Source organism: Benincasa hispida, chromosome 9, assembly GCF_027475165.1.
Source record: "Benincasa hispida cultivar pf3 chromosome 9, pf3_genome.v1.1, whole genome shotgun sequence".
Taxonomy (NCBI): domain Eukaryota; kingdom Viridiplantae; phylum Streptophyta; class Magnoliopsida; order Cucurbitales; family Cucurbitaceae; genus Benincasa; species Benincasa hispida.
Window position 1 is genome coordinate 56,723,096 of NC_143486.1, and position 72,089 is coordinate 56,795,184.

The 72,089-nt window shown below is 31.4% G+C and overlaps 3 protein-coding genes and 2 non-coding genes across 5 annotated transcripts; 3 read left to right on the forward strand and 2 right to left on the reverse strand.

Annotated features, from left to right (window-relative positions):
* The first annotated feature begins 16,343 nt into the window (after positions 1-16,343).
* LOC120086939 (taxadiene 5-alpha-hydroxylase-like) lies at positions 16,344-21,252 on the forward strand. The gene is made up of 4 exons (XM_039043748.2): positions 16,344-16,923; positions 18,699-19,149; positions 19,537-19,724; positions 20,843-21,252. Exons 1-4 carry the CDS (start codon positions 16,423-16,425, stop codon positions 21,140-21,142), a joined length of 1,440 nt encoding a protein of 479 aa, XP_038899676.1. The 5' UTR covers positions 16,344-16,422; the 3' UTR covers positions 21,143-21,252.
* Positions 21,253-21,790: 538 nt separating this feature from the next.
* LOC120084633 (uncharacterized) lies at positions 21,791-31,346 on the reverse strand. The gene is made up of 7 exons (XM_039040442.2): positions 30,950-31,346; positions 29,284-29,424; positions 27,816-28,184; positions 26,342-26,587; positions 25,432-25,524; positions 22,969-23,169; positions 21,791-22,248 (listed from the first exon to the last, which is right to left on the reverse strand). The coding sequence occupies exons 1-7, from the start codon at positions 31,319-31,321 to the stop codon at positions 22,033-22,035; spliced, it is 1,638 nt and encodes a 545-aa protein (XP_038896370.2). The 5' UTR covers positions 31,322-31,346; the 3' UTR covers positions 21,791-22,032.
* A 7,986-nt stretch (positions 31,347-39,332) lies between these two features.
* Positions 39,333-45,056, reverse strand: LOC120086795 (uncharacterized). Its single transcript, XM_039043590.2, has 7 exons — positions 44,568-45,056; positions 43,616-43,756; positions 43,156-43,521; positions 42,811-43,056; positions 41,943-42,035; positions 40,890-41,090; positions 39,333-39,779 (listed from the first exon to the last, which is right to left on the reverse strand). Exons 1-7 carry the CDS (start codon positions 44,910-44,912, stop codon positions 39,564-39,566), a joined length of 1,608 nt encoding a protein of 535 aa, XP_038899518.2. The 5' UTR covers positions 44,913-45,056; the 3' UTR covers positions 39,333-39,563.
* Positions 45,057-47,063: 2,007 nt separating this feature from the next.
* TRNAM-CAU (transfer RNA methionine (anticodon CAU)) lies at positions 47,064-47,135 on the forward strand. The gene has a single exon. It is a non-coding gene; the product is annotated as a tRNA-Met (tRNA).
* Positions 47,136-51,367: 4,232 nt separating this feature from the next.
* Positions 51,368-51,439, forward strand: TRNAM-CAU (transfer RNA methionine (anticodon CAU)). The gene has a single exon. It is a non-coding gene; the product is annotated as a tRNA-Met (tRNA).
* Positions 51,440-72,089: the final 20,650 nt, after the last annotated feature.

A 72,089-nucleotide genomic window follows, 5' to 3' on the forward strand; every position in this document is an offset into this window, starting at 1 on the left:
CAAAACGGTCTATAGTATATGATTAAGGTTGGGTACTTTATTCTGGTAACATCATTGGATGTGGCCTATTTTATAGCTGTTACAAGTTGTTGTAAAGATACTATAAACGAAGTGATTCAGATTTGTTCATGAATTGACATGAGGAGTAAGGGCGTCCTATGCAATGAGTTTGTATAAGATCGGACCAAGAAATAAGTCACTCTTACTTTATAACGTTGTTTACTATTTAAGACTATCTATTTCACTTAGATGACCTAGGTAACTCGATCTTAATCCTGAGCTAATTGTGAACTCATGTTTATTCGGGATTATCCTTAGATTTGCATGGGTGAGGGTTGGCTCAACAGCGCTGGCTCAATAAGCCTCCCATTTCAGGGGTAAGACCGGGTAAACAGTTGGGGGTATAGGGTACAAGACGGAATTCACGCCTACCGATTTAGGGATAGGAGAAATATTGTTCTCTTAAGTATTGAATCCAAGTCTTGAACAAGGGACCCCACCCTCTCATTGGCCCGAGAGGGATCCGGTTTAGTGATTGGATCATAAACCAATTGTTCATTAGAAGATCAGTAGAAACTTAAGATACAAGAAATAATATCAAGGATAAAACAACATATTGACCCAGCCGTTGTTACAAACAGCCTCTGAAAGGTCGACTTACTGGTTATAGCTAAATCATGTGGATACAAATATATCTACAGTAAGGAGAGTGCAACTATCGAGTGATAGTGGTGTGACCTGATAGTTAACGAATACTGATTAATTCGATCTAAAGAGTTTTAGCCAATTAATCTTATATCGTTGGAGGTCATGATCTGTAGGTCCATAAGGTACCTTTACTAGCTCGTAAAACATGAACACCTTGAATTAATAAATTGAGTGAATTTGGAATGATATCAATTTGAATTATTCAAATTGAAACTAGGGTTTGAATTTGAATAGGTTCAAATCCGAATTAGAGTTTGTATAATTATATATGATATAATTAACGTTTAGTTTATTAAAATTAAATGAAATTGAAGAGTTTATAATATTTAAATATTGATTTAAATATTAATTACATAAATAAGATTCATGTTTAACGTGAGGTGTGTGATTAATTTAATATTTGATATTAAATTAATTAATTAATTAAATATGTTTAATTAATTATAAATTCAAATTAATTCCAATTTTAATTCAATTTAAGAAATTGGATTTTGAATGGATGTCAAGAATGTCAAAAATGTTTTTTTAAATGGATAATTAAATGAAGAAGTCTATGTTGAACAACTAAAAGGTTTTGTCGATCCAGTCTGTCCTCATCATGTATACAAGCTTTAGAAGGCACTATATGGGCTAAAGCAAGCACCCCGTGCTTGGTATGACATATTGACTGAGTTTTTCCTTGCAAATGGCTATGTAAGAGGAGTAGTTGATAAGACATTGTTCGTGAAAATAAACAAAGGGAATCCTTTTATTGCTTTAGTATATGTTGATGACATAGTGTTTGGAGAGATGTCTCAGAAGTTGGTGGATCATCTAGTAAAACAAATGCAAACAGAATTTAAACTGAGCATGGTCGGTGAGTTTACTTCTAAAATGAGCATGGTCGGTGAGTTGACTTACTTGTTGGAATTTCAAATTAAGCAATTGGAAGATGGCATATCCATTTCCCAAAGTAAGTGTTGCTTTTTTGCGCATGCGGGCCTATCTTCCGCCAAAAACCTTGAAGCACCATGACACTTTAAGGCAGCGCTGCATAAAATGTGCGCATTCTATCTTGAAGTGTCGTTTCGTAGCGCCTAATAAGCGTCGCAGTGCTTCTTTGAGGAGTAGAATGGTAATTCCACGCTCCTTTCTTATGTTTGATCCGCTTTCTTCATTATGGCTCCAATTTTGTCCATTTTAGTTCCATTAGCTTCCTAACACTCAATTCTACTTCTTGGGTGCTTAATATCTATACAATGGCATATTTAATACATTAAATAACAAAACAACCCCAAAGTAAGATAAGAAGAATAATACTTTTTGAGTGCCTATCAATACATATGATGGGTGGTATATTTTGCTATTATTAATGTAGAATTTTACCAAAACTCATCTCATGATAGAAAAGTCTAAGTATGCATGTCGTAGCGGTCGGACCTTATTATGTAAGGGTCGGGTCATTACATTTTTATTTTAGTCCTTCATCTTTTATTTAAATTTATTTTGCCCATCTAAATTATTTTCTTACAAATGATGAAATTCATCAATAATATTGGTATATTTTGCTATTATTAATGTAGAATTTTGCACACATTTGTAAAAAGATTTAGTTTTATAGTGTGTGTATATTTAGTTTTATAGTGTGTGTATTTTGCTATTATTATTATTATTATTATTATTATTATAACGTTCTTAGTTATTTTATCTATTTATTTTGTTCTTAAACTTACTAGATTTTTCTAAAAAAAAAAATCTTCCCATATCATCATTATTTTATTTTTAGAAATTTTATTACTTTGTTATGGTTTAATTACCAAAGTAATGTTTTGTGTGTTTTACTTATTATTTATATACCACTTTTAATCTTAACGTATGAAATTTAAAATGGCTCTTCTCCAACTAGTCTTAGAATTAATTTAAAAGTTAAAAATTCAACTTATAATTTCTATAATATTTATGTACATACTTGGGTTGTTTTATTCCCTTGAGAACTTTCGCCCTTGAAAGTTTCTTGGTTCTTAAATACATAAGGGTATTTGACCCAATCCCTTCTTCTCGTTCCCATGTAGCTTCTTCTACTTGCTGATTTCTCCAGAGGACCTTCACTAAACTTATTTCCCGATTACGAAATGACTTCTTCTCTTTTGCTAGGATGCAAACTGGAGTCTCTTCATATTCCATGTTTTCACTTATTTCTAGAGGTTCATAGTTTACTACATGTGATGGGTCAGGCATGTATTTTCGAAGCATCGATATATGAAAGACATTATGTATTGTAGAAAGGGTTGGTGGTAACGCCAATCGATAAGTTACTTGGCCAATACACTCCAATATTTCAAAAGGTCCAATAAAGCAGGGGCAAAGTTTGCCTCTCCATCCGAAACGCATAATGTCTTTCATTGGTGCTACTTTTAGAAATACGTGATCTCCTACTTTGAATTTCAGCTTTTTTTTACGATTATCAGCATAACTCTTTTGTCTGCTTTGAGTTGTTCACATTCTTTCTCGAATTAGCTTAATTGCCTCCGATGTTTGCTGCACCAATTCAGGCCCTTCATCCCAGTGTACAGAGGATCTGCACTTCTTTCCATATAAGGCTTCGAAGGGAGCCATACCAATTGTCGCCTGATAACTATTATTATAAGCAAATTCTATAAGGTGTATTTGCAAATCCCACGCTCCAGTAAAATCCAAAGCACATGCCCTCAACATGTCTTCTAGGATCTAATTAACTCATTCTGTTTGGCCATCAGTTTGTGGATGGAAGGTTGTGTTGAAATTTAGTTATGTGCCCATTGCTTTTTGCAAACTTTTCCAGAACTTGGAGACAAAATGAGGGTCTCAATCTGAAACAATTGATACTAGGACTCCATGTAACCAGATTATCTCTTTTAAGTACATTTGAGCTAGTGCTTCCGTAGTTTAAGTAGTCCTGCAGGGTAGAAAATGGACCGACTTGGTGAGTCAATCCACAATCACCCAAATCATGTTGTGGCCTTTAACAGTTCTCGGGAGTCTTTAGATGAAGTCCATGGAAATATGCTCCCATTTCCATTCTGGAACATTTAGAGGCTAGAGAAGTCCTTGTGGTTGTTTCCGTAGAGCTTTCACCTATTGACAAACCAAACATTTACTTACATAGTCGGCTATATCCTTTTTCATGTTACACCACCAGTAATGTGCTTTCAAGTCTCGGTACATCTTGGTACTCCCAGGATGTATTGAAAAGCATGATTCTTGAGTTTCCTTCAGTAGCTCTTTCTTGATTTCTTCATCATCTGGTACACATAGACGTCCACGGTAGAGGAATGCAGAGTTTGGGGTTATAGAGAATTCACCGGTTTCTCCATTCTCCGACTACAGTTGTTTGTTTAGGTATTTATCTGCTTGTTGTGCATCAATTATCCTTTGCCTTAAAGGACTTGAAATTAGTTGTGCTATTCGAGTTGTGATGGTTTCTAGTATTAGTGAGATCTCAGCTCTTTCAAGGTCATCCATTACATGTTTGAAGATGGTACTTAGAGCTGCTGTGTGAGCTGGCTTTCGACTAAGAGCATCAGCCACAATGTTAGCTTTTCCTGGATGATAGAAGATCTCACAACTGTAGTCTTTGACCAATTCTAGCCATCTTCGCTGTCTCATATTTAACTCTTTCTGGGTAAAGAAGTACTTAAGGTTTTTATGATCTGTATAGATTTGGATCTTTTCCCCATATAAGTAATGCCTTCATATCTTTAAAGCAAAGACTACGACGGCTAACTCCAAGTCATGAACAGGATAGTTTTGTTCATAAGGTTTTAGTTGTCTTGAAGCATACGCTAACCTTTCTATGTTGCATCAAGACACAACCAAGCCCCTTCTTCGATGCATTACTATACATAGTTAAACCCCCTGATCCGTCAAGTATAGTGAGAATAGGGGTTATGGTCAATTTTTCTTTTGGTTCCTGAAAGCTTTGTTCACATACTTGGTTCCAGACAAAAGGATTATTCTTCTTGGTGAGGTTAGTTAAGGGTAATGCTATACTTGAGAAATTCTTCACAAATCGTCTATAATATCCTGCTAATCCAAGAAAGCTTCACACCTCGTGGACTGTTGTTGGGCAAGGTCACTTGCTAACTATCTCGATCTTAGCAGGGTCCACTGATTCCTTCTTGTTTTACAATATGCCCTAGGTAGGCAACTTGTTGCGCCCAAAACTCACACTTGGAGAATTTGGCATACAAATTTTTATTTCTTAATATGGAAAGGATGTCCCTAAGATGTTTTTCATGTTCTGCTTCAGACTTGGAATAGACCAGAATATCATCTATGAATACGATCACAAAGTTATCAAGATACTCCTTAAAAATTCTATTCATCAAGTCCATGAAGGATGCTAGGGCATTAGTTAATCCAAAGGGCATCACAACGAATTCATAATACTCATATCTTGTTCGGAAAGTAGTCTTGGGTATATCAGACTCCTTGATTCGTAGTTGATGATATCCAGATTGTAAGTCTATTTTGGAGAATACTGAGGCTCCTTGTAATTGGTCAAATAGATCATCAATGCATGGGAGTGGGTACTTATTCTTTATTGTCAACTTATTCAACTCCCGATAATCTATACATAAATGCATTGATCCATCCTTTTTCTTAACAAATAAGATAGGTGCTCCCCATGGAGACACGCTAGGGCGTATGAATTCCCTGTCTAACAATTCTTATAATTGTATTTTGAGTTCTTTTAACTCTACAGGTGTCATTCTATATGGTGCTTTAAATATTGATTCAGCTCCGGGAATTAGGTCTATACATAATTCTATTTCTCGACTAGGTGGTAAATCTGGAAGCTCTTCTGGGAATACATCTTCAAACTCTCTTATTGCAGAAATGGCCTTAATTTCATCCTTTTGGTTTCGTAAATCCACCACGCTTGCAAGATATGCCCAAGCCCCATGGTTGAGCAAATGTTTAGTTTTTAAGGTTGAAATTATTCTTGGGGCTGATTGTATATTAGAACTCTTAAATTTAAACTTGGTTCCTGTTGGAAAGGTGAATATGACCTCTTTATTATGGCAATCTATGCTTGCATAGTTTATTGCTAACCAGTCCATACATAATATTATGTCAAAATCACTTATGTTTAGGATGATAAGAGTCACCCCTAGTTTATGTCCTAGTACTGATAACTCGCAATTTTCCATTACTGAGCTGGTCAATATAGATACTTCGGCAGAAGTAGCTACGGATAGCCTAAGGGCTTTGTGTTAGAAATTAATAATCTAGATACATTATGGATAACACATTCCTAGATACATTTCTAATTTCAAGATATATGCATTTCTAGATACATGTAATTGTTCAAGTACATGAATGGTATGTATACATGTACTTCATTTATTTTGTGTCTTTTAGGAAGTGTCTCTTGAGTACTACATAAAGAGTTCATTTCCCTCATTTGTATGCAAGAGAAAAGAATCAAAATCAATATAAGCATATTGAAGTTTAAAAAGAAACTGAGTTTCAAGAGAACAATATTCTTCTCTTGTGCATTCTTGAGTTTTGTAAGAGAACAAGTTTCTTCTGTTAAAAGTTGTGAGATTTAGAGTGAATATAGAGTGGGCTCGTCAACATTTTCAACAAAGAGGTATCAGAACAAAAGGATTGAAAGATGTCATCTAACATGTTGCAGCCTCAACTTCCTCGCTTTGAGGGAAAAAACTATAGACGGTGAAACCAACAAATGAAGGTTCTTTATGGATCTCAAGATCTTTGGGATATTGTTGACAGAGGATATTCGAAGCCAGAAAGTGAGGATGGTTTTTCACCATAACAACTCAATGAGTTGAGAAGTACTAGAAAAAAAGATAAGGCATTATTTTTCATCTACCAAGCTATGGATGAAAATATTTTTGAAAGAATATCAGGAGTCTCTACTGCTAAAGCAGCATGGCATTGCAGAATTTGTACGAAGGAGAAGAAAAGGTAAAATTGGTCCGATTGCAAACAATTCAAGCTAAATTTGATACCATTCAAATGAAAGATGCTGAAACTATTGAAGATTTTTTTCAACTGTGTTCTCTTAATTGTTAATCAATTGAGATCAAATGGAGAAGCAATCGAAGATCAAAGGGTGGTTGAAAAGATCGTTAGAATCATGACTAGAAGATATGAGCATATTGTTGTAGCAATTGAAGAATCCAAAGATTTGTCAACTTTCTCCATCAATAGCTTAATGGGATCTCTTCAATCTCATGAGCTCAGATTGAAGTTGTTTGATTCTACTTCTTCAGAAGAAGCTTTTCATATGCAATCCCCCTCTGAAGGGCGATCTAGTGGAAGAAGAGGTGGACGTGGCGGTAGAGGCAATGGACGATCCAACGTCGTAACAAATTATGAGTCAGAGAGCAGAGACAATCAATCTTCTTCAAATAGAGGAATAGAAAGAAGTTCAAATAGAGGAAAAGGCAGAAGTGCTGGTCGTGGAGATTTTTCTCACATACAATGTTTTAATTTTAGACGTTATGGACATTTTCAAGCAGACTGTTGGTCTAAGAAGGCTAATTCTAATCAAGCAGAAACCACTCTAATGCATGAGCAACAGGATAATGATCAAGGTCTTCTCTTCCTCGCATTCAACGTCCAAGAAACAGGCACTGAGGAAATATGGTATCTTGATAGTGGTTGCAGTAACCACATGACAGGTAGAAAGGATATTTTTATACCTTTAGATGAATCTCATCAAAATGTAGTGAAGACTGGTGACAACAAGAAGCTTGAGGTCAAAGGAAAAGAAGATATTCTTGTCAAGACAAAAAAGGGAGCAAAAAGAATTACTGATGTGTATGATGTTTCAGGTCTCAAACACAATCTTTTAAGTGTTGGACAACTTCTCCTAAAAAGACATGATGTTATCTTTAAAGATAACATATGTGAGATTAGAACCAAGAATGAAGGTCTCATAACGAAGGTACGCATGACTCACAACAAAATGTTTCCAACTAAAATATGCTATGAGAAGCTTGTTTGTTTTGAGACTTTAGTAAATGACTCTTCATGGTTGTGACATTGTTGATTCGGGCACCTGAGTTTTGACACTTTGTCTCACATGTGCCAATAACATATGGTGAGAGGAATGCCAAATATTAAAAAGGAAGATCAACTTTTTGAAGCATGTGTTTTCGGAAAGTATCATCAAAATTCATTTCCGACTAGACGTTCTTAGAGAGTATCAAAACCTCTCGAGCTTGTCCATACAGGCTTATGTGGACCCATGAGAACCACTACACATGGAGGTAACCGTTATTTTCTCACATTTATTGATGACTACAGTCGAAAAACTTAGATTTATCTGCTAAAAGAAAAGAGCTCTACTTTCGAATGTTTCAAGACATTCCTAGCAATGGTGGAAAATGAAAGTAACTTGAAATTGAAAGCATTGCCTTCAGATCGTGGAGGAGAATATATAGTCTTTGCAGATTTCTTGAAGGAAAATGAAATCAAGTATCAGAAGACTGTTCGAAGAACTCCTCAACAAAACAGAGTTGCAGAGAGAAAAAACAGAATAATAATGGAACTTGCAAGAAGTATGTTGAAGGCCAAGAAGCTTCCAGATCACTTTTGGGGAGATGTAGTAACTTGTGTTGTTTATCTCCTAAATCGAGTTTCAACTAAAAGTGTGCAAGGTATTACTCCTCAAGAAACATGGAGCGGATTGAAACCAACTGTTAGTCACCTAAGAGTGTTTGAGTGTATTGCTTACTCTCATATTTCAGATGAGAAAAGAGGTAAACTAGATGATAAATCAGAAAAATGCATTTTTGTTGGGCACAGTGAGAACTCCAAGACTTATAGATTATACAACCCTATAAGTAAGAAGGTTATTATTAGTCGAGATGTCAAGTTCGATGAAGTAAAATTCTGGAAATGGGATGCACCAAATAAAGACCAAATTCCATTACTTATTGACATGAATGGCAAAGAAGATGCTCGAGACTTGGAGCTTGAAGAGACACAACCACTAACTTCACCTTCTTCATCACACTCCACAAGTGATGAAGAAACTACTCCAAGGAAGACAAGAAATATTCAAGAGATCTATAATACTTCAAGAAGAATACAAGATGATGAACATGTTAATTTTGCTTTATTTGCAGATGTTGATCCTATATACTTTGAAGAAGAAATTCAAGATGAGAAATGGAAAGATGCAATGAATCAAGAGATTGATGCAATCAGAAGAAACGTGACATAGGAGTTAGTCAAATTACTAGAGAATAGAAAAGCTCTTGGAGTCAAATGGATCTATAGAACAAAACTGAAGCAAAATGGAGAAGTGCAGAAATACAAGGCCAGACTCGTAGTAAAATGTTACAAACAAAAGTTTGGTGTGGATTATGAAGAAGTTTTTGTACCAGTAACTCGCTTGGAGACTGTTAGTTTGATGTTAGCCCTTGCAGCACAAGATAACTGGAAAGTTCATCAAATGGATGTCAAGTTAGCATTTCTAAATGGGTATTTAGAGGATGAAATTTATGTTGAGCAGCCTCTTGGTTATGCCAAAATTGGAGAAGAAAATAAGGTGTGTCGAAGCAAGAAAGTATTGTATGGGCTAAAGCAAGCACCAAGAGCTCGGTACAAACGTATCGATGATTCTTTTCTTGAAGGATGGTTTCAGAAGATGTCCATATGAACATACTCTCTACACCAAAGAAGACAAAAATGGTAATTTCTTGATGATTTGTCTATACGTTGATGATTTAATCTTTATGGAAAATTCAAACATGATGATTGATGAGTTAAAAGAGAGCATGAAAAAAAATTTTGAGATGACTGATATGGGTTTACTTCATTACTTTCTTGGTATTGAAGTTAAACAAGGTGATAATGAGATTGCAATTTCCCAAAAGAAGTATGCAAAAGATTTGTTGATAAAGTTCAAAATGGAGAATGCTTATCCTGCTAGTACTCCTATGGAACTGGGTTTGAAGTTAACCAAGCATGATGATAGTGAAGCTTTTGATGCCACCATCTATAGAAGTCTTATTGGAAGTTTAATGTATTTAACTACAACTAGATCTGATCTTATGTTCTCAATAAGTTTATTGAGTAGATTTATGGCATCACCAAAGAGAAGTCATTGGGAAGCTGGAAAGAGAGTTCTTATATTCTTGGAACTGTTGATCATGGAATCCACTATAAAAGGAATGTGGATAATGTTCTTATTGGCTACAATGATAGTGATTGGGGAGGAAATATTGATGATTTCAAAAGTACTTCTGGGTATGTATTTAATATTGGTTCTGGAGCAGTTTCATGAGCATCAAAGAAGCAGGATGTTGTAGCATTGTCAACAACGGAAGCTGAATACATTTCTTTGTCTGCGGCTAGTTGTCAAGCACTTTGGCTTAGAAAGGTATTCCATGAATTGAAGTGTCCTCAAGAGAAAGGGACCGTCATGTTCTGTGACAATAAGTCATCTATTTCACTTTCGAAGAATCCAGATTTTCATGGAAGAAGAAAACACATACAGATCAAGTATCATTTCATCAGAGAATTGATCAAAGATGGAGAAGTATATATCAAGTATTGCAAGACACAAGATCAAATTGCAGACATATTCACAAAATCATTAAAGACAGACTTATTCTTGAAAATGAAAGAGAAGCTCGGAGTCAGGGAAGTCTAGCTTAAGGGGGCATGTTAGAAATTAATAAGCTAGATAAATTATGGATAACACATTCCTAGATACATTTCTAATTTCAAGATACATGCATTTCTAGATACATATAATTGTTCAAGTACATGAAGTATGTATACATGTACTTCATTTATTTTGTGTCTTTTAGGAAGTGTCTTCTAAGTACTATATAAAGAGTTCATTTCCCTCATTTGTATGCAAGAGAAAAGAATCAAAATCAATAAAAGAAGATTGAAGTTTAAAAAGAAACTGAGTTTCAAGATAACAATATTCTTCTCTTGTGCGTTCTTGAGTCTTGTAAGAGAACAAGTTTCTTCTCTTAAAATTTGTGAGATTTAGAGTGAATATAGAGTGGGCTCGTCAATGCTTTCAATACTTTGATGTTAGTTGAGCATATTGTGCAAATGTTGTAGAGATGAAGGAATGACTAGAGCCCGAATCAAATAAAGTGAAGGCATAATACCCGAGGATGGGTAATGTACCTATAACAACTGCATCTTGATCCTCTGCCTCTTGACGTGTAACAGTAAACACCCGTCCTTTCTATTGTTGGGTAACCTTGTTACTGGTAGGCTGGGTGGTTTGAGCGGTTGATACTTGGTTGACGAGCTTTAAGCAAGCCTTTACATAGTGACCCGTCTGGCCACAGTTGAAACACACTCCTAAGTTCCAAAGACATTGCCCTTGATGGTGTTTTCCACTATTTCTACACTTAGGATATGTGAATGTTTGACTCTTCTGTTGTGATTGTACGCTCTTAAGTATTTTGGAAAATTTTTGCTTGCCGTTGTGAACGTTGGAAGCCTTGTTGGGTGAATTTCCTCTTTTGATTTGGTGAATCCTCGTTCAGAAATTGAGGTTTTGGCAACAAGATCTACTTCCATGAGTAAGGTCGTCATGAGGGCAACTCTTTGTATCGGAAAGCAGTAACCATGCCCCGAATGCCTTCTCTTAATCCCTAAATAAACCTTTCCACCTTCCTCTCTTCTATATCCACTAGCCGAGGAATAAAGTGAGACAAGCAATCAAATTTTCGTTCATACTCTGCCACCGACATGTTCTCTTAACAAAGATTAAGAAATTCCACTTCCTTTTGATATCTCACTATCAAAGGGAAATACTTCTTGTAAAAAGCCTGATTGAATTGCTACCATGAGATTAAACCTTTGGTTGTTCTTTGTGTGGATTCCCACCAGAATTTTGCATTGCCTCTTAACATGAAGGTGGCACAATTTACTTTCTGTTCTTCTGGGATGTTCATGTGGCGGAAAATGGTTTCTATTTCTGTTATCGAATTCTCTGCTATAGTTGGATCCGTAGATGATCCATCAAATGTTGAAGAATTGAACTTCCTGAATTCTCGAATGATCTTCAAGTCATTTGTATCGTTGGTTATTGGTGTGATGGATGAGGTTATGTTTCCATTACTCATATTTTGTATTAATATTTGTAGTGCATCTGGTGTAAGTAACACACAAGACATTTGTCCATTTCCTTGATTTTGAACCCTTGTGGATTCACTTCGAGGTCTGCCTCGTCGTGTTGGAGCTCGTTGTGGTGGTAGCTGGTACACACATTCTTTCATAGTAAGGAAGCAAATTAATTCCCCCCCCCCCCTCCTTTTTACTCATACCTATGTTTACTAAATTACTTGTTTGAAAATTCCACTTACCAGCGTATTTGGCATAACTATGGGCATCACTTAACAGGCCGAACCATCAAACACCATGACTCTTCTAATGTAGTAGAGCCTACTTGGCTCAAATACTCTGATACCAAACTGTAACGACCCGACCCTTACATAATAAGGTCCGACCGCTACGACATGCATACTTAGACTTTTCTATCATGAGATGAGTTTTGGAAAAATTTCAAAAGAACATATCTAAAATTTTATTAATTAGGTAGAAAATTGTATAAAAAGTTTATTTTACAAAATACCAGGATCCATAAAACATTAACATAGTGATACAAAATGCATATATGGCCATAATAGTGAGTTTGATGGTTGGCCCTTTGAGCGACGTCCAGTCCTGCCACTACACTGTGTCCTTACCTACAAAGTCTGTAAAATAGGATGAGTATATAATATACCCAGTAAGTAGTTCTCACTTAAAGTAGTGACAAAATGCACAATCACATACAACATGTCTTGAAAACATATGATTGGACCGAAAACATATAATAACATGAGGTGGTCGATTCCAACATAAATTCCTTCGTCCTGGTAGGAAGATGAGAACTTAAGCGGAAACTAACTCATCTGATGATTAGCGGGTCATGCAGTCAGTAGGGTCAGAGTCGCATCCAACATCCACCATTAGCATAAATGTAAGATTGGACTAGAATGGTGCAACCATACATACCCTGCTAGTCCCTAGCATAAACTTAACATAGAATTGGGTCTAGAGGGGTGCAATCATACATGCCCTGCTAGCCCTAGAAGCATAACCTTTATCTAATTAAAATTTAATCTTATTTCATCATCGTGAACAAACATAATGCATGGGGTCCCTTGTCGAGAAACGTATTTTAAACATGTAATGCAACATAACAATAACATAATTATGCAACATAATAAAGGTACACTATCATAAAACACTTAAAGAGAGGGTGAGATAAACTACTTACCTTAGCTATGATCCTAATTCCTTATGGTTTGGTTCTCTAGATTTCATAAAGAACACTTATCATTAAAACTAGTTTTAAGACTTTTGGATTAAGGAATTTGATGAACATATTTTGCTTAGTTATTTATAAAATCACAAAACATTAGTTTGGTAATAATTATGATTTTGCTTAGTTATTTATAAAATCATAATTATTACCAAACTAATGTTTTGTGTGTTTTACTTATTACTTATGTACCACTTTTAATTTTAACGTATGAAATTTAAAATTGTTCTTCTCCAACTAGTCTTAGAATTAATTTAAAAGTTAAAAGTTCAACTTATAATTTTCTATAATATTAATATACATACTTGGGTTGTTACAAAAAAATTTAATTTCTAAAGTTGAATGGCACTCGGATATTGTCTGCATTTGTTATCTTTGCGAGCTCCTTGTAGGATTGACCTTTGGATTGTTTCTCCTAGTATGGTCTCGCTTTCTGAGTTGACCTGTGTAAGAGATTCTTGAAATGATGTAGTTCCAAGTCTACTATACTCTAATGCCTAAGTTAGTACAAAAGAGTATAATTCAATTAAGCACACAAGAAGTAAGTCTATCGGAAAATTTTCAGAAATAGCACGTGTAAAGTTTTTATCCTAAAAAACTAACAACCTTTTTTAAAATTCATTCAAATAGTTTTTCTCAGTACATCTCGGGCGAGATCGACCACGAGATTTAAATAAACTTTTTCTAACTTATGGATTGTTTTGGGTCTTCTCGATACAGCTGGGACAGATTACACCGAGACTCTACTAATTTTTCAAATATTATATAACCTTCCCAAATCTTAAACCAAATCTTAGTATTTTCAAATTTTCTCCAAATTTGGTTATCTTTACCAAATATTATGTCAAAATTTTAAGTTATTTTTCAAATTTTTAACCCAATTTCTAATTTTCAGATAAATTTACCAATTATCTAAATGAATGTTTTAGATGGATCTCAACTAATTGCATTTTGATTATTAAATTTTGGGAAAGATTAAATTTTTTTCAAAAAAAAGTTAGTAAGATATGAAAAATATATAAAATATTTGTATCAATCTCGGACATATTAACATCGAGATCAGTGAATACTTGGACAAATTAATACGAAGATTTTATATATTTTCCATATGAAGCCCAACATTTTTGAAAAAAATTAATCTTTCCCAAAATTTAAAAGTCAAAATGTATTCATCCATCTGAGAAAATATAATTGGTACATTCATTTGGAAATTTAGAAACTCATATAATTTTGGAAACAGAAATTGGCCTTAAGTTTTGAAAAATTACATAACAATTTGATATAATATTTGGTAAAGATGACATAATTTAGAAAAAATATTGAAAATATATAAGATTTAGTATAATTTGAGTACATTACATAATATTTGGAAAAATAGTAGAATCTTGGTGTGTTAGTCTACTCGAGATGTACCGAGAAGGCCAAAAACAATTGATAAGTTAGAAAAAGTTAATTTTTTAACTAAATCTCGGTGGTCGATCTCGCTCGAGATGTACCAAGAAAAATATTTGAACAAATTTTCAAAAAAGATGCTTGTTTTGTAAGATGAAAACTTCGACGTGTTATTTTTGACAATTTTCCAAGTCCATGACTCTCCTTTAGAGATTCACTTACTCTTCCCTTTAGGGTCAATGAATGAGGCTATTTATAGGTCATTTTTCTAACACATGCCTTTGGTTACATGTAACACCGACAATGTCAGAATTTTTTCCGATTGGTATATATTTAACTAGCTCAGTTGGTCAGCCTAAATTTTGAGATACTGACTTTTCCCTTTTGAGATGTACGTTCTCCAATGCCTCCTCTCAATTATCTTAGGAGTTTGGGTTCGTCCATAGACTTTGAACCTTGCCCTGAAACCTCGATAAAGTAAAGGATTAAAATCTATCATATTTAAATAAATAAATGGTCATTCTCTAGTTCTTTTTGTAACCTTCCCCATACATATATTTTCAATTCTTATTCAATCTCCTAGCTTCCACATGTCTGCCTAATAGAACCCAAATTCTTCAACCTCATTATTTTCTAGAAGCCCATCATTAAATTAATTCACTAAAATCCAACCAAGTTAGAACAAATTTATATATGTAGTGGACAAATTATGCTGACTTTTGCACTTACATAATCAATAAAAAAAAAATCTTCATATGATATAAATATATAGATATGACAAACACATAGAGAGGGATGGAATAATTATTGAATTAATGTCAACATCCCAACAACAAATAAACTTAGTATTTGCCGGCAACAAGGAAAATGACACTATTTTCTTAAATTATTCATTTGATTCCATGTTTATTCTCCATTTTGATCAATTGGGTATTTTAAAAGTTTTGATTTGATCTCCTAATTTTGTGTTTAGTTTCATTGGAGTAATAATTTGGCTAAAACTCACCTTTTTTTCTCTATACCCCTTTATAAAGTTTGCAACATAATCAATCATATAAAAACACCAACTCATATTATTTGTCATAATGTAGATTACATCCAACCAAACTAAAACTAAAACGAAGTGCCACACCGATGAAAGTTAAGCACATGAAAGCACTTTTCGTGGTGTAAGCACTTAAAAACTTGATGACATTTCACTCATTAGATATAAAGTCATAAATTTTCAAATATCCTATTAAAACCGTTTTAGAAGTTCAAAAAATATTGAAAACTTTTCGAATACAAAAATATACTAGATTTTGTTGATGGTTGCCTAAGCCCAAAAGGGCTCAAAAGGAAAATGATCAAGCCGAATTCGTCACTAGCATACTGCACTTTCAAGGCCTATACATATTTTGACACTGTTGAAATTGTACATACTCCAAACGAGAGTCAAAGAATGGACCTTATAAATAGTCCTACACCAACCTCAAGGAGTAAACAATTCTCTTTATTTTTGTCGAGCTAAAAACTTCGTGCCTAACTTAGACATTGAAATGTACTCGGTTTTGGCACCTCATTGATACAAGTACTTTTGCAAAGGAAAGTGCTGGAAGAGCACCCAAAAGCCTGTGCAAGTTTCTCGTGCCAATAGATACTATGCAATCTGAAATTCAACAACCAAATTAATCATATTTAAAATATGAACAAAAAAAGTCTTAAAATATAATGGCATATAGGCGTAAATTTAATTAATTTTAGAAATCTTAAGTCACAACGTCATCGTTTAAACATAATGTAACGATAATTGACATATATTATTTCTTTGGAAGTCTCCAAATTCAAATCTTCATATCCACTCGTTTAAAAAAAACAACTCACCACACCAATAAATAGTGATGAGATGACAGAGAAAAACAAAGTGCACTCCCTCTGAAAAAAAACATCAAAACCCATCTTTTTTTTTTCTTTTCCTCTCAAAGATTCCAACCACCAAAATGATCACCATCTTCCTCCTCCTCATCACCATCTTCCTCTTCCTCAGATTTAGAACAACATCCTCCTCGGCCGCCACCGCGAAAAACCTTCCTCCGGGGCCACTTGGGGTCCCATTTATAGGGCAAAGCCTGAGCCTTCTTCGAGCCATGAGAACAAACTCAGCAGAGCAATGGCTGCAGAAGAGAGTGGCTAAGTACGGTCCAGTTTCGAAGATGACCCTTTTCGGGAAGCCGACGGTGTTTGTACATGGGGCGGCGGCGAACAAGGCGGTGGTGTTTTTGGGGGAGGAGGGAACGGTGTCGAACCGGCAGATCGAGTCGTTGAAGTGGATTTTGGGAGAGAGGAATTTGACAGAGCTGAGTGGTGAGGATCACAAGAGAGTTAGAGGGGCGCTGGTTTGGTTCTTGAGGCCTCAGACCTTGAAAAGCTATGTGGGGAAAATGGATGGGGAAGTTAGGAAGCATCTCAACATGTATTGGCATGGCAAAAAGGAAGTCACTGTGAGTTCCCTGTTAAATTATTACTCTCTAAACTTTTGTGTTTATGTTTAACCTCTTTAATAAGTGTTTCAACTTTCAATTTTACATCTAGTAGATGATCAAACTTTTAAAATGTCAAATATGTCAAAATTCGTCTTTGTTTTTATCAAGATACTAAGTAGTTGTTTAAGATGTTAAGTCAGTTATTATAGTTAGTGGTTATTATAATCTATCGATTATAATAATTCGTGATCATATAACGATCTCTATTTTTATTTTAGGTGCAGACTATTTTAGTCTAGATTACAAATGATGAGAGAGGATAGATTCAAACTAGTAAATATAGTAGACAATGGGGATTTTCAAATATGGTTTTTAAATAGTTTTACGGTAATTAAATGTGTGTAATGATTAACATTATAAATTTCAATCATTATAATGGGAAGCTCAAACATTGAGTGGATTATAATAACCTATTACATTCAAGGTAAGTTGGGGGCCAAACGCCTCCTAAAATTAAAATTTGAGAGTCTATTAAACTTTAAACCAAAATTTACTTATTTAAATACTTTTTAAAGTTCAAATACATATGGGATAAAAAATGAAAAGTTTGAAATTTGTTCATTCAGGGATATATTCGACACCATTTTAAAAATTCGAGGGCTGAATAAATAATATACTTACATACACATGGAACTAAAAGAATGGTGTATAGATGGAAAGAATGGATGAGTAAGGAAATAGTAAATACTATAGCAAAAATTAATTTAAAATAGTAATAACGTAGATAATTGTAGATTATGACAATTGAAACACCAACTATTATTAATGAAGTCCCTAACATGAAATGGACTATAACAGTCCACCCCACCCTTGAAGTTTGAGACTCAAATACTCCGTAAATTTTAAGGGTGGTAACAAAAACTTCTTCATATTTAATTGTCATGAAATTAAAAGAATTGTCGACTCAAACATAACTTAATAAATATAATTATTTCTCAAGAATCAAGATTTTGATACTCATAATGTCCTTATATTTGTTGACCTAAAGGACCAACAAGTACTCTTAATATAACATGAGTAGACATAATAATTTTGAAAGTTATTGTTTTAAATTTTAAGGATAATTGTAAATATAGCAATCAAGCCCAAAGTACTAATAAATATAGCTCAATGTAAAAGAATTTACAAATATAGTAAAATTTAGATTCAATTTTCAGAGTCCATCAGTGACATATCATATCGCTAATATAGTCTATCACTAATGTCTATCAACAATGAAATCTATCATTGATAAACTTTTGCTATATTTGTAATTCTTTAAAAATATTACTTTATACTTTCTTATTAATTCTACGTACTACCCATTGTAATTACCTTAATTTTATTCTCCAAATTACTCTTTAAATTGCTTCCAGAAAAGACTCTTTAATCATGGTTTAAATTTTTTGAAAACATTTTGTAGGGAGGCTTATAAATTTTATATGCTTGACTTTGTTTCCTTGCCATATTTTTTACGAAAGTTTTCATCTTTCTTAACAAACATTTGAATTTTAGTCAATTTCAAAAAATATATATATATTTCTAAAAATTACTTTTTCTTCAATTTCAAATAAATTGTTTGAATTTTGAAAACACTCCTAAAAAGTAGACAACATATATAAGAAAGAAATTTATAGTTAAAAATTAGTATTTATATAAGCTTAATTATAAAAAATAAGAAATAAAAATTAAATAATTGTCAAACATCGTGTTTAACTTTTTCTTTTTTTATTTTTTTTTTCGAGAAAACACAGGTGGCACCATTGATGAAAACTCTGACCTTTGACATCATATGCTCTCTTCTCTTTGGCATTGAAGAAGGACCAACAAGAAAGAGCATAATACAATGCTTCAAAACAATGGTTGATGGCATTTGGTCAGTTCCAATCAACCTCCCATTCACAAGGTATAACCACAGCCTTAAAGCAAGTGCTAAAGCTCAACAGATATTGAAGCAACTTTTGAAAGACAAAGCACAAAAAATGGAAGAAGAAGAAGAAGAAGAAAAAGAAGATGATAAAGACCTAATTACTTATTTGCTTAGCATCAAGAACAAAGACAAAGAACAAGCTTTGAGTGAGGAGGAAATTGTGCACAATACCATCCTTCTAATGATTGCTGGACATGACACCACATCAATTTTGCTTACTCTTATGCTTAGGGTTTTGGCTACTAACCCAACTGTTTATGCAGCTGTTCTTCAAGGTATGTATATGTATAAATTTCTATTTCCTATCTTAACCGGGTGTAGGCCGATCGATTGAGATACTCGATGATTTCGACAAAAACGAGATTATATTTTATTAGAATTGGGGTTGAGTTACTAGGGTTTAAAGTGAGTTACTGTGAATGTCTTGACATGTTAATTAAAAAAAAAACAGATATCACTGAGTTAAGTTGAGTTTGATTCATTATTAGAAAGTTTAAAGTTATTTTTTTCTTGAATCAAAGTGAGCTTAACTTAGTTCGTACCCTCTCCTTTGAGGTCGGTGATTCGATTTCTCATCCAACAAATATTGTACTAAAATTAAACTCATCGTATCAAAATGGAATGATAAGTATATATATGAACTATTTTATATGGTTGATTAGAGCATGAAGAAATAGCTAGAAGCAAAGAAAGTGGGGAGGCACTCACTTGGGAAGATGTCTCCAAGATGAAGTACACATGGAGAGTAGCAATGGAAACCTTGAGAATTTACCCACCTGTTTTTGGAGGCTTTAGAGTGGCCCTTAAAGACATTCAATTAGGTGGATACACAATTCCAAAAGGATGGCAAGTAAGTAAAGTTAACCCTATTTTTCTTTTTACTATATTAACTATCATATGCATTTTATTTTGAGTCATTTTTCCCTTTCTAAAAAGGGTATATTTAGTCCTTAAACATCTTTGCAATACAAAACTTCATTACACAACCATTATAGTTATTAATTAGTATGTATTTGGTGTATGATATTTAAACGTAACTAATATACTTCTGATCCTTTCGTTTTCTATTCAACAAGGTCTTTAAATGGAAGAAAGTATTAACTAGTAAGTCCTTAAATTTTTAAATTTATATCCAATAAGTCTTTAATTTTTAATAATTTTATGTTTAATAGATCCTTGACGGCCTATTCGATATTTTCTATTGAGTCATAGACACAAAATTCAATTTTCTTTAACAAGATGCAAAATTCAAAACTTAAGATCCTAATTAGACACAAAATTATTGAAGTTAATTAAGTTTTCTTTTAATATATCAAAATCTAATTAAACACATGATAGAAATGGAAAGCAAACTCATATTAATAATTTACCCCTTTTTTCTTACTTTGCACAAATATTTAAAAAAAAAATCCGACCTAACACATTCATGCATATGTATGTGGTTATTATCTTAACTATTATAAAGTCATGAACATGTAGTAGTAAATTAAGTGTATGTTTTGAGAATAATTTTGAAATTATTAAAATCACTTTTGTCAGGTCTAAAATCATTTCGAACATGCTTTTAATTAAATAAAATCAAATTCAAAATTTAATTCTATACTTTTAAATGCAATTTTATATCATTAAATTTTATTTCAAATAATTAAAAACATATTTTGAAGTGATTTCAACCATTTCAGAATTACTTCCAAACATGTGTTAAGTTTCAAATTCAAATCAGATCTACATTATTTCCTATTAAACGAAGAACAAAAAAAAAAAAGGAAAAAAAATCGTTTGACCATAACTAAAATAGTTTTTACACAAACAATTAAGAAGGATTTTATAAATCCAAACTCCTATTAATAAAATAGAATTATATGAAAATAGGTGCAGCTTAGATTAGCGTTAATGGTTGTTCTATTGTAAATTAGTAATCGAACTATAGCATATTTGTAGCTAATGTGTTATGAATGCTTAATGCAGATATTTTGGGCAGCACCAATGACCCATTTGGATGAGACAATATTTGGAGAGCCACAAAAGTTTGAACCAAGTAGATTTGATCAAAACCAAACACCAATTCCACCATTTTGTTTCATTGCTTTTGGTGGAGGACCCAGAATTTGCCCTGGCTCTGAATTTGCAAAGCTTGAAACTCTTGTCACCATTCATTACCTAATCACTCAATTCACTTGGAAGCTCTCTTGTTCACAAGATTTCTTGACTAGAGATCCAACTTTGATGCCCAACAAAGGCCTCCCCATCCAAATTTCTCCCAAATAATTATAAAACTTCATACTAATGATCATATATATATATATATATGTGGTAACAACTTTCATTGTAAATGGACATTTCTTATACATTCTCTCATGCTATAAACTTGAGCACAAATCCAATACTTATGTGGGTGACCTATATTTTATGTCCATATTTTGACGTTTATTCAATTTTAATGTCTGTACTTTCACTTTCTAATTTTAAGGGTTGTTATCAAATAAAGAAAAATTAGTCAATTTATTTACAAGTATAGCAAAATGTCATTGTCTATCAACTATAGATCGCGATAGACAGTGATATCTTACTAAATTTAAGAATATTTTCAACAGTTTTACCATTTAAAATAATAACTCTAATTTTATTCTCTGTACTTTTAATTAATATTAAATTTAGTCATTTATTGTTGATTTAAAAGAATAGTAATAATTGTTGAAAATATTTTTTTTTAGCATCTTAATATTTCACAATAGTTGCTCAATAAATAATAATAATTGGCTCCACTCTAGTTCACCAAACATCATCTACAACTTTACAGGCATGCTTGATTTTCCATAATTTAATTTAATTTTTCATTATTTATTTGAATTTAACTTTGATGAGTTATAATTAGTCCATATCTATAATTAAATTTATTTCAAAAAGTTCTAAAAATAATCACACAAAATAAACATACTTGATATTATTTATTTCCATGGAGATGCTATCACATCTTCTACATAACCGAACACGTAATAGTCTCTTATTTATAACACACATCGTGTTATTTATGAGTATCCAGCCAAATCTTAAACCAGACGATCCGACCACGATGGACTACTTATTATTATCGTCAAATATATACACACACACAACCCTACCCATACGTAGGAAAGAAAGTTTGAAGAGGGTTTATTCTAGCAATCCTTTGGATGGGAGTAATTTGGAAGAGAAGGGCATTTTTCATTCATATGTTGATAGGGACTAATGGTATTATAATCAGGTAATTCCATTCTATACTTTCCAAGAATTTGACAATATGGAAGCTTATTCTCATTGTCCCCAGCATTACACCACTTGGGAAGGCGACTTAAATTGCTTTCATAAAACTTTAGTGTGTATGCATCTTTTACCTGCATTTTAATTTGATGATTGATCCATCAATAAAACACACATCAACAAAGATATGCCAAAAACGTCATTCACTCGACGAAAAATTATTCTTGTAATATCGGATAGTTTTAGTCAAGAAAGTTTTAATTTCTTACGTGAAGATAAAAATTCATTCTATAATTTCTTGTAATAACAAACAATTGGTTCCTCTTAAATCTATTATAATTTGAAATTTGTATGAATTGGAAGAAATTAGTAAGTTCATTCGAATGGAAAGAAGCCTTTATTGTTAGTATCATACAATATCTAAAATAAAAGGACAAAGACGTTTATAAATAGTAATAAGGGTTATTTTTAAAATAGAAAATTGAACCAAAATATTTATAAAATTTAGCAAAATTTTAGAACTATCAATGATAGATGTTGACTATCAGTGTCTATCAACGTCTATCATTGACAATTCTAAAATTTTTCTATATCTTATAAATATTTTCAAGAGTTTTACTATTTGAAATAATTTCCCTATTAATAATAAGTAATAGATAAATAATAGTATATGGATTAAAATTGATTAAGTTTTAAAGAACAAAAATCAAAATAGTATTTTAATTTAGAAATAGTTGCAAATATAGCAATCAGATCCAAGTATTTACAGATATAGAATAATGTAAAATAATTTATAGATACAGCAAAATTCAAAATTTAGATATATATGATAACGTAATCTAGAGAAAACTTACAGTGAACTCTGTGGCTTGAATTGAGGAAGTAAGTGGACCAAAAAGGCCAGCAGCCTTGTAGATTTGAACCACAAAAGCAACACATGTTGCTGATTTCCCATCACTATAAGTCCACTCATCCTCTTCAGGAATGGCCAGTAATTCCCCAAAAGATGATCCTCTTTTTTCAACTTCCACTAGAATCTCAGCTAGCCCAAGCCCCTGCCAACAAAAACAAACAATCCAAACATTCTAAAGAAAAAATAGGTAAAATATTATGACTCTCGAGAATAAAGGCGGATCTATGAAGGAATCAACAGGGTACGTGTTCCCGTCACATCGTGTTGTATTACATATATATATATATATATATATATATATATTGTTTTTATTAAATATAAAAAATACTTCTTTATATATTGAACATATATCAACGTGTGCCCTTTTAGGATATGAAATTGTGCTTTACCTCAACGGTGGTGGAGGGACTCAATAAGCTAACAACTACGAGTTCAATACTATTGTAAAATAGTTTTATTTTATTTTTATAGCCAATTTTTATTGCTTAAAGTTTCATATATATATATATATATATTCCATGTATATATTTATGTTTATACACAAATATTTTTTTAATTTTAGACTTATTTGGTAAATTATTTGTTTTTAATTTTTGAAAGTTAAAAGACATAAATTTTAGTTTCATAAATAATTTTTCTTTTGTTATTTACTTTATCATTATTTTAAAATCACATTAAAGTCAGTCCAACTTTAATTTTTAGTGCTTAAAATTATGACTAATAATTTATATACTAATAAGTTTAATCCTAAGTGCTTTGTTTTCTTTCGTCCTAAGTTTTAGGTCTAATTTTCATTTAATCTCTCTAGCTAGATTCCAAATTTGAGTTTTGAGTTTTGTTTCCTCCAAGTCTAGATTTAGGCTCCGTTTGGGATTGTTGTAGATTTTAAAATAATTGCTGACGACCGTGGTTTGAGAAAAAACATCTGTGAAATGAAGTATATAGTGTTTGGCAAATTTTAGTTTTAAATAAAAAAAAAAAATAGTTGTGGTATTTGGTAAATTAATACTAAATTGGTGTAATTTAGTTATATGAACCATCACTAGGTCTATTGTTTCAATTATTTTCACATGAGTAATTAATTTATAATTTATTTGAAATTGTATGTGCTTTAAATTTTAACTAATTTTATTTAATATAAATTATTTTATAATTTTTTTAAAAAATAATTGTTATTAAAAATGAATAAATTAGAATTTGAAAATTGACCTAACAAATTATATTAATTTGAAGTAATATTATATATTTATTTAAAAAGTAAATAAGTTAGCAAATTTCTAGAAAAGCCAAATCTAAAAGCTAGTATCTATTAACTTTTACACATTAGTTAAAATTAAGAAGTGATGGTAAATTATTAGATAATTCATTTTAGTTAAGAATTTCTCATAATAGTTTTTTATGATTTCAACAATTCTAAACGAGCCTTACACTTTTAACTTTGATTTTTACTGGATAATACTCCCTTTTGATTTTTAGTATATTAGTGTCTATGGTTATCAATGTCAATCACAGATAGACGTTGATAAAAGTTTATCATTATCTATCAATGATAGAAATTGATACAAGTCTATTATTAATAAACTCTGATAGAAAGCTATCAGTGTCTACCAGTGATAGAAATTGATAGAAGTCTATCACTAATAGAGGTTGATAGAAGTCTATCAATGTCTGTCAAACTGATAAAAGTCTATCATTGTTACTATCAGTGATAGAAACTGATACAAGTCTATCATTTAAAGAGGTTGATAGAAGTCTAACAACGTCCATCAATTTTTTTTTACTTTTTTTTTTTTTTACTATTTTTGTAAATAGTTTGACAATTTTCGAAAATTTCTCTAAATTAAAACTAATTATATTAGTTTTCAACAATTTTCCATCATAATTAAATTAATTTTTTAAAAAGATCACACCATAATTATTTAAAATTGAAACTTAACACCAAAAACCAAATTGAACATTATTTAAAATTTGAGGATAAAAGTGGTAAAATATTAAAACCTATGGACCAAATGAAAACTAAACGATAAAATGAATGATAAAAAAAGAAATATTTTAAAACTTAGAGACCAAATGGAGATTAAACTCAAAATAGTAAGGTTGCTATCGATATTGAGATTTTAATTTTACGAATATATTGATTGATCTATCTATCAAATATCATTTTCGATTGATTTTTTTAATATAAAAAATAATCATAAAATTATTTAAGTTAATTTTAACTAAATTTTATAGATTTTATTATTAATATTTATATTCATATATTAGGATTAATCAATGAAACTTTTTAAGATTGTTGGTGTATTTATAAAAGATATTGAAAATGTTGATTAATTTTTAATATTGATGTGGAACCCTCTGATTTATTAATATATCCGCAAATATTTCAATCCTCCATTAAAACCACCTTTGTTCCAAGTCGTTTGTTAAGAGCTTCATTCCACAACTTTCCCGCAAAGCTTGGCTGCATTTGATTCCATATTGTCATAGCTGAACCAACCTGTGCTTCAATAATAATCCCAAAAATCAAACTCAACAAAATAAAATTAATTAATTCTTAAAGTAATAATTAATCTAGTCCTCGAACTTCTTAATTTACCTTTAAATTTGTAACAATATAGTTTTTAAACTTTAATAAATAACAAGATAATTTCCGTACTTCACAATCTGTAATAATTACGTAAAGAGAATTGACATTTGATAATTTTGATGAGATTTTTCAACGGTAGACTATGGCCCATTTTGATTGATTAAATAAAAAAATATTTTTCAAAAAAATCATTTTATTTCAGTTCTTTTGATAAAAAAAAATGTTTAAAAAAAAATTAAAAAACGTTTCAAAAATTACTTTGCATGGTTGACAAACATTTCAATATTTTTTCGAAATGACTTATTTTTAAAACTAAACCGTTTAAAAGTTAAACCAAACACACCCTATATGGATTGTTTGGCTCACCGACTTTCATAAGTCAATGTTAAATAACTAAACTCCATTAACTTCAATAGTATTTTTATTATTGAAGTTTACACATGTTTCTCTCTTTTACACATTTATCGAAGAACTCCATTCTCACAACTTTGCATCCCAAACACAAACTTTATAATTCCAACATATATAATAACACCAGATTTCATAGCTCAACTCTTAATGTCTCAAACATCCCCAAAGTATTTCTTAACGTTAATTAGTTAGGAGATGTGATGCGAAAGCTAGAAATAGACGGATTAATTACCACATGTATATTCCAAAGTTTGAGATGGGGGAAAACAGTAAAATGTAATAAGTAAATTTTAGTTTTGTGTTCTTTTTTTTTTACCATATGGGCATCCAAAGGAGATGGAAAGTTTCCTTGAGTGGTGTCAATCCAGCTAAAAATCAAGTTATGATAGCCATATGGTTTGCCAACCATGGATTTTACATACTCCCAAGCAGCAGTTTCATTAAACGTTGCCCTTAAATCAGGATGCAATGGAAGCAATGCAATGTGAGGACTTGATTCATCTTTATTCAGTTCATAGTCCCACCACTTGTCCCATGGTAAAAGAGCAATATTTTCACCCCCCTGCAATAACAATAATTTAATTAACCATGCATTCACTTTTAAACTTACCAACATTATTATAAATTATAAGAAAAGAGGTAAAACTATCATCATGAATTTAAAAAGTTTTTTTTTTTTAATGCAACCACGACAGGGATTCAACCTCCGACTTCTAGAGACGGAGCACATTCCAATACCACTAAGTTAGACTCACTTTAACTAGAAAAAAATAAAACTTAGTTGTTAGTTAGCTGATTATAATCATTTTCTGTAATCTAACAAGTCTTGTATCGTGTGACACTTTTTTATTATATACTATTGTGGTTGCAAACCAGTTAGTAACCAAATATTACTTCTAATTAAGATCAAGTACGATAAACCTATTTTATAAGCAAAAAAAGGTGGGGAGGATGGGGAATATACCTTTTCGAACCCTACGCGTTTTTTTTTTCTACTTACCAATTGGTTTCATTTCTAGGGTTCCAAAATGTTATACTTTTAGGGGGTTTGGTTTAATTTTTTAAGTGTTCAATTTTGAAAATAAATCATTTTGAAAAAAATTGAAGTATTTAGCAACCTTTCAAAAAATAGCTTTTGAGACAATAATTTTTATCAAAAGAGTTTAAATAAAAATAAATTTCTTTTATAAAAAAATATTTTTTCTCTACTAGTCAATCCAAAAGGGCTCTAACTCATGAGTTTTGTGTTTTAATTTTCATTTGGTCCTTAACTAGCTTTCAAAAAGTTATATTTTACTTCTCTCGAGCTCAGAGTTTTATTTTCATTTAATCCTTAAATTTCAAGATTTACGCTCTCGTATGTACCCTTAAGCTTTTCATTAAAATGGTACTCTTTTTCATCCTTCAGTGACAATTTCTATTAACTAATTTAAAATAATTAAATTAATTTTTACTAATTTTCCACCATCACTTTTTATATTTAACTAGTTTTTTTAGAAAAACACACACATGATAACTATAGTTTTAAATTAATTAAACAAAATTCAACAAACATCAAAGACGGTCAAAAAACAAACTTCATTCAAACGAAAACTCGAGAGTACTGAAAATGAAAAGACCGTATATAAACGAAAATTAAACACAAAACTTAACCGTACGGTAAAAGTATAACATTTTGAAACCTAGAATAAAAACGAGACACAAAACGGTCTAGAGACGATGCAAGATTAGTGATTAGGGATTATATATATGTATTAAAAAAAAAGGAAAAAGGGGATATAAAGATATACCATTCCACCATTTGAACGGCCAGATTCAGCAACCCACAAAACTCCTTTAGAATCTCTCAAGCAAAGAGCAGAATGACCAGCGTAAGAACCAGTAACCCATTTTTCTAAAGTCTCAAAGGCACCTGAAAGGCCACGGATTTTAGAGAGTGCTAAGAAATCTCCAGAGTGGATATCGTCAGGATTGAGATTAGTAGCCCATGGATGAGGCCTTTCTTTGAAGGTAGTACCCATTTCATTCTCTAGAAATTTTATGTTCGATTCCTCTCCCCACTCTGAGTTTATAAATAATGGCACCATTTTGTATAATGCTTCTATGCTTCTCCATACTCCTGCTTGCATTAAGAAAACTGATACCCCTGCCTTTTTAACCTGATTTTATGACACACATATTATGTCACACATAACCATTTGCTTCTCTTTTTTTCTTTTTTCTTTTTTTTTCTTAACCATTTGCTTCTGTTTTTTTCTTTTTTTTAAAAAAAAATAATTGAAAACACTGTTGAAATTAGATCATAAAACAAGGAAAACGATAAGGTGGTGTTAGAATTTTAAGCTTAGTTTTCATGGAAGCGATGCTTAATTATAAATTGATTTTTTTTTTAAAAAAAAAAAGGCCAAATATGGTTACAAAATAAGACACCTAAAGTCTTATTTGATAACACTTTTGGTTTTATTTTTATTTAAATCGTGCTTGTCTTTTACCATTTCTTCCTCAATAATAATGGAAAGGTTTGAATTCTTAACTAGCTAAATAATTATTCTAAAAGTTATAACGAAGTGTGTGTTAAAAACTATTTTTTAAAAAAAAAAAATAATTTAGTTTTGATTTTTGAAGAAAATACCATCAAAAGTAGAGATAATAAAACAAAGAAACTACTGGCTGTAAGTAGAGTTCTTAATTTAATTTTTAAGTCGTCAAAACCCCAAAACTACGCCTATAGTTCAATAACGGGCATTTTGTTTTTTATTTTCCTTGTTTTTCAAAATTATACATGTTTAATTTTTCTTATCATTTTAAATTTGGCAAATTTGAATTTTAAAAAATAATTAAAAATAATTAGTTTTTAATTAGTTTTCAAAATGTGGGTTTGATTTTTTTGAAAATGTTTTTAAAAAGTAGATAAATAAACAAGAAAATTATCAACAAAAAACAATGATTCATTCATAACCATTTGATTTTTGTTTTCCATTTTGAAAAATTAAATTTATAAACTCTACATTCACTCATAAGTCTCTTATGTTTTGTCATTCACTTTCTGCTCAAATTTTCATTGAAATCTAAAAGAAAAACATAGTTTTTAAAAACACATTTTTATTTTTAGATTCTAACTAATGATTCGAGCAGTTTTTTTTTTAGGTAAAAGAAAACATACATTCAAACTAGAAAAACAAAAGAAAACAGATAACCTAAACAAGACCCTTATAATTATCAAACAAGACGTAAACGATTTCTCGAACGAGGCCTTACATACTCATATTCTTCCTTTCCTTGCCATTGTGGAAAGTCGAGAGTATGTTCTTTAGAGAGGAAATAGTAATCCCACGTCCAACGGTATGGAGTTGCAAAGATATAAACATCCATGCACGTTGGACTATGAGCATTGCTAGCCTGCATATATAACACATACATCTATTAATTATTGTTAAAACATGCTAAGAAAAATATTTGACTCCCGATTTATTAAGTTTGTATCAATTTTAACTCCGGACTTTTCATTTTGCACATTTCAAGCTTAATTATTAGATTGATGGCACAACTTAAATTGTTACAATTTTAACGCTCTAAATTAAATTCTCATTGCTATGTTGCTCAATTCATAATAAGCTTTAGTTTGGGATTATTCTAGTTTTTAAAATAATCGTGTTTAGAAAAAAAAAAAATTTCTTTTTTTTGGTTTAATTTCTCCTATTAAAATAGGTAAATGATATTTAAAATATATATATATTAAATGGGTAGTTTTATATAGATATGTATTTTCTTAGAACTGATTACAAGTATACCTTTTCTAAAAAGATATTTACTAACATAGAATTTTAAATTTATAAATAACTTACTGTGTTATTATGGTAACTCATATAATTTATATAGTTGTGATCATATATGTTCATTAATTTAGATTGTGATAATTAACTGTAATCATAATCATAAGAATCACCAAATTAAATTTTATATTGATTAATTGACTAAAAATCATCAACCAAATTATATATGAATTATTTTTATGTAATATTTTGTTACTTATAACGAACTAACGAATTTGTTTTAGTTTATATCAGTTTTAAAGAACACTTGCAAATATAGTAATTAAACCTTAAGTATTGGTAGATATAGCATAATGTTAAAAAAAAATTATAAATATGGTAAAATTTAGATAGTCTATCAATGATAAACCATATCATATTGGTAGGAGTCTATCAGTAATAGACTAGATTATATTTAGTTACTATTGTTATTTTTTTATGGAAAAGATATTTATTTTAATTATATTTTAAACTTTTTTTTTAATGGAAAACACACTTTTATGTCTTTGAGATTTAAACTTAGATTTCATTTAGTTACTCGATTTCATAAACTAACACCTTTTGTCATTAATATTTAAATTCAATTTTTCTATTTAGTCTTTAGAGTTCCAAAAGTAATACATGTTTCGGTTTGGTCATCAATATTTGAACTTGATTTTTAATTGATCCGTACAGTCTGAACAGAGTTAACCGATGATGACAATATTGAGCGAATTATTGTCAAATTTTAGAGTGTATTTGGAATATATTTTCAATTGTTTAATTTAAAAAATAAGTCATTCTAGAAGAAATTAAAAGTGTGTTGACAACCATTCAAAATAACTTTTTAAGTATATTTTAATCCGTTTTTATCAAAGATTTAAATAAAAATGAATTTTTTAAAAAATAATTTCTTCTTAAGTCGATCCATACAAGTCCTTAGTTTCTAAACTATTATTTGATCCGTCCTTTCCTCGATATTGATGACAAGTATAACTATTATTAGAATCATCATTACTTTCTGTTTTGTTAGTTAACTCCACAAGTCCATTTGAAAGCCTTGCTTTCATTCAATAAAGTATCCAAATTAGCTTTATATTTACTGTGAAGTCCAATAATACATACACATGTACCTGTATATGAAGAGTACCACCACCATATTGAGAGCCAGAGTTGTTATGAAATTCCAGCCAAGCAGTGTTCTTATAGAAGCAAGCCCCTTGCCACTGAACAGTTCTTTCAGAAGACGAGACACCTCCGACGAAAGACGGAAGAAGATCGGCAGCGCTGTCGAAATAGCTCAGAATTCGCCATGAGACCTTTGTTGGTAGTAATGGAAGCACGTCACGAGGGGAAAATGGCGATTTCAGGGCCTCCGATTGCGATACAAGAAGAAACCCGACGATGGAAATAAGAAAAATAGTTCTGCTAGGAATCAAAGAACAATGAGATTGAGAAGATGAAGAAGCCATGGATGTTATGCTTGAGATTGGGGGAATATGCATTTCTTTATAATGTTTTGGTTTTAGTTTTTTTTATTATTATTTTTTCATCCAAACCATATGTTTGATACATGTGATATTGGTAAACTTTTGGAGATTAGGTTATGATTAAGAAATTTCAACATTACTTTATTTTGATTGCTTCAATGTTTCATAGTGGTAGATTGGTGGGAGTTGGTTTTGGTTTTAATTAGTGTTTTTAGAAGCAATGAGTCATCCATCTCATTGGCCATGAAATGGTTTTGGTGGTGCTATGATGCTTGAGATGACATGAATACTTGTTTATTATGAATGAAATGAAGAGTTTTTGTGAACTCAATGTCTTATAGTAGTAAAGGTAGTGGTGTAAGCATTGATTTGATTAATCTCGATGTTCATGGAACATTGTGTTGAGTGTTATGATGGACGACTCGACGTAAGAATATTTTTTTAGGAAGGAGACAGAGATTTTGAATCGATATGAACTCAATTTTTCATAATGGTACATAAAGTATGGAGCTAGTTTCATGGTGGTAGATGATTGGAGCTACCTTTCAAACCATCTTGATGGCCATGAAATGATTATATTCTATGAAGCACAGATACTTCATGTGAAGCAAAAAATCCATATCAGACACGTATCAGAAATCGATACTTCCAGATACTTCTCATATACGTATCTGACACGCAATTTGACGTATCTATTTCTATGCGTACTTTTTTTAAAAGAATAAAGACAAGCAACTCATCCAATCTTTCTCAATCTAAAACTAGGCAACCTATTTAAAAAGCTAAATACTCGAGTCCAAAACTAAAAGGGGAAAAAAATAATAACGGACCAAACCCTATACTAGAATCATGTGATCTTCATCTTTACATTTGAGTCCCCACAAAGTCCACCAAAATATGAACCATTTGGATATCTTCAACAATTCAATGAAGAAGTTATTCGTTTATCTTTATATTTCTCCCTTTAATCTTCTTCTTCTTCTTTGCAATATCAGTCACTTTTTTATTGCATTTTATTAACAATTGTACTTCAACATCTTAGATATTGTTTTTTTTTGTATTGTATTTTAGTGTTTGTATTCTATTTTGTGTTATTGTTATTAATTTATATGTTAAATTTATCTATATCCTATATTTTTTTGGAAAAAGAAAACATATCTTCAACGTATCGTTATCCTCATTTTTTAGAAATATATATATTAAAAAATGACGCATCCTTAGACGTATCCGTTTAATTTTTTAGAAATTGACGAATTGTCGTATCCATATCGTGTAGTCGTATCTGTATTTGTACTTTATAAATTATATTAGATGTTGCATCATGCTTGACACAAAATAGGAATATTTGTTTATGACTGAACATAGAGTTTTTGAATTAAATATGAACTTAATTTTCACAGTGTGGTAGATGAGTGGAGAAAGTTTTGTTTGATAGGTGTTTAGAGCAATGTCATCCATCTCCACACATTCATTAAATGATTATATTGAGTGTTATGATGCTTGACACGATATAAAAATATTTGTTTATGAATCAACAAAGAGTTTGTGATAGTGTTGATGAGTGGATTGGTGTTGGTTTGATTGGTATTTAGGACAATGTTTCATCCATCTCAATGGCCACAAGACATTTGTATTGGGTATTATGATGGTTTGACACAACAAAAAAACATTTGTTTATGTCTAAAGAAAGAGTTTTTGAGTTGATATGAATTCAATTTTTCATACTGGTATATGAGTGGAGCTAGTTTTATGGTGTTTATTGGTGTTTAGAGCAATGAGTCACTCATCTTGATGAAAATTAAATAGTTGTGTGGCACTATAAGAATTTTGGTTTCTCTCAACACCGAAAAATTCATCGAGAGAAACAACTTCTCTTGATTGTTGTATTGTAATTAATAATCATCGGGAGAAGCATACAAGTGGCATCAAGAGAAGTCCCTTTTTCCAACATCGTAGTACAGATTGTAGATTTAATAAAAGCTTGGAACTATTTTTGTAAATAGCTCACAAATGTGGTAAATGAAGAAATTTTGAAACTTGTTCAAAGCCTTGTTCTTGACAAATGTGAATATTGATTTGAAAACTAAAGCATTGCTCAGTAATCTTAAAGTTGCAGGTAATTAATTTCAATTTACTTCACTTGTTATGAAATTATCACATCACAAGGCTCTCAAAGTAAGTTTTGATCTTGACCTATTGATATCATATTTTTCCAAAAGGAAAAAAATTATAATAGAAATTATATACGTGTATATAATATATATACACAATATTTTTTGTGTATTTATTCATGTGAGGGAATGAACTTGATATTGATATTGTCTCTATCTTATTCTATCAATTGGAATAGAGGTTGGAGGAAATGATATCTTACGTGAAAAGAAAGCAATGAATATGATTAGAAACTCAACCAACCCAATCCAACACATACCTTTAGAAACTCTGGATTCTGAGCCAGCATCCAACTAGCCCCAAGGATTTTTCTTAGTGAAACTTCGACTACAAGTGTGGCTTTATAAATTTGCTTTTTCTTAAGTAATAGTGGTCCAACTTGGCTCTATAGCCTATTACATTACTGTGTAATTTTGTAATAGTGATTCAATTGATTTCTGATTATCAGCCTATGTGTATATAAGATCATTGCAAGAGTTCTGTCTAATTGGTTGAAGATTGTCCTCCCATCTACTATTGTTACCAATCAATTTGCTTTTGTGGCTAATAGGCAAATTATGGGTGCATCTCTTTTGACAAATGAGTTGATTGATGACTGGTTTTTTATTGATAAAGAAGGAGTGGTTCTTAAATTGGACTTTGAAAAGGCTTTTGATACTATTGATTGGAATTTTCTAGATATTTTACAGATTAAAGGTTTTAGACCCACCTTGGAGGTCTTGGGTTCACGGTTGTATGTCTAGTACAAAATTTTCTATTATAATCAATAGTCGACCTAAGAGTAAGATTATCCCTTCTCGTGGCATTAGGCAAGGAGATCCGCTATCACCTTTCTTATTTATTATGGTTGCTGATTGTTTTAGTTCCATCATGGATCATAGTTCTTCACTGGGTTTCATTGCCACACAATCTACTAGAGGTTCTTCACTTCTTTTAAATCATTTATAATTTGCTGATGGTATTTCGTTATTTTACCGCCGATCGTATTGCTTTGATGCATCTTTTTTAAGTGATTTAGATTTTCGAGAAAGCCTCTAGTTTGACAACCGATGGTTGAACAAATACAATATAAGTTTCATAATTGAAAATATGCTTACATTTCCAAAGGAGGAGACATACGCTTATTCAATCTATGCTATCTGATATTCCTACTTATCATCTGTCTCTTTTTTCATGCTCCTACTGTTGTTATCAAATCTTTGGAGAAATTAATTTAAGATCTCTGGGAAGGATCTCGTGGTGATGGCGGTATACATATTGTTAATTGAGAGATTGTTCAACGCCCCAAATTGACGGGGTGATTTGGGTGTTGGTAATTTCCATCATCGTAATTCCACTTTGCTTGCAAAATGGATTTGGCATTTTATTCATGAACCTGATGCTTTATGGCACATTTTTACTGTGACTAAGTACTATTCATCAGCTTGTGTCCGTCCTAGTGTTGTTTGGGGTGGCTCCTATTATTCTCTTTAGTGTTTTATTTCTCATACCATTGATTTGATTGCCTCTCGTACGTGGATTCAAGTTGGTAATAGCACTTCTATTTCTTTCACTTCATCCTGATTTTACTATGGCTACTACTTGGGTGGCTGATACTAAAGCTTGGGATTTGTACTTTCGTCGTAATCTTAATGATTTGAAGATTGTTGCATGGAGTTCTCCATCCCATATTTTATCATCGATTAGGTTGTGTCCCATATCTGATTATTGGTCTTAGGTTTTGGATTCCTCATCATCTTTATTGGTCTTGGGTTTTGGATTCCTCATCATCTTTCTCTGTTAAATCCCTTTTAGATGATATGGTTGGTGTCGCTATGCCTTTCGTCAAAGGCCTCTATTATATTATTTGGAAATATTTTTATCCAAAGAAGATTAAGATTTTCCTTTGGAAGCCCAGTCTTGGTGTGGTCAATACAGTTGATCGGTTACAGTGTAGGATGCCTTATATGTTTCTTTCACCCTCTTAGTGTTTTATGCGCTGGTATCTTGAAGAATCACCGACTCATCTCTTTGTGCTTTGCTCTTTTACTGGCCAGTTCTGGCACATTGTTTTGCAAGCTTCTGGATGGTCCTTGACATGCTCTAGTCATATTTTTTTATATTTTGGCATCCTTTATGGTAAATCATCCTTTTGGTGGTACTAAACAATTGTTGTGGTTGGCTCTTACACATGTTTTCTTTTGAACCCTTTGGTGTGATGTGTGATCACAACAGTCATATTTTTAAAGATTCTTACTCTTTCGATAGATTTGTGGATATGGTTGTCTACAACTTTTTATTGGTGCAAGGATAATTACCCTTTTAATATTTTTAGTTTATCTTATTTAATCTCCAATTAGAAATATTTCTTGTAATTTTACCTATTGGCTTATGGAGTTTCCCCTAATTCAATGAAATGTTACTTACCTAAAAAATTAGAGTGTAGTTTTGTGGACTTTCATTGTGCGAGGATCATAAGAGACTATTGTGCAATTTTATCAATGATTCCCTTTAAGCTTGGATAAGTAGTTAAATAGTTAAAGTTTAGTGTTTGTTTCAATTGAATGTGTTAATTCATCTTGCTTGTTATATTCATATTTTCACGATAGCACCAAATGACCCATGAATTTTATTTAAAAACAAAACAATAACATATCATTTCCACCATTTTCTTTTCATTGCTCTTGGTGGTGGACCGGGAATTTGCCCTGCCTTTGAGTTTGCAAAGCTCGAAATTCTTCACTTCATGACCTAATCACTCAATCTTTGTTTCTTTTTTTTTTTTTAAATCAAACTTTCATTGGAAAAAATGAAAAGAAATGAGCATTTCAACGAAATGGAAGTCCAAGAATTAACTACAAAAAAGATTTCAATCCAACGTTTACCAACATCATAATTATAAATCGAGTTAGAGACCGAAGCCCACAAAAAACTATTAAACCTCACCACCTCCCAAGCCTCCCCACACGTACTTTCAACCTTTGTGAAAACTCGATTGACTATATATGAACCCATATACAAACTTGAGCACGAATTTAGTAACTACAAGTCACCTAATCATCAATTGTTACTTTTCAAATCTTGTCTCTAATGTTGTACAAGGTTCGATTTCATTTTTATACGATAATTTTTTTCCAACAAATGATTTAGGTTTCATTAGTCATTATAAAGTGGTTGACTCAAATGAGAAAGTTCTCCATGTTCTCATGACATGACCACCTTTAAAATCATAAACCTACATTTTCGTTCTCGTTTTTGTAATTTAAGCTTGTTACCATGGCTTCTTCAATACTAGAACGAAAAAAAAATCATTAGATATATGACCTATTTTGTTGATAACAAACAAGCTTTAACTTTTACATGCAAGACAAAATCCTTGTTAATAAAAAACAAAACCAAACCTAAAGCCCAGTGAAAACATTCATAACAACCAAATATTATTACAATGTTAGAAGAGAAGCAATTACGATAGTAAACGATACCGAATGTTTTATCTTTATATCAATTTATATCCCTTAACTTTGAGTGTTATATCAATTTAAACTCTAAACTAATAATTATATCAATTTAAACATTGAACTTTTACAAGTGTATCAATTTAAACCCCAAATTTTCATAATTATATCAACTTAAACTCTCTTATATTTTATTTGGATACACTCATGAATGTTCAATGTTTAAATTGATATATTTTTAAAATTCAGGGTTTAAATTGATACACTTCTGAAAATTCATGGTTTAAATTGATATAATTATTAGTTTGAAGTTTAAATTTATACAAATTTCAAAGTTCAGGGTTTAAGTTGATATAAATTGATATAATTATTAGTTTGAATTGATGCAATTCTAGTTTATAGTTTAAATTGATACAATTTTCAAAGTTTAAGGGTATAAATTGATATTTGCCCTACTTTTTAATCTTTTCTAAAGCTTCCAAGGAGTTCATTCTCCTTGGAATCTAACTTACAAGAAAAAGTTTAAGATCCTATTATTACATTTTGTTTTAACTTGCTTGTTCTCTGTTGACTATATGAACATCTTCCAGATTAGGAAGCTAAATTACAAATGTTAGACGATAATAAACATTGACCCCTCAAGTATTCATTATTTGAAAGATGATTGAATAATCATAAAAGTTGTTAGAATCAATAATGCAAGCTGACTTACGTATAAAGTATTAGAAATTAATTAGTACTAAATGTCATGACTAACAAAAGTTGATATTTCTAGGAAATGTTATTGATATTTTAAAACAAACCTAATGACTTGAAGAAAGCACTTCAGAAGATGGCTCAATTGACACAGACCACTCAACATAAGGCATTATCCTCAATTCTAAACTCCCACTAACTATTAGGTCAACTTGAACAAGTTTAATCAGTTAAGATATTATATTTATCTTAAAAGTCAGATATATGAATACATGGTTGAACAAAAAAATTCATATTTATTGATGTGTAGAAATTGAAATCACTTTTAGTCTACTAAAAAAACAATGAAAATAAATAGAAGGCCAAATTATAAATTTCGTAATAGGTCTGATCTATGTATTAGAACTAAATAAATACTCCCAAAGTTCAAGATTTAAAACAAAATAAAAATAAAAAACAGTCTTGCTTTAAATGAATTTAATAACCTGAAACGTACTGCACAATAAAATCCATATTTGAAGCAATAAGTTTTTTCTGGATCCTAAACAAGGAATCGTTTATATATGTACCTGACTTTCATCATCTTCTTCATCCCTGTCTGAGATCATTCAGAAAGCTTCCTCTGGTTTCCCTTTATAGGTCAGCATCTTGCCCTTCTTCATGCCATGAGCTGATCGACCTGATAACAAAAAATGGCTCCGGCAGAGAATCAAAAAACAGGGTTAAATTTTAAGAACTGGCCTCATTGATGGGCAAGTTCCTACCAAGTTCATCTTCAATCTATCAAAATGTTGGAAGCTAGTCTGTTAGAACTTTGCAGAGCAAACCATTCGGCCCTGACATGCTTGGATCAAACCTCATGGTTTTTACACCAACTTGTACCATTCAGGCATATGAGAGAATGCTCTTGTTCCACTGTTCAAGCCTGAATATCCAAAGTAGTGCGTGGGAAGGATGGATGAAGAAAGTGGGAGGCCTTTCATATGCATTAGCAATTTAGCAAGGTAGCCAACGGCCAGAATCTTCCTTAGAACTAAATGACACAATTGTACAACCTATAGAACAGATCCTGTTCAAGTAAGGTCATACAGTCAGAATCTTCCTAGGAGAAATTATTGATGCAGGGGAAATTGTTAATGCTTATTGGTTCAAACCTCGTGATCTATCCCATGGATTCAAGCCTCATGATGTATCCATCCATGACTCTGGTGGAGCTCGAATAAAATTAAACGTGAGTCCAAACCAACTGATGTTGGAGTATGAGACTCTGCGGGCTCATTGTGAATTCATACTATCAAATACCAAATTGAAAATCTAAAATGCACATATAAATTATACTGAGGGTGTTCACATAAGACGCATTGTCAATGTGAAAAAAAATATATTCCACAAGTGGTAAATGCAGGTTATTTCACAGAGCCTGATCAAAAAGAAGCTCAATAAATATAAATAGCAGACTTCACTGAGATTTACCAAACATCAGCTCGTAACTTTATAGGTATGCTTGATTTTCCATTGGTACAGAAAAAGGTTAACGTAACCTATTTTCTGATTGAGAGAGAGAAAGAGAGAGGCACCTCCTTATTTGAATTTTCCATAGGAATGACAAATTGGAACAGTACTGAAGCAACATTATACGCTACAAATTACTACATATTGCTTCAGATATGTAAAAGCTACAACAAAATCAATACGGCAACAATTGAAGTCATCAGACTCGGACATACTTGAAACTCAATACAGACATGCATTCATTTAAGGCATATAATGTACATTAAATTAACAGCTATTGTGCATCGGGCATTGTGAGGTATATTTACAACTTGTATTATCAACATTCTAGCAGCTACACTGATGGACTACCTTTTTTTTTTTTTTTTTGGTCCGAGGCACACTGATGCTCTACTTAATATTCTACACATCCTACCCACAGGAAAAGAACTTTCAAGACGTTTCTAGCAATTCTTTGGACGGAAGTACTCGGTTGGAAGAGAAGGGCATCTTTCATTCATATGTTTATAGGGATCAATGCTATTATATCCTTGTAAATCCATTCGATACTTTCCAAGAATCTGACAATATGGAAGCTTGACATTGTCCCCACCGTTACACCACTTCGGAAGGCGGCTTGAATTGTTTTCATAAAAGTTGAGAGTGTATGCATCTTTAATCTGCATATTTTATCCATAATACATTAAAGATCCGAAACACGGCAAGATGATCAAAATCATACATTACAGAATGTTAAAATCTAATCATATATCAACATTACATTTTTTTTCATCAGAATTATTTTTCCGATAGGAACCAAATCCTCATTGTTAGTAACCATGTCTAAAAAAGGAAGCAGAGAAAGGTAGCACGTCTACCATACTCAGAGACAAGGGAGATCTAGGTTCTAATAGAATACTTTCAATTTTGTGTCTAAATGGCCCTTAGTATCTAATAAGTCCTTAGACTTTCAATTTAGTATTTAATAAATCCTTGAACTTTGAATTTTGTGTATAATATGTCCTTAAACCTATTTGACATTATTAAAAATTCATATATCTATTACATACTGCATTGAAGTTTAGGATCCTATTTCACACAATATACAATTTATGTCTAATAATTCGATTAATTTTAAAAGATGATGTATATACTAAGAACCTACTATGGTTCTAATAGACAATTTTAGAATTTAGGGACCTAACTTTTAAAGTCTAGAGATTTATTAGACACAAATATGAAAATTCAAGGACTAGACTTATAATTTAACCAAATATCATTAACAAGTTAACAAAATATGGGTTATTCCTACTCCAAGGAATGTGAATAGGTATCTCTTTATTTACTGGATAGAAATTACAACCTATCGACTGGTGAAAAATTCGACAGGGTCAAACTTCTCCCCCCAACTATATCAAACTTGACTTTAATATAGAACACATACTCCCTATCCCTACTCAAAGCAGATATATAGAAATGAAATATATATGACAACCGATCAGGTAATTTACAATTCCCCTTCTAGTTTCCTATTAAAACTGTCAGACGTAGATAACTATTCAAATTGAAGGATTGGATGTCGAATAGAATGATTATAAGCTAGATTTGCTATAATGATGGCTGATGAAACATAAAAATATTCCTCCACCATCGACTTTTAGTTTCTTCAACGTCTCTTGTCCAAAAACGGCACAAAGTAATAGGAATGACACAAATTGACCAACTTTTTTTTAACATTCATCAAAAAAAGGAATTGTAAACATATAGCAGAAAATTCTCAGCGAACTTACTGTGAACTCTGTGACTTGAATTGAGCTAGCAAGTGAACCAAAAAGCCCAGCCTCCTTGTACATTTCAAGGATAAAAGCAACACATGATGCTGATTTCCCATCAGCATAGATCCAGTCGTCCTGTTCAGGAATTGCCAGTAGTTCACCAAAAGACGATCCTTGCTTTTCAACTTCAACTAGAATCTCAGGAAGGTCGAGGCCCTGCAAGGAAAAAAAAAAAAAAAAGCTAAACAAAAGAACATTGGGAATGAAAAATGGGTCAAAAATCATGCCGCAGGGAAGGGGATTGAATGTGGAAAAAACTATGGACCAATGTCAGATGTCACTAGTGATATTGGGCTTGTTTCTCTTTTTTATGCCTTTGCAATATTTAATTTTTCTCAATGTAAGTGTGGTTCATTTATTTATTTTTGTTTTTTAAAAAATGAGATCATATGTAGAGAACTTTTTCGCAGAAAGTGATCCAAGTGCCCTTGACACTCACTATCTATTCCGAGATTAGATCCAACCATAGGAGAAATTTGATACAAGGCATCTAAGAACCAGCATTGTTGGACATTTCTCTATCCCAAGGTAATACAAATGCTATTACACCAATTACTAATATGTGAGGCCCCTAATCACGAAACACTATTCTAGAAGGGGTAGCAAAGGGTCAAGCACCCTCTACAAGTTAGTTATATAGTGCATGGAATGCGGGTTGCATATATGTTTGGGGTGAGGAATGTTTATTTTAACACTTTTTGCTGTTACAAAAGAGAGGAGTGAAGGAAAAATTGCTAGCCCTCTCTAATCAGCTAGGAGTTTTTGTATCGCCTTAGGGCTTAACTTTCCTCTGTTTATCAATATATAGTAAGGGGATACCTTACACCATACAGAATACAAAAGTGCTCTCTGAAACCTTTCCATCATTTTACATATTCAACTCCACTTATAAGGATTTCTTCATTTTACCAGGTAAGCATTATGACTACCTTTGTTCCAAGTCGTACGTTCAATCGTCAATTTTCTTATAAAGATTTCTTCATTTTACCAGGTAAGCATTATGACTACCTTTGTTCCAAGTCGTATGTTCAAAGCCTCATTCCACAAGTTTGCCGCAAGGGTTGGCCTCACACGTGTCCATATTGTCATAACAGAAGCAACCTGTAGTAGAAAAGTGCCAACAATCAAACTCACAGAATTAAACTCATAGAATTAAATGATAAAACTCTTTAGGAGAGGTAAGTTAAATATATAAACATCATTGAGACAAGTTTATATTTAAGACCTTCTAGGTTGTGTTCTCTTTTGATTAATATACATTGTCAGGTTTCTCATAAGAAAAACAAACAACTAAACAAAACAAAAGAAACAAAACAAAATAATATTTTTTAAGAAAATCCAATTGACGAAGAGCTAGAAATATTCATTAACCATATCTGAAAGGTTAGTGTTAGTGTTACAATGACAAGGCACCATATACTGGAGAATGATGCATTTGGTGTCGTGCAGAAATGGATTGAAGTTTGGGAGTTTGATTGAATCAATTTAATTGGTATTAAGAATTTCTGTTTTTGTTTGCATCAGGCTGCTTTATGATGGGTTTTGAAAGGCTTTATGTTTGTTGGTAGTCGGTTCTCGGTTTTCTTTGAAAGATTGAAGTAGCTATTAGTTTTCAATGTTTGGTGAAGGTCTTATTCATAGTTTCATCATTCATTCCCAAGCTCTCCAAGTCTTTCAGACAAAAAGTTTCAAAAAGTTCCTGGCTCAACATGGCTAATCTCTATTTGGTTGTATTTTCTGTTTGTATTTTTTTCCCCTTTCACTCCCTTTGAGAGTTTGTATTTTTTGAACATTAATTCCTTTCATCATATAAATGGGAAGCTGTTTCTTATTCCAAAAAAAAAAAAAAAAAAAAAAAAGGGGTACAGATTTATACCAAATGGGCATCCAAGGGCGGTGGATAGTTTCCATGTGTGGTGTCAATCCAACTAAATATCAAGTTATGATAACCATATGGTTTCCCAACCATGCTCCTTACATACTCCCATGCAGCAGTCTCATTAAACTTTGCCCGCAAATCAGGATGCAAGGGAAGAAATGCAACGTGGGGATTGGATGAGTCGTTGTTGAGTGTGTAGTCCCACCACTTATCCCATGGTAAAATATCAATAATATCATCCTCCTGCAAGAAGAATAAAAGCACACGTTAGCTTTAAATAACATCATTTTCCAGCTGAAGAATAATATCATCCTCCAGCAAAAAGAATAAAAGCACATGTACCACTCCATTTCCACGCCCAGATTCAGCAACCCACAACTTTCCTTCAGAGTCCCTTAAGCAAACAGCAGAATGACCGGCATATGATCCAGTAACCCACTTCTGTAGAGTCTCAAAAGCACCCCATGGACCACGAATTTTGGATAGTGCTAAAAAATCTCCAGAGTGAATATCATCAACATCAACAGTCGTAGTCCATGGATGATGACGTTCCTCAAAAGTAGTACCCATGTGATTCTCAAGAAATTTAATATTAGATTGCTCGCCCCAGTCAGAAGTTGCAAACAGAGGGAGGACATCAAGCAACGCTTGAAGGGTTTTCAACACTCCAGCTTGCAAGAGGAAAATTGAAACGCCTGCCCTTTTAACCTGATCTCAGAAGAAGATACCAACAAGTTTAAAAAAAGGAGTTGCTAACTTTTAGAAAACCACCTTGTTAACCAGCATCACGCTAGCAACTTACATATTCAAATTCTTCTTTTCCTTCCCATTCGGCAATCTCAAGAGTATGTTCTCTGGACAGGAAATAGTAGTCCCATGTTATGCGGTATGGAGTTGCAAATATATAAAGATCCATACACGTCCAACTATGTGCATCACTAGCCTGCATAGGACATATATTAATAGTAGAAGATACATCAAACTTGCAACTGGCAGCCAAATTCTTTCACATCTTTATGGTAAAAGCATGCTAGAGGGCAGCATCAAAATAATCCTAATCAAATCTAACTCCTAATTATTTGCCAACAGGCGAAAATTTATGTAAAAGAAACCTCAAACATGGCACATCTCAAAAAATGCACAATCCTAGTTTGGTTAAAAAAATGAAATCAAAAGTCATAAAACAGAAGAAAAAAATTACATTTTAAATGAAGATGAAATCAGTTTCCTATAAAGATTAAACACAAAAAAAAAAAAAAAAAACAAAAACAAAAACAAAAACAAAAAACAAAAAACAAAAACAAAAACAAACAAACAAATAAATAAAGAATCACCTGGGCACTCACAGCTCGTAAAAACACAAACAAATAAACCAAGGGGGAAAAAGTCTTCTGTCGATCAATTCAATCTAGCAAGACACTTGATACGAATGGTAAGGGGTCAATTTAAGACCTCATATGTTATATCCACAGAGTAAACGTTAAGCTCATTCTTCCAACTCACTAACTGCCATCAAACTTACAAAATGAAATTCAAAAGCCCAAAAGCTCAAATTAAACTTATCTTATCGAATTAACGACCCTACTCTACTCTTTCAGAAAGCAAAACAAATCAGCTACACTACAATCAATAAACTACACACTACACACAGCTCAGCACTTTGTCCGAATCTCCTAGTTTACAAACACCAAACCCCCACAAAACTCAATCAGAAATAGCACAAAATTCGAAACTAAAACAAAGCTCGTACACACCTTTATATGAAGGGTACCACCGCCAAATTCGGAGCCAGATTTGTTATGAAATTCAAGCCAAGCGGTGTTCTTATAGAAACAAGCCCCTTGCCACTGAATAGAGTTCTCGGGAGAGGTGACAGCTCCGACGAAAGTCGGAAGAAGATCGGCGGCGTTGTTGAGATAGTTGAGAATCGGCCATGAAACCTGTCTGGGTAGCAATGGAAGCAGGTCGATAGGGGAAAACGGTGATTTCAGGGCGTGTAGTTGGGATGAAAGAAGAAACCCCACGATGGAAACAAGAAGAATAGTTCTGGGAATGAAAGAACAAAAAGATTTAGACGAAGGAGAAGAAGAAGAAGCCATGGATGTCACGAAGTAATCTGAATGGAGTTGAGAGATTGGTATAAGAACACGCAACGATTACAAAAAATTGGGCAAACCGAAAACTTCTTGTATTTTTTTTTTTCCTTCTTTTTCTTTTTTTCTATTTTTTTTTCAGTCAACACTTTTTTTATATATATAAATCGAATCGACCATATAATTAATACATTATTACATGTTCACACGATAATTCGAATTCGTGGGATTGGTATTGATTTGTGTAGTGATTTCCTATTATACAATCCTCCGACGTCTTGTTTACATCTTTGACTTGTTGATTTTTGAATCGGATATTAGTTTATTGATCTTCGACTTGATCTTTTACTTAAAGAATTCTCGATTTTTTGTGGTATGTAATTTTGATGAACCTTATATAGAGGGTTTGACTTTGTATCCAACTTTTAGGTCTGTTATAGTCAACGCGGATTATTTAAGTTTAGCTCAATTCTAACTTGGGCTAAATTAGTTGAGTCCAACCAACACATAACATAATTTGATTGGGATAGCTTGTTTTGATAAGTATATAATTTCGATTTGTCTATTTTTACATTGGTAAATTTAATTTAAGGACAATTCTAAATTTGTAAATGGTTTCAAAATCAATAATATGTAATTTTATAATTTAATTAAAATAATGATCCAAAGTCATTTGTAATTTACCCTAATTTATCGTTCAACACATGTGGTAATAATAAAATTTTAAAGAATAATTTGTGATAATTAATTTTTTTACCTTCTTTTTCATAATGGTAGATGAGCAAAGTTGGTTTTTGTTTTACTTTTTTTCTATTTTACAATATGGTGAAGAATGAAAGTTTTATCTTGAAGTCAACAATATAAATTGTTATATTCATTTTGACAATAAGTTGGTTGTTATTATTATTATTATTGTTATTTTTTATTGATGTTTAGAGCAATGTAGTTTTTCATATATTATGTCAATAGGTCAAATGTTCGAATCTTTTAACCTCACATATTATTGAATTAAAACGACGGTTTACCACATGACTTTTATATATAAAAAGTTGGATAATGGTGAGTCAATACTTAAAAGAAAAATTGTAATTGGTAGCAAAAAAAACATGAGGGTAATAGTAAATCTAGCGATGGTTTTCCAAATTTATAAATATAGCATAAATTTTAAATATGATTTCAATATTTTATTATTTCTATTTTATGTTTATCAAAATGCTGTGTTATGGTGGATGTTGTTTCTTCAATTATGGTTTTTTTCTTTGTTTCATTTTGATGTTGAATTATTTTCATCTAATAAATTTGATTTCGACGAAGTTTAGGTCTTGGCAAATATGTTAATGTTTTTAAAACAAAATTATTTGATTTTGATGATATATTTTAATTGCATTAATCGTGTCAACCAATATATCAAATATAAAGTATATCAATTAATCGTTCGATTTTCAAAAATTTGATGTGATTTTTATGGCATATAAGTTACAATTAATTTGATGTGTCAATTATTGAACAAATGTACATCGTATTTCAATTAGTATATATCAGATTTAGAGAGAGGGAAAACATATAAATAATATTGTTGATATACTAAATATGATATATGTAAATTATAATTCTATACTTAAAGTAAAACATAGGTATTTCAATTATATATCAATATTAATTTAAAAAAATTTCAAGTATACCATAGGCATATCAATAAGATATCTTTATGCGTTCAAAATACAATACTAGTGTATCAATAGTTTATTAATACTTATACAAAATTCATATAAAATATAACATTGATGTGTCAATTGTATATTAGTAGTCATTGAAAATTCATTTCAAGTATATTGTTAGTGCATTAGTAGTATAGCAATGCTCATTATAAATTTGTTTCAAGTATAATACCAGTGTGTCAATAATTTATCAACATTTATTCAAAATGGTTGCTATCAACAAAACAAACTAAATCATTATAAGTCGGTGATAATGTAGTAGAAAAAACAATTGTCTAAAAAAAACGAACAAGAATCCAAATTAATTCTAAAAATAATTATAAATGCACAAGCAATTATTGACTGATAAATTTAGATTACGATCGTAAATTTGGTATAATAAATATACCAAAATTATTCAGAAAGAAATATATATTAAAAAACACTCTAATTTTAAACAATCAGAGTGGCGCAGCGGAAGCGTGGTGGGCCCATAACCCACAGGTCCCAGGATCGAAACCTGGCTCTGATAGAGAAGGCTTTTTGGATTTTTTTTTTAATGCACAAGCAATTTTTTTTTTTCTTTCCCTATTTTCCGAGTAATTTTTGGAATTGGGCCCAGTGAAAATGGGGCGCATTGGGCTTGGCCTTTTGCTGAATGAATCTCATGTAAATAATAAAGTTAATTATTAAATTAATTATAAAAAAAGATTTACAATACATTTACTTTTTTCTATTATTATTTTTAAATATTGACATAATATTTTAATCAATTAAAAAAATAAGAGAGAACGAGTGTCAGAGACGAGAGACCAAAGATAGGTTTTTTAATTATTATTTTAATTCAAATTTCAAATGTTAGCGTTTGAAATAATAATAATAAATTAATGAGCAATTTTTCTTGGGAAATTTTTCAAAAAATAGATAATACGGAAACTATTTACATAAAATAAAATAAAATTGATATTCTTTATAGAGACTTGTAGAGATTAGTAAAAGTCTATTAGTAATAGAAATTGATAGAAGTTTATCATTGATAGATATTGATGAAATCTATCAATTTCTATCCGTTTAAAATAGTTTGACATTTTTTCTATGCGTGATTTTTTTTTCCAACTTATTCTTAAAACTTGGACGATTAGAAGGATAGATTTTAAAACTTTAGAAACCATACATATATTGTCAAAAATTTAGGGATTAAAAAAAAGTAATTTTCTTAACTTTTAAAGTTTTTCTTTTTAATTTATCTAACAAAAGTAATAAAATTATTTCTGTTAATTTATTTTTCATTCAACACAATAGTAATGTTGAAGTTGACGCGTTGAATTATAGTCTGTACCTGTAATTATGTTTTAATTGTGAAGAGAAAACAAAATATAAGTCTAATTTTACTCTATTAATAAATGGAATATTTTCTAGCACTATTCACGAAAAAATATTAGATGATATGATTAAATTTGCTTTCATTTATTTGATTAAATTTTTTAGTGCATTTGTGATTTAAGATGACATGAGAACAAGTAGTCTAAAAAAGTTATGTGATTTAAGAGAAAGTGAAAGACCTCTAACATTACCTCTAACTTAAATAATGAATTTAAAAATTCATATTTAATATAACTATCGCTCAAATGATTAAGACTTAATATACTTTTTTTCTTTTAAAATTGAATGTACAAACTCTAATGTCCCTAAAACCAATAATAACGATAATAATAAGTTTGTTATAAATACTCGAATTATGGATGTCCATATATTAAATATATTCTTAAAGATATTTTTCATTATCTTTTTCATATGTGGTAAAATCTATAAATAATGACCCTTGGTACGATCAAAATATATAAAGAATTTAGAATATAGATACTCTCTATTTTTTTTCTCTTGCAACAAAGTTGACTCCATAGCCCATATATTTCACATAATATGAATTTGATTTTTTTAATAAAAAATATACTATTTTTTTCTAGTACTACTTTTTGTTCTTACTATGAATTTATTCTCCATAAATAATGGTTAATAGTTGGAATTCACATCATTCTTAATTAATATATCGTTGGGAGTGTTATCTATTAATAATAAAAAATGTTGGTTGCTTGCTTGTTACTTTGGGATGGGGTATTTTGGCCATTATAATATTTGTCACGTAATACATGCATAGATTGTACAAATAATTAATTTGTATAGTTTGAGTATTTGCCCACATTTCTTTAAGTATTTATCCATACTAACATGTTACTACATGTGCTTGGAGTCACAATAACAATTTTTTAAAAGTAAATTCAATAGAGTTTTGAGTTATAAGATTTTATTTAAAATTTGCAACCTTTAGAGAATAGTTTTTCTTTTTTTTCTTTTTTTTTTCTTTTTTTTCTTTTTTTTCTTTTTTTTTACAACAAGCTACCAATTTAACTTTTAAAAAAATGCGACAATTAAATTGAATGGATTTTATTTACACTAGTTTTTCTAAATGTTGTGGTTGTATAATATTGTCTATATTTAAAATTATTAAAAAAATATTTGAAAAAAAAAACTCGCGTTATGAGCTAAAATTATAGGTGCATATATATTTTTAAACCACGGTAGTACATTGTTGATGCAAAGTTAGGGGCAGAGCAAATGCACCTGACCCTCACGTGACACAAACAATTAAATTTATTTGAAGGAAGGAGAATGTAGCTTGCAAAAGAGAAAACTTACACACCGGTGTGGTGCTTGGTGTCACAATCGCACCTTCATAAGGGTCTCGAGGCAATTGTGCGATACTTGTTCTCATCCTCGAACAAGTTAGGCAATCCAAATCTGAATAACCAATGACACAATGGGCGTTTCTCACAACCTCCACCATTGTTCTTGAGAAAATGTTTTAGAAAACAGGTTTGGAGAAAAAGGTTTTTGCAAACGTTTGAAAGCGTGATTAAGCCATGAACATATAAGCAACAACATGACTTTATAGCATACAACTCACGAGTATCAGGATATGATGATTAATCTTACCCCCATACAGTGAATTCTGAGCAATTTTGTGATTGTCACCCTTGCATATAGACACGGTCACTTACAATAAGATGAACTAATAAAGGAAACTAACTTATAGAATGAAATACATAAGATGAAAGCATGATAAAAGGGGGTTGAGATGGGCATGCGGCCATGGGCAACAAACACTAGACAAGCGTGACCGTGACATTCTCCCCCATTTAATTGGTTGATGTTCTCATCAACCGACTCTACTCGAACTTAGTGACCGTTGGAGCAACATTCTTCAGGTCTTACGTGTGCTCCTAGCTAATTTCTTTGTCAAAGAGGTCTTTCAATTTCACCAAGAATTATATCAGTTCTCATATTGGTTTTCCAATATGGCATGTACATTTATCTAGAATCTGCTCGACTTCCTTCTCAGTTGAAGTCTTCATCGTGATGGGTGGACGCGTCAGCATGTTACGCTACTCATCATCGGGATCGAGTGATAGGGCTTCAGTATACTCACATGGATGACATGATGGATCTTCATCCACGAGGGTAACTGAATCCTATATGAGGTTTTCCTGACTTTCTCAATCACTTCAACTGGTCCTTCATATTTTCGTATAAGGTGTTGGTCTTGAAGTATACTCACATGGATGACAGAATGGATCTTCACCCACTTCTTCATTCTCCTCGATGCTTTCTCTAAGTAGGTGTGTGCTATCTCGGAGGTTTAGCTCCATTCTCTGCTAAAGTTATGCGCCTGAAGACTTTTGCCCGCATAAGGGTGGTCCACCAAGTGTGGCATGAGTGGTTGTCTTCCACATACTATCTCGAAGGGCGTCTTTTCATTTGAGGATCTTTGCTGACTGTTAAAGCTAAATTGAACAACATCTAACAACTGAATCCAGTTCTTTTGTTTAGTGTCGATGAAGTAACGCAAATATTCTTCAAGCATGTTGTTGAAGCATTCGGTCTATACGTCTATTTGAGGATGGTATCTGGAAGAAATATTCAGCATAGAACTTAATATCTTAAACAGTTCCGTCCAAAAGGTTCCAATGAATCTCCCTTCGCGATCACTAACATCTTCGGCGTTGATGAACAATTGGGATCACCTAATAATTTCAAGATGTATTTGAAGAACAATTGGGCAGTCACCATAGCTGTACACATATTCGGCGTTGGGATAAACGTGACATATTTTGAGAACTGGTCGATAATAACAAGGATCGATTCAAACTCCCCAACCTTGGGCAGGTGGGTGATGAAATTGAAGGATACACTCTCCTATGTTCTAAAGGGCACATGTAGGGGCTCCAACAATGTCGTTAATTTCACCTTTTCGACATTATCTTGCTAGCAGACAAGGCAAGTCTTGGTAAATTATATGACATCGTCTCAGAGACTCGGCCAATAGTAAACTTGTTTTAACAATGTATAAGTTCTCTGCCAACCATTGTGTCCTGTCCATAGCTTTTCATGACACTCTTTCATTAGCCAGATTTGCATAATGGCTGACTGATTACCCTTGGCGTAGAATAAGTCGTCTTTGATCCAAAACTAATGTGTTTTTCTTTCTTTGGCTAAGTGCATAACTGCATAAAGGTAACTGATTTGCTTTTTTTTTTTTTTTTTTTTGGATTTATTAAATTAATTATATTTATTTTCAAATAGATTAGCTATATTATTTTTAAGTTTTAGAATAGATAATTAATTGAAGGTGAAAAAAGGGATGCAGTCCAGTTCTACTAGAAATTATATGAGTCAATACATAATAATTACATTAGATTTGCAACAATCAGAGTGGCGCAGCGGAAGCGTGGTGGGCCCATAACCCACAGGTCCCAGGATCGAAACCTGGCTCTGATAGAGAAAGCTTCCTTTTGATGTTATTTTCGTCTTTTTTATTTAACGAAACTGAGCCCCGTTGTGGACTTAGAAATACTTTGGTTTGGGTTTAGTTTTGGCCTTTTGTTCAAGTCAAATATTTACTTTCTCTGTTTTTCTTTTCTTACTTTTTACGTTTGTTTGTTTATTATTTATTTACTTTTAGGGGAAAAAAAAAATATCCTTTTGATCTTAGTTATCTGAGGTTCAAAATATTTCAATTTTGATTTTAAATCTTTAGTTTAGATTTTTCATTTCATCCTTAAAAGTTTAAAATTTTTACATTTTTACTCTTAAATTTTTAGTTTACTTTTAATTTTGTCTTTAAACTTTAAAATGTTTCCTTTTACTTTTGAGTTTCCAATTGATATTCAAATTATTTTTTGTTATTTTTCGATCATTTTTAAAAAGAATAATAAAAAATATAATTACAACAAAAAAAGAGAGAAAAAACTTGGTATGTTTCAATTCTAACATATTCTTGAATTTTTCTCTTAGAATTGTCACTCTAGCATATTAATGATAGGCATTTAATTTCAATCTATGATAATTATGAATTTAGTGTATTCTCAAAGTAAGGGAAAGACGATCTTTAAAAAAAATGTAGAACGGATGCTGGTTGATGTTTTGCAAAAGGGGTGGATGTCTCATTTGTTTCTCTCCATAGGTTGCACTATTTGCAGAAAGTATGTTTTTTTTTTTAAAAGGATTCGAGTTGTACAAATCTTGCTAAAATTTTTTAGAGATTTCTATATAAAAGACCTTAATAATAAGGTTAAATTTAATAAATGTCTTTATTATTTCCTTTTTTTAGAATAACCTAAGTCTATTTACTAACAAGCTCCCATCCACATTCTATTTAACAAAAAGAGAGAGAGATATATAATTAGTGGAATTGATAAAATCATAGAGCATATTGCATGTGGAGATCTTTGATCACACAATATGGGGCTACTTCAGCCACAAAATTGGCCTCCTCTTCTAGTTCGTGGACAAGCTTGTCGGAATGAAAATCGACAAATGGAAGGACAACAATTTTATGGGAGACCAGCATCACTTCTACCACTAAGCTATCAAGCACAAACATAGAGATAGTTACTGATACGGATCGATTGAATACGTCGATTCGTCAATTTCTAAAAAATTAAGATATAAATATATTTAAAAATACGTCATTTTTTTATATATTTTTTAAATATACATATTTCTAAAAAGCGAGGATCTAATACATTGAAGATACATTTTTTTTTTTCTTAAAAAAATCTAGAATATAGATAAACGAAGAATTTCTTGATTAAATTATTGTTCCAAATGGTTTATATTTTAGCGAACTTTTTGGGACTCAAATGTGAAGATGAAAATTAGGTTTGATCTTTTAGATGAACTTGTTTTTTACTTTAAAAAAGGTATGCGTAAAAATAAATATGTCAAATCGCGTGTCAGATACGTATCTGAAAGTATCGGTATCCGATACGTGTTTGATACAGATTATTTGTCTCACATAAAGTATTTATACTTTATAGCCACTAACGATTACCAATACATGCACAACATTAACATTGTGCAGGACATAACTAGGTAGGGATCGGAAGAAGAAGAGAAGGGCGTGAAGAGCTATTGAAGGATGATGACGAAGATTCCAAATCATGTTGTATACACACACTTCTATGTATAGGAGAATTTTGTTTTCAATTTTCAAATATACATGTATGTGTTTATTTCAAATAATATGAGAATTTCATCTATCTCAATTTATATGGAATATTATGATAAATCTTGCCTTAGTTGTATATAAACCGAATTTAATAAATTATATTTTAAAAAGTAAAAGATTTAATTGATGAAAATAAGGGGAAAAAACTATATCGTGAATTTAAGAAGAAAAAAATTGAAAAGATTAAATTTGTCTAAAATTATAAGTAAAGCTTAAAGAGATGTAAGGGTAAAATAGACATTCTAAAAAAATTTAATGGACATATCAAGTGTAACACGAGGGCTAATAAAACTAGTATATATTTAAAGAGATTTTAGACTCGAACTACCATCCTGGACATTAAAAAACTTTAGAACAAAAAAATTTAAATTAATATACCCTTAATTAAATTTAAATATTAAATATCTAACATGAAATTTAAAAGTAATGAAAGAGATAATGACTAAAGCTATATGTTGGAGCTAAAATTTGGACAAGGAAAATTTGTTTGGAGAGAAGAAAAAAAGTGACATGCAAAATAAACGGAAACCTACACCCGATATAGTGCTTGCCACACCCAGACCAATACTTAATTCAAAGAGTGAGAGAATGCAAAAACTTTAGAAATTCGGTGTGAGAATTGACTTATTTTCTTTGGAGCTATAATGACGTATTCATAACCATAGACAATTTAAGATATCATTTATAAAGTTTTGAAGTTACATCAAGATAACCCTTTAACTCATTGGGTTGGTCATGCAAGGGGCACGCCTCATTACCTATTTTACTAGCTCGACATCCCCTAGGCCTATTTTGGTCCTAAGACAATATTCTTGAGCTAAGACATGTGCAAGCATGTCCTGTTAGACATTTTGTTAGGCTTCGCCTCGACCAAGGCCGAGGACAAGCACACTGGCTTAGACCAAAGCCCAAACCAATTCTCCCCATGCCTATTTTGGTCATACGGTGCTATTTTTAACTCGAATCTTGTCATTTTCTTTATCATGTTTTGTGTCATTTATGCTCTATGATTCAAAATTATTCGCAACATTATATATATGTTTTATTTTATTAATTTATAATGAAAATGATATGCGTTGGATGTAATTAAAAATGTTTGAAACATAATTTCATAGAATAATTTCATAGAGTAAAATATAAATTGGTTGAATTAATATAATATCTTTATAAATACGAGTCATGAATTTTAAAAATAATTTGAAGAGATAAAAGGAAGTAACATATTTTTATTTATATATGATTTTGGGTAAAATAAACATTATCAATAACTTTAGCAGCGATATACACTTGATAGTTTTTTTTTGAAAAAAATAATAATTCAAAGCATATTGTATCTTTTAAGACATTTGTGGAATTTTATGGATTTGATAGCTATTATTATTATTATTATTATTTTATTTTTTTCAATAAAAAATTTAACAACTCGAAAGAGGATAATCTCCAATCTTGTTTTAAAAAAAATTACTTTTAACGATTCTTTTTTACTTTATCATAATATTAACCCTAAACATTTAATTCAAATGGAATGAACAAAGAAAAAAATGGTGAAATAAAGTTTTAAAATAATCTTAAGGTACATTAGAGGGAATTGTTAAGCTATATTTACATGTATTTTAAAATCAGTAAGCAATTATATTTTTTAAAATGAAAAAAAAAAATAACATAGAACTATTTAAGCCCCGTTTGGTATAGTTTTTGGTTATTTAATATTAAGTCTATTTCTCCACATTTCTTACAATGATTTGTATATTTAGTAAGTATAACGGTTAAATTCTTAATCAAATTCCAAATTCCAAAAACAGCTTTTTAAATTTTAAAATTAGACTTCATTTTTCAAACTATGGGCGAAAAGTATATAATAAAAAAAGAAATTTTGGAATGAAAGTTGTGTTATAGGTTTAATTTTAAAAAACAAAAACAAAAACAAAAAATAAAATAATTACCAAGAGGCCTCACTGATAGAATCTTCCTTTAGTTGGAAAAAAATTTATATTCATATAATATGATAATAAGTTATTTACAATTATTTTAAGGAAAAACTCCATAGTTTTTTAACATTATGTTTCAATTTGCTAATTCTTTATTAATAATTAAAAAAAAAAACAAACGGGCTCCATCGAGGAAAAAAAAATAGGTACACAAAATATTAAAGGATATGATAACAAAATAGGAATTATTTAAAGATTTAATGACAAGAATATAAAAGTATGAAGGATGTGATTGAGAGGGCAAAATAGTAATTGTAGAATATATTAAAGATAAATGAAGACGTTAAAAATTATTCTCCTCTCATGCTCTCCTCCATTTAGGCGTATAACTTAAGAAAACAATGAAATATATTTTAGAGAAAATTGGACAAATAGCTAAAATTGAAAGACATTTTTAAAAATAGCTGATTGTATTTTTCTTTGCAAAAATAGCTAAAAAAATAAATTTATTAATTTATTAAATACTTAAATGTACAGAAATACTCCTACTAAAAAAACTACTAATACAATATTCAAAACAAAAATAACCAAATGGAATCCATAATTCTAAACCTAGCTAAATTAAATAAAATCAAAAGATAATTAACACATTTAAAAATGCATTTTCTGCAACATACCAACAGAAAAAAGAAATTAAAAAGAATTTGTAGCTTCATCATTATAGGCTCTATATGCTCAAAAACAATATTAAAAATTCTAATAAATATAAGAACACACTCATATGCGCTATATATGAAAAAAAAAAGTGAAATTATTAATTAAATATAAAGTGCACTATGCTTAATGCAAGAGTATTATTGTTGCATACGTTCAAAAAGATATAAAATTATTAATTTTCCAAAAAAAAAAAGAAAAAGAAAAAAGAGTGAAACTATTGACAAATATAAAAGTACAAATATTCAATATGTAATGTAATAATTGAGTCATGTCTTTCTTACTAACGTTTAGTCTCTCTATATCAACTGTAAATTCTTCATCACATGATGATGACTCTGCCGTCATGGCTATAGATATTCACACAAAAAAGAACTCAATAAACATCTTGCTTCTTCTATCATTTTCATCAGTATATCTTTATGAGATATTAGATACCAATACTCAATTAATCCAATTTGAATCAACCAAATTTAATGCAATTCAATATTGATCATCTAAAATGCTTCAACCATAATTTTTTATGCCATAAATGTTCCTTTTCTTGGGGGAGGCTTTACAAACATAATTTAACTAGCACAAATTTCGCTTTGAAAGTACAATTTCACAAATTGTCCTCTTAAAAGTTTGAAACTTACCACAAATTGACTATGTTGAATTACATTTAAACATGAACAATATTTTACATCAATCGATGAATGTAGAGAACAGGCAACAGGTGGATTAGTTTCAATTTAATCATCATTAAAGAATGAAAAATATACTTAAATGCTACTTGGGTTGCACCTATCTTTGTAAAGCATGAGTAATTGTCAAATAAAAATGGTTATGTGACAATTTTTTCTCAAAAAAAGATTTTTTTTGCGTGTGGAAAGGAATGAGTAGCATGAAGTTAGGTTGCACCTAATTATTGCTCTTTAAACAACATGGAAAATTGATAGTCATTCCTTGAAATAATGGGTGATAAAAAAAAATTATCGGTTGAAAAAATTAGGGTCATTTGGTAGATAATCTAAAAACAAAATTTAAAAAATAAGAGATAAAAAAAAAAGCTCTATTTGATGTTGTTGGAATGTCTTGAATTTATTTATTGGCGTTTCAAACAACCAAGTATGGAGAATCTAGAAAACCAAGTTAGAGCCATCCAAAATCCATGTTCGAACAACCAAGTACGGCCTTGAATTTATATGTATAAAGGGTAAAAAAAAAGTAAAGGATATATGCTTTCAATACGAGAACCTAAAAAATCCATGTTCGAGCCATCCAAAATTCTCGAGATGCCTTTTGTAAGGATATCCTAGTATGCTCTGAATGTTGGGACATTCTACATCACCACAAAATAAATGTGATATTCTAGATGCCTATCACGTGAGAATCTTGTTGTGGTTTTAAACAATAAAAAGGTGAAATGATTAATGATTAATGATGATTAATAGAAGTATAATGAGGCTTTTGTATGGAGGATCTATTCCAGAACACCTTTATGACTGATGACTTGCACATCATCAAAGTATGAAATCAAACATTTTGATTGCGTCAGATCCCACTATTGCAGTTTTATAACGTATGACATTAAGAATGACTATATCTATCATAGCCCTAAATGGGATCGAGATCGAGTTTTTCCACCTATATTTATGGAATAATCGTAACAATAGAAATGAGATTGTCATAGAGCTAGTCATTGTGTCAATGCGACACATGACCATCCCTAACGCCATAAGTTATATGAATATTTCACATGGAAAATCCTAATATGTGATAAAAATGTATGGTTATCACGATCGGGGTAGGGTTACAGTTGAGATGTCATCCCTAACACAATTAGTTATAAAAAGTGATAGTGGTATCTAGCTTAAGTAAAAAATTAGAATTCATACTTTTGTAATGGACATATAGACGTTCTCGAAGAAGTCATCTATACAAAAATCTCGAAATAAAGTCAAATAAATGTCACTGGTCAACAATGTGTCGATTGGAATAACGTACGGAACCCCAAAATCTCCGGATTAAGTGCCATTTTGAAGTTATATTTACAAAAATGAAGCTATTTATTTGCCTTATTCATTTCAGTTTTTTGAGAAACTGAAACTACACTATTTACAACACAAAATTGATCTTTTTGTTCTTTCATTCAATTTAGTCCTTATAAAAGACGGAAATAAAGTTTTTTTTTTCATTTCATTTTTCTTTTTTTAAACCAATTAAGTGTTTTTTTAAAACATCATTAATGGTTTTTTCATCTTTGATATATACATGTCTATGTTTTATAAAATTTTTGTTTATCTTATTATTACTAATTTATGTAAAGTTCAAATATTATTAAAAAAATATTGTAGTGTTAAAGTAAGACAAGAGATGACATTCTTTCAAATTAAAATTTTTAGAGTTTTTTTTTTTAAATAATTTTAAATGTTTAGTAAAAGATCCATTTTAACCAAACTATATCGATATTTTAGAATTTATAATTGTATCAAAATTTAAGAATTATACTTGAAATTTTTTTTTATATAAATTTGTACGAGTTTTAGTTGCATAATAATTACACTATTTTTGTATACCTCAATTTTGGAGTTTTTTTTTTTGAAAATTTTTAAGAAAATATTGTAGTTTTAAAGTAACCATTTCTTGAAAAGACTACATTCTTGCCAGATAATTTTTTTTTTTTTTTTTTATAATTTGTTTTATTATTTGGTAAAAGATTCATTTTAAATTAAAATACATCCGAAAATTTTAAATTTTAATTGTAATTAAAAAAATATACTAGAAAAGTTGTATATAATTTTTTATGAGTTGGACTTTAAAAAATTTTAAATTTTTTTGCTATTAAAATTGTCAATTTGTTTAATATCGGAGAATAGTGTAATTATGCAATTCAACCTCATACAAAATTACTTTAAAAAGAACTCACACAAAATTATATAAATTTTTTATAGTAAAACTTTTAAATTTTGATAAATTATAATTTCTGAATTTGGGATATATTTTGATTTAAAATGAATATTATAAAAAGAAAAAAACCTCTAAAAATTTAATTTGAAAGTCACCTCTTCAAAAACAATTACTAAGACTATAACATTTTATCTGATATATATTAATAATAAATTTAGAAACTTTCAATATTAAGAAAAAGAACTCCCAAATTCAAGTGTAAAATAATAGTCTAATTATGCAACTTTAACTCATAAAAAATATATAAATTTTTCCAGAATTATTTTTAGATTTTGGTACAATTATAAATTCTAAAATTTGAATGTATTTTGGTTCAAAATGAATCTTTAATTTAATAATTTCTAAAAAATTTAATTTGGAAGAATGTTATTTTTTTTTTATCTTACTTTAAAACTACAATACTTTTACCAAAATAAATTTAGCTAAGTGGTATTGACATGTGTTCTGATCAAGATATCCGAGGTTCAAACCCCACTACAAGAATTTTGGTCTTTGGCCACTAATAAAATGTCGACAAATCTTAAGAAAAGCATGGACAAAGCCTTTTGCCACACAGCTAACGTCAGCAAAAAAGACTTTTTGCTACAAAATTTTGTTTATGGATAAAATTCGTGTTTTTGTCCACGCTTTATGCATGGGCATAAAGTCTTTCTGCCAGCACAACGATTTGCATTGAAAGCGTAATTTCTTCCCACACACAATCCGTCAGTAGAAATGAAGATTTGTCCACGTAATAGTCTTCTTGAACCGAAATTGTATTTCAGCCCACACATGATACATCAATAGATAGTGTTTGTTTCATTTTTGTTCATGCACAAAACGTGCCAAAACTTTGTAATTGCAAACATATACAATGCATGACCATCATGTATTTTAGCAACTCAAAAAACGTTGGCAGAAACCAATTTAGTTTGTTCTACATTTACTATTATATTATTATATGCTTCAAGATCAATATTCAAATAAAAAATTTAATTTTCTGTACCAAAATATATTCAACATTGCAACAACAAATTTAGAAAAGGAAATGTATTCAACCATTAATTCTTTAACCAAAATGTATCATCCGAACAAGAATTGTTTAGTTATATTAGATTTGTTACATGAACTATTAGATTTCATTTTGGCATTATCAAAATGAACAAAAGAATATTAATACACAAAAATTGTTTAACTCAGTCAGATGGTGTTTGCAAAAGAGGTCATTTTCGGCATCTTCAAAATATATAAACTTGAAAAAGATATATTAAAGTCAAATAAGCACACGTTCAATCTTATTTGTTTAAAATGAATCATGTATCAAAATTGACAAAGAAAATTCATTTGCATGAGTTTCAAGTCACCACATACTATATACTCATTCAAAACCCATTAAATGTGTCCAAAACATCCATATTAAAGTGCATGTCATCAGAAAAACAAAATTAGTTTTCAAAAACTTTTTAAAGAGTGCCAAATGTATTTTAAAGTCTAAAATGAACCTAATTCCATGATTTTCAAGCTCGTATGCTCTACACAACCAAAAATCTATAAAATTGTCATAGAAGCAACAACATAAAGAACTTAGGGAACATTACCATATTTTAACTTGTAACTAACTTTACTAACTCACCATGACAATACTATACAACAAAGCCAAAATTTTTAATTTTAACACATGTTCAAAGAATGTTCAAACAACAATCTTCTCTCAACAGAACTACCAGAGTTTCCAGAACACTAATACCCAAACCAAGTACTTAATAAGATTCGAAAAACATATCAAAAATGGCAAGTTTAAACTAATTAAGAAATCAAACCGTAAATTTAATGGAGGAATTATTTTTCCATTTTAGATTTCTTAAGCAACCGGACCAATCATCCTAATTAAACAAATTTAAGATGAAAAATCATACTATCCATGCCAAATGAGATATTTATCTATCAGTTATATGCTTGTCTGTTTCAAGAGCCATATAACGATTGTGCATAGAAAAAAAAAATGAATCAACAAATGGAAAAACAACACAATATTGGATCAAAATTATAACTCAATAACACAAAGAAAACCCAAAGATAAAACATCACGTAGAAAAGAAGTTGAATAACAAAAGGGAATACCAAACATGCAAATGGATTTGGTCCATGAAAATCAATGGTTGAATAAGACAGAAATATACATAATTACAACATAAATCCCCACCATCACCCTACACTTCATTTTGAGAGAAAGGAGACATCATCACCATACACTTCATTAAGGTTTCAAAACATTTTTTAACCAACAAACACAAGTCAAATAACACACATACATACAACAATTTTAAGTCTTGTTTGGTAACTATATATATATATTTTTTTTTTGAAAATTAAGCCTATATCATCAACATTTCTTACCATGGTTTGTATCTTTCTTAAGTACAATGGTTGAATTCTTAGCCAAATCCAAAAACAAAAACAACATTTTGAAAGCTACTTTTTTCCTCAAAATTTGGTTTGGTTTTTTAAACTATTGGTAAAAGGTAAGTAACAAAAGGAAGAAATTTGGAGGTGGAAGTAATGTTTATAGGCTTAATTTTCAAAAACAAAAACAAAAAAGGTTACCAAACAAGACCTTAGCTTTTAAAAAGTTATTTTTGTTTTTGGAATTTGACTAAGAATTCAACCATCAAATCATCATAAGAAATGAAGAAGAAATATACTTGATTTTTAAAAACAAAAAACGAAATAGTTACCAAACACTTCTCCCAACGCTTGAAATCGTCGGAAAATGGTGGAAAACGTGTCGGGAGATCAACTCCCGACAACCCTTTATTTTGTCGAGAATTATAGGAACTCCTGAAGGTCCCTTCTGTGCATCGGGAGTTCCTGTAACTCCCAACGACTTACCACTCGTCGAGAGTTTAATATTAACATTTAAAATAATTTAATTTGTAAATTGTAATTTTTTTAAATTTAATCTGAATAACCTGTAAAACATAATTTATCAGCTCAAACAGATTCATACAAGAAATAAAACAAACAAACAAAATCCATACTATTCTTTATTACCTAAAATAAAGAAAAGTTACAAATAATACACAAAAGAAAGACATAAAGACATCGTCTGGAACACAACATCTTCAGCAATCGTCAAACTTCATCTCCGAACAATATTCTACAACAAAACAAAAATATTCAAATGTCATAAACTTTCAGAAACAAACAAAAAACTCCACAACATGTTCAAACTTCATAAACACGCAAAAACTCCAAGTTCAATGGCAAAACTAGCATAACGAAACTCTACCCACCTCCTAAAGGAGTAAAATAATATGCAATGGAAGAATTCAGAATTAAGCACTCTAATTACACTTAATTTGAGTTTTAAACATGCTACATAAGTGAAATTTATAAGAGGGTTTATACTATACATTACCTTTGAAGAACTCTCCACGAATTCAGTTGGATATCCACGAATTTGAGCTTGAATCTTCAAGTAGACCACCACCAAGATCTTCTCTACTAAACATAAGCAGGAATGTGTGGTGGAAACACTCAAATTGAGCTGAATTTTGGATAAACTTTGGTGGGTTTTGAGGGTTTTCAGACTAGTAGTATATCAGTTTCAAAAACTTAGATCTCCTCCCAAGTCTTAGCACGAAAGTTTAATTTATAAACCAATTTCATGCATGGAGGATGTCTACATGTAATACAGCTCCTATTTGGGAGTTTAATTGAAGAGGTAAGTGGAATTGGGTGATAAAACACCCAAATGAGTTTAGTGGATTTTTCCAAAGTTGGAAAAATTCACTAACTCAATTAATCAATTTTGTAATGATTTTCTTATTTAAATAATTTAGTTTTATAAAATTAATTCAAAATAATTAATTTAAATAAAACTAAATTCAATATTTAATTAAACCTTTAAATTAAATTAAATTATTATTAATTTAATATCTTAATATTAAATTAATAAAACATCAATTCCACCAATATGATTCAATTTCATATTATTAATATTTAAATCATAATTTAAAAATTAATTAATTCTTCTATTTCGTTTAATTTCGATTAAATTAAACGTTTTAATTGTATCGTATACAATCAATTTAAAAACTCTAAAATTAAATTTGAACATTTCAAATTCATAACTCTAGTTTCATCCATTAATACTCAATTTATTAATCCAATTTATGAACTAATAAAGGGATTTAATGGACCTACATAGATCATGAGCTCCAATGATTTGTAATCAATTTGTTAAAATTCTTTTAACCAAATTGATTACTATTCGTTAACTATCAAGACATACTACTATAGCTTGATAGTTGCACTTTCCTCACTGTAGATGTATTTCTGTCTATTGTAACCATAATCGGTAAGTCGATCCTTCACAGGTCGTTCATATTTACAATTGGGTCAAAAGTCACCATTTTACCCCTATGAATACATCTTGCTTCTTAAACTCCCACTAACCCTCTATTGAACAACTGATATATAATACCACTTATGAATCATGTCCCTCTCTACCACGAGAGGCGGGGCCCCGTTGTTCAAGACCAGGAATTAGCACTTAAGAGAACAATCTATTTGTTAACCTATCTATCCAGGATTATCCCAAAAATGGGAGGCTTATTGAGTATTGCTGTTGGACTACTCTCACCTATGCAGATCAAAGGATAATTTCGAATAAACAAGAATTCATAGTTAGCTCAGGATTAATATCGAGTTATCTTAGGTTATTTTAGTATGAAATAGTCAGTTTTAACAGTAAATGGTCCTTATAAAGAAAATGACTATTTTGAGTTTCAGTCTTATGCAAACTCATCCCCTACTCACATGTCTCTACATGAATGATTTGTGGATCACATCATCTGTATCAACATACAAAATGGGCCACATCCAATAGTGTTACTAGGATGAGATACACAATTTCATCCATATAGTTATAGACCATTTAGGCTATATACTATAACTTGATCCTATTTATGTCACTACATAAAGTTAAAGTATTCATACTATAGCCATCAATTTGTTTATTGGATTTTTATAATAAAATGCAATATCAACAACTTTATTGAATAAAATACTCAATAATATTTTATTGATAAATAGAATGTTTAACATGAAATTTACGAACTGCGAGTTTTAGGACATTCCCAACAATCTCCCACTTGGATGAAAACTTCAGTGAGAATAAACATACAAATATATACATTGTTTATAATGTTGAGAAACATAGAGGGAAAATACAATAAACTAGGGCATTTAAAATACCATAGAGATTCTCCCACTTGCCCTAGATTATGTTGCTCGTTGTCCTAGTCCAACCAGGTGGCCCTTAAATACTTTAGCCGAGAGGGCCTTCGTAAATGGATCAACAAGGTTGTCTTCTGAGGCTATCTTCGTGACGACCACATCTCCTCGGTGTACTATCTCCTTGATGAGATGATACTTTCTTTCAATATGTTTTCCACGTTTGTGACTCCTTGGTTCTTTAGAGTTGGCAACTGCACCACTATTGTCACAATACAAGTGATGGGCAGGTGCATATCTGGAACTACTTCCAAATCTGCCAATAATTTGCATAGCCATACTGCTTTTTTAGTGGTTTCACATGCAACTACGTATTCTGCTTCCATCGTGGAATTAGCAATACAACTCTGTTTAATACTTCTCCAATCTATAACTCCTCCATTAAGAGTGAAAATTGATTATAAAGTAAATTTCCTAGAATCTACGTCAGTCTGAAAATCAGAATTAGTGTATTCAGTAAGGATCAAATCCTTAAGTCTATACACAAGCACATAGTCTCTCGTTCTACTTAGATACTTGAGGATGTTTTTTTATAGCAGTATATGACTGTGTCTTGGATCAGATTGGAACCTACTAACCATTCCAACTACAAAGCATATGTCAGGACATATACATAACATTGCGTATCTACTACTCTACCACGAGAGGGCGGGACTCCGTTGTTGAAAACCAAAAATTAGCAATTAAGAGAACAACCTATCTGCTAACCTACGATGGGTGGGAGTGAATTCCATCTTGCAAGGCTATATACCCAGCTATCTATCCGATCTTATCCCAAAATGGGAGGTTTATTGAGCAGTGATGTTGAACTACTCTCACTTATGCAGATCAAAGGATAATCCTAAATAAACAAGAGTTCATAGTTAATTCAGGGTTAAGATCGAGTTATCCTAGGTTATTTTAGTATGAAATAGTCAGTCTTAATAGTAAACGATTGTTATAAAGAAAAATGAATATTTCGAGGTCCAGTCTTATACAAACTCATTGCATAAGATGCCTCCACTCACATGTCTCTACATGAATGATCTGTGGATCACATCATCTATATCAGAATACAAAATGGGCCGCATTCAATAGTGTTACTAGGATGAGATACCTAATTTCATCCATATACTTATAGACCATTTAGGCTATATACTATAACTTGATCCTATTTATGTCACTACATAAAGTTAAAGAATTCATACTATAGCCATGGATTTTTTTTTATTGAATTTTCATAATAGAATGCAATATCAACAACTTTATTGAATAAAATACTCAATAATATTTTACTGATAAATAAAATGTTTAATATGAAATTTACGAACTGAGAGTTTTAAGACATTCCCAACACCCCATGATATTTCCAACGCTCATAAACATCCAAAAACCTACAAGTTCAACTCCGAAATGATTATAACTGAACTCTGCCCACCCCTACAACATTCAAACTTCATAAACATCAAGCTACACACAAAAATAAAACTCAAATTTCTCCCTAAAACAATCTAACCAAACTCGACTCACCTCTCACAACATGTTCAAACTTCATAAACATCCATAAACACACAATAACTCCAAGTTTAACGGCAAAACGAGTATAACTAAACTCTACCCACCCTCCACGACATTCCCAACACTCATAAATATAAAAAAAAACACACAAAGTTCAACTCCAAAATGACTATAACCGAACTTTACTCATCCTCATAACATTCAAATTCATAAACATCAAACTACACACCAAAAACTCAAACTTTCCCCTTAAAACAAACTAAACCAAACTCGACCTACCCCCACAACATGTACAAACTTCATAAACATCCATAAACACAAAAAAACTCCAAGTTCAATGTTAAAACTAGTATAACCAAACTCTACCCACCCTTACAGCATCCTCGACGCTAATAGACAAACACACAATAACAAAAAAAAAAAAAAAAAACACATCAAAATCCAGTTGTTTGGCTACCATAACTGCAAGATAGCCAACAATTCTTTATCATAAAGCTACTAGTAATACATAACTATTTTGCTACCATACCTGCAGGATAGCAACATATAGACGATTAAATAATGAAGTAATCATACATAAATCGATGGCCCTCATCTCTGTGATTGTATCATGTCTTCAATCATTTTTTTCATTTGTCTTGCATGATTCTCTCTTATTTGTTTTTTAATGTCTTCAAATTCTTTAATCCTTGATTGAGACTGTTCGACATTGGTTCTTAAATCCCTCGCCTTCCTACCTGTTCATTGTGTAGATGACGTACTTGATGAGCTACTACCCCTTATTGACTTAGGTTTAAGGCCCCAAACTGTTTTGAATATCCAGGTCGTCTACCCATAATCATCTCACAGGTTTCATCTACTGTTAGTGGTTGGGAACCTTCTGGAGTAGGGTTAGATTGTAATTCTAACATTTGATTCTAGACATATTAATTAAATGTGTAAGTACAAGCGACTGAAATTAGAAATGAAAAACAAGACAAAAATAAAATAAAATTGGTTACATGTGCATTTTCAGCTGCCTAATTCACGAACTTGCCACCTTTAGAGTGTGTTTCCCTAAATAGGTCAACATGTCCTATTTCTCTACCTTCCTTTGCCTGCAGCTCTGATTCAATTTGCAGGAATGACTTCGATCCGCTTATGTGGTTGAATGGTAATTTCTCTCTATTCTTCCTGTTCATCTCTGAAATTTCCTACATTCGAACAAAAAAGAAAAAAAATATATTATATAATAATAAATTAAGTAAATGATACACGCCCTAAATTATTCTAATATGAAACGCTTCACTCTCGAAGTGTTTACACAAAAAATACAAATCTTCTGGTCTATTCTTAAGCTAACTAGGCAAGTTAGCACGTACTTACTGAGAGTTGCTACATTTTCTATAATGTCTGTGCAAATCTGCTTTGAATTCTTTGAAGGAGTTTTGCATTTTCTATAATGCATTTTATGTTCTATATTTGATATTCTTATCCAGTCAGCCACTTAATCATTTTATAGAACATCAAATGAAAAACTCCTTCAAAGAATTCAGAGTATATTTGCATAAACATTACAAGAAATGTAGCAACCCTCAGTACGCACGTGCCAACTTACTTAGCTGGCTTAAGAATAGACCAGAAGATTGGTATTTTTTGTGTGACCACTTCGAGAATGAAGCGTTTCAAAAGGCTTAGGTTGGGGCCCTAAACCTAAGTCAAGAAGGGATAGGAACTCATCGAGTTCATCATCTACTCAAAGAACAAATAAGGAGATGAGAGAATTGAGAGCCAATTTCGAACAATCTCAATCGAGGATTAAGGAACTCGTGGTTGCGTTCAGCTTGTTGCTGCTAGTTCTGTCGAACAGTAAAGATGTTGCGTTGTACGTTGACTAATGTCTGGCGCAACATATCATTGTTGGTGTGCAACTCTGCAAGTGATTATCGGAAGAAGGAGATCTTGTGGGATAGAAGGGCTCGCAACTCATCAATGGCACCAACTAAGGATGCAATGGAAGGGTGATGGGATGGATGCAAGCCATGGACGTCTAGTAATGAAGTTGCTGCCTAGTCAAGTTAAGGCCTAAGAATTTGGCTAAGTGTTCAACGCACAGTGAGCATATACGTGAAGAGGATTGCCAAAGACTGTGAGTGACTCTAAATGCTTTAAATATTTTAAGTAAATTGCTAATGCTTATGAATATCTAGTGATAACAGGTAGAAATGCACAACTAAAAATATACAATATTGCATCCAAAAGCATTAGTTTACAACATTGCGATCACATGCGTCCATCGCATTAAAACAGCTAGCTTATGTATTTTATGCAGGAAAATGCATTGACGCAAGGCGGAAATGCGATCCGAAGAAACTAACGTCCGAACGCATAAGAGATTGAGGCCGCAAGGTTATGCAATCATTTGCGCTCACGAAAAATCTACTCAAGAAGGTGGCCGTATAGAGCCGGCGCATCTGAGTGAAAGCTTAATAAATTACGATGAGACAGAAAGCTGATGACGGTCGATTCCGAATTAAGTTGACAAGCCGTTAATAACCTACTGTAGCAAGTACACTCAACTTTTCGGTGACAATTATTCGGCGCATCAGACAGAGAATTAATGCCATCCCATCAGTGCAATCATAAGAGAGAAGAAGCTTTTCATCCTGAAGCTTATACCGAAGGCCACCTTCACTGAAGAAGTTCGCTCAGTTTACAAAATTCACCATATAGATAGAAGTTAGCCTTGTTCATAGTTTTTCTTTTACTTAGAAGGTGGAAGCGAGTGAAAGGAGATTACACCGAGAGATCGTCCTGATCAACTTGGAAGAGTATCAGGGAGCGTCGAAATCAGAGAGAGGGCCAACTCTTGTGGAAGAAAGAACATCTTTTGGGCAGAATATAGATAACACAATGTAAAAGCCTTGGGAAGCAAAGAATTGCTACCAGGCTCTCTACTCTTATTTTCCATTGTCATTTTGTAATCTGAACCTATTTATAAAATGAAAATTGCATCTTTATATCTGTCCACTCTCTTTACATTAAGCATGAGTAGCTAAATCTATTGAATGGGTTGAGAAGCACTTAGCTAGCATAACCTGGGATCTTCATTCTATGCGATCATCTTGTATTATGTATGCGTCATTCATCCATTAGAGATACTCGGGAGGGTAGTAAAGGATAGAATCTAGACTTGAAAAATTCATATTAGAATCTAGACTTGAAAAATTCATATTAGAATCTAGGCTTGGGAGAGTCTGATTAGAAACGCATAATCAAGAGATAGAAGCTTAGGAATAAGTTCTGTTTGCTATTAACGCATCGCATGCACCCTAGAGATAGGATATGATTGTATACGGTCACCTCATCCTTGTATGCATTTTGCATCATCGTATAGGTAAGAAGTAGATACTTAGGAATAAGCTCTATAGACATTATCGTATTCATCGCATGCGTCCTAAATAGAAGTCATTGCATTTGAATTGGAAAATGAATTGCGGTCGCATGAGTGTAGCATGATCGCATAGCTTGAACGCATTCTCAGGAAACGCTAACTAAAGACCTTCTCAACCTGTTCCTCCGTATACTCAGTGTATCTGTCGCATAATTACTCTTCCCTCAAATCCACCACATACATTTTATACCTTAAACATCAAACTAACCAACATTTGATTTATTTGTTACCGCAAAGTGATCTAAAATTACCATCACATACTGTTTTCCTTAGTCTCTGTGTTCGACCCTGGGCTTACCAGGCAACTCAATAGGATTTATACTTGGGTCTTACTGAGAAAACTTGCTTGCACAATGCATATTCCACCATCGTGTTCTACACTATTATTTCATTGCATAAAATAACGTATCGTCTAGCAATGCATGTTTACTGAAAGCTATTTATGACAACTATTCTCAAATAGTTACCAAGCAACGCATCTCACATTAATGTTATGTTTATGCTATTCTTTTCAATGAACATAAGGATGCATTAGTATAGAATGCTTTTGGACAACTAATTCATTAAGAGATAAGAATATGCAAGATCAGTATGGTACATGAATGAGTATGAGCTCAGTATTGAAGGACTACATGAGAAGGTACTGAAGTTGAGTTTTAGATTTGAATAAGCTTAGTACTGAAGAACTAAATGAGAAGGTACTGAAGCTTAGTCTTAGATTTGAATAGCTCGATATTGAAGGACACAGAGAAGGTATCCAAGGAGCTCGATACTGAAGGACACAGAAAAGGTATCTGAGCAGTAGTACCTAAGTTATGACAGTACTTAAACTAGAATCACATGTATGTAAGAAAAGTTGTTATTGGTAGTGTTGAAATCACTCCACACTAACTATAGATTGACGTTGAGGAATTGAGTAACTCAAATAAGGATGCAAATTTTGTTTTAGGATGTGAACAAAAGAGTTTCTTTCCAATTAAGTAGTAATGCAGTAAAGAATGATAAAGAGTGAGCAAAAGGGCCACTCTAGACTAATAGACTAAGGCATAGTCTAGGAAAGCATGAAAAAGTGCTATGTGATGTTAATGATGACATGAATAATAGTTGCCAAGTTCATGTTTTTAGTTAAAGCTTTCAGTTTTAATATCAAATCTATGTATGAAAGTTATGCTTTAAATATTCGTCACTGACTGGGCCTCTAGCTCATGTTTTCAAATGTTTTCCTTTCAGGTAACGGTCAGTTCTCAAAAGACTTCTTTGCTGCTACTCTGCCACTCTAAGAGTCAGGTTGAAGGAAGCTCAATTGAAGACCTGTATTAGTTAGTACACATGTGTCTGTCAGAAGGGACTAGTATTCTAGATGGGGCTCACTAAGTTGTAATATTCATGTATGAACAATGCTATGAAACCCTGTAATGTAACTGTGTTAAGTTCTGAGTTAATTTGTTCGTATTTTGATGAAATGTACATATTCAAGGTTTGAGCAAATTTAACAGGTTAGATAGGCAGTAAGTGCCAGCAAAAGGGTTGGTAACTGTTGCAGTCACCATTCCATCCAAGTTAAGAGGGTAATCTGGAGCGGAATGTGACATAGCACCCAAATCGTATGGATCATTAACATTAGGTAAAGTGTACGGTGAGTAGTGGGTTGGTGATTGTTGGTGGGGTGAAGTTGCTGGTGATTGGGGATCCGAGTCAGGGATGAGAAGGATATTTGTGAGAGCTTCAAGGAGAAGGGATAAAGGGATAGTTGTGAAGGAAATCGATCATGAGGATTTCCCTGAGCAACGGAAGGATCGTTCCAAATTTCATTCGTATATGAACAATATAATTATAGTCAAGAACGAAAACATACGGTTATGCATAAATCGAAATTATAACATACTTTTCTATAGATCAAGGGATAGAATTATACATACCTTTGAAGACTCATCTTCAAGATCCTTGATCATGAATGCTCGAATAATCAGTAACAATGCAACACTCGAATGCTCGTATAGCACGACCGCTACACTACACGATCACAGTGAACTCGAACAAAGTGATCTCCAAGTCATGAACACCCTAAACACCACGAACGACTTCCATAGAACCTCGACTGTGTTGAGTTGAGTATGACATTACCAAAAGGTTACCTTGGTATTCTCAGTGTGAGAATCTAGAGTGTGGTCTCTGTGGACTTGGTTAAAAGCAGAGACTGGAGGAAGAACAATCGTGTAAACGATTGAGCAAGTGGGAGATGTTAAAGCTTATCGTATAGGACGATGCCCAATCGTTTAATTAAATCTATGCAATCGTTTAACACTCCACAATTATCTAGTCTCTCTAAGCTGTCCTTTAGCAAATCTAATTCACTTGACAGACTTCCATGAGAACTTTCCGAGAATGGAATTCTCAAATCAACATTAACTAAAATTAGGAAAACATTTTTCCTTTTATCTCACTGTTACCATGAAACCCCCAATAACCTCTCACTCAATTTGTTATTAGAGAAAAAGAGATAATTATCCAATAATTAATATTATTATAAATATAAATGATAACCAACTTACCATACTATATTTATAACCTATAGTTTTAATATTTTATCTCATGAAACATATAAACCATAGCTCTTTTTCTATTCCATGGTCATTAATGTAAATCTCATTTACATTAATCCTCCACTAGATGTATCTCATATACCATACCGATCATATCATATATAATTGAAATACCTCTTATTAATTTGAACATTTCAAACCAACACCAAGAACTGATCTTCAATTTGAATCCATTGAGCTACCAAGGGGATTTTATGAACCTGTAGCTCAAAGCTCCAGGTACGTGAATAACTGACTAAACTCTTTATCACGGGATCCACCATCTGTTAACTGCCAGGCACTCCACTAAAGACCGACGGTTGAACTCTCCTTACTACAGATATATTATGTGTCCATCTTAACCAATCAACAGTGTGATAACCCTTCACAGATCGCTTCTAAGTATATCTCGACCAATAACCGTTATGTCCCTATAGTTACATCTAACTCCTTAAGTACCACTGATCCCTCTAATGAACATAAGTCATAGTTCTACTATGGCCGAGTCTTCTTTTCTAAAGAGAAGCTGTGGCCA

Excerpts from the sequence above, each read along its gene's own strand:
- LOC120086939 (XM_039043748.2), top strand. The coding sequence starts at position 16,423 with ATGATCACCATCTTCCTCCTCCTCATCACCATCTTCCTCTTCCTCAGA. Across the intron at positions 16,924-18,698 it reads ATGGCAAAAAGGAAGTCACT|GTGGCACCATTGATGAAAAC; the intron begins GTGAGTTCCCTG and ends GAGAAAACACAG. Across the intron at positions 19,150-19,536 it reads TTATGCAGCTGTTCTTCAAG|AGCATGAAGAAATAGCTAGA; the intron begins GTATGTATATGT and ends ATGGTTGATTAG.
- LOC120084633 (XM_039040442.2), bottom strand. The coding sequence starts at position 31,321 with ATGCATATTCCCCCAATCTCAAGCATAACATCCATGGCTTCTTCATCT. Across the intron at positions 28,185-29,283 it reads GAAAGGAAGAATATGAGTAT|GTTAAAAAGGCAGGGGTATC; the intron begins GTAAGGCCTCGT and ends TCATAAAATCAG. Across the intron at positions 23,170-25,431 it reads ACAAACGACTTGGAACAAAG|GGGCTTGGGCTAGCTGAGAT; the intron begins GTGGTTTTAATG and ends TTTTGTTGGCAG.
- LOC120086795 (XM_039043590.2), bottom strand. The coding sequence starts at position 44,912 with ATGGCTTCTTCTTCTTCTCCTTCGTCTAAATCTTTTTGTTCTTTCATT. Across the intron at positions 43,522-43,615 it reads GAAAAGAAGAATTTGAATAT|GTTAAAAGGGCAGGCGTTTC; the intron begins GTAAGTTGCTAG and ends TTCTGAGATCAG. Across the intron at positions 43,057-43,155 it reads CTGGGCGTGGAAATGGAGTG|GAGGATGATATTATTGATAT; the intron begins GTACATGTGCTT and ends TTCTTCTTGCAG.